The sequence below is a fragment of the Urocampus carinirostris genome, chromosome 8 (genome assembly GCF_059441175.1).
Source record: "Urocampus carinirostris isolate Australia breed hairy pipefish chromosome 8, RoL_Ucar_1.0, whole genome shotgun sequence".
Taxonomy (NCBI): domain Eukaryota; kingdom Metazoa; phylum Chordata; class Actinopteri; order Syngnathiformes; family Syngnathidae; genus Urocampus; species Urocampus carinirostris.
Window position 1 is genome coordinate 4226725 of NC_142356.1, and position 72089 is coordinate 4298813.

The following is a 72089-nucleotide window of genomic DNA, read 5'->3' on the forward strand; positions in this document are numbered from 1 at the left end:
CTTCAACAACAGTGGGACTGGTCTCAACAACCACACTTTCAGCGTCCACAACAACTGACACTCCGCCGTCCTCAACAACTGTACCAATGGTCTCCACAACGGTATCTCCTGTTTCGACAACAACAGAACCAGCGGCGTTAACAACAACTGAACCACTGATCCCCACAACAACACAACCAGCATCTACAACAACTCCAGCGTTAACAACAACAGTACCACTGGTTTCCTCAACTGTATCTCAAGCATCAACGACAACAGAAACTGCGGCGTCTTCAACAACAGTGGGACTGGTCTCAACAACGACACTTTCAGCGTCCACAACAAGTGACACTCCGCCGTCCTCAACAACTGTACCAATGGTCTCCACAACGATATCTCCTGTTTCAACAACAACAGAAACTGCGGCGTTAACAACAACTGTCCCACTGATCCCCACAACAACACAACCAGAATCTACAACAACTCCATCGTTAACAACAACAGTACCACTGGTTTCCTCAACTGTACCTCAAGTATCAACAACAACAGAAACTGCGGCGTCTTCAACAACAGTGGGACTGGTGTCAACAACGACACTTTCAGCGTCCACAACAACTGACACTCCGGCGTCCTCAACAACTGTACCAATGGTCTCCACAACGTTATCTCCTGTTTCGACAACAACAGAAACTGCGGCATTAACAACAACTGTACCACTGATCCCCACAACAACACAACCAGCATCTATAACAACTCCAGCGTTAACAACAACAGTACCACTGGTTTCCTCAACTGTACCTCAAGCATCAACGACAACAGAAACTGCGGCGTCTTCAACAACAGTGGGACTGGTCTCAACAACGACACTTTCAGCGTCCACAACAACTGACACTCCGCCGTCCTCAACAACTGTACCAATGGTCTCCACAACGTTAAATCCTGTTTCGACAACAACAGAACCAGCGGCGTTAACAACAACTGTACCACTGATCCCCACAACAACACAACCAGCATCTACAACAACTCCAGCGTTAACAACAACAGTACCACTGATTTCCTCAACTGTATCTCAAGCATCAACGACAACAGAAACTGCGGCGTCTTCAACAACAGTGGGACTGGTCTCAACAACCACACTTTCAGCGTCCACAACAACTGACACTCCGCCGTCCTCAACAACTGTACCAATGGTCTCCACAACGGTATCTCCTGTTTCCACAACAACAGAACCAGCGGCGTTAACAACAACTGAACCACTGATCCCCACAACAACACAACCAGCATCTACAACAACTCCAGCGTTAACAACAACAGTACCACTGGTTTCCTCAACTGTATCTCAAGCATCAACGACAACAGAAACTGCGGCGTCTTCAACAACAGTGGGACTGGTCTCAACAACGACACTTTCAGCGTCCACAACAAGTGACACTCCGCCGTCCTCAACAACTGTACCAATGGTCTCCACAACGATATCTCCTGTTTCAACAACAACAGAAACTGCGGCGTTAACAACAACTGTCCCACTGATCCCCACAACAACACAACCAGAATCTACAACAACTCCATCGTTAACAACAACAGTACCACTGGTTTCCTCAACTGTACCTCAAGTATCAACAACAACAGAAACTGCGGCGTCTTCAACAACAGTGGGACTGGTGTCAACAACGACACTTTCAGCGTCCACAACAACTGACACTCCGGCGTCCTCAACAACTGTACCAATGGTCTCCACAACGTTATCTCCTGTTTCGACAACAACAGAAACTGCGGCATTAACAACAACTGTACCACTGATCCCCACAACAACACAACCAGCATCTATAACAACTCCAGCGTTAACAACAACAGTACCACTGGTTTCCTCAACTGTACCTCAAGCATCAACGACAACAGAAACTGCGGCGTCTTCAACAACAGTGGGACTGGTCTCAACAACGACACTTTCAGCGTCCACAACAACTGACACTCCGCCGTCCTCAACAACTGTACCAATGGTCTCCACAACGTTAAATCCTGTTTCGACAACAACAGAACCAGCGGCGTTAACAACAACTGTACCACTGATCCCCACAACAACACAACCAGCATCTACAACAACTCCAGCGTTAACAACAACAGTACCACTGATTTCCTCAACTGTATCTCAAGCATCAACGACAACAGAAACTGCGGCGTCTTCAACAACAGTGGGACTGGTCTCAACAACCACACTTTCAGCGTCCACAACAACTGACACTCCGCCGTCCTCAACAACTGTACCAATGGTCTCCACAACGGTATCTCCTGTTTCCACAACAACAGAACCAGCGGCGTTAACAACAACTGAACCACTGATCCCCACAACAACACAACCAGCATCTACAACAACTCCAGCGTTAACAACAACAGTACCACTGGTTTCCTCAACTGTATCTCAAGCATCAACGACAACAGAAACTGCGGCGTCTTCAACAACAGTGGGACTGGTCTCAACAACGACACTTTCAGCGTCCACAACAAGTGACACTCCGCCGTCCTCAACAACTGTACCAATGGTCTCCACAACGATATCTCCTGTTTCAACAACAACAGAAACTGCGGCGTTAACAACAACTGTCCCACTGATCCCCACAACAACACAACCAGAATCTACAACAACTCCATCGTTAACAACAACAGTACCACTGGTTTCCTCAACTGTACCTCAAGTATCAACAACAACAGAAACTGCGGCGTCTTCAACAACAGTGGGACTGGTGTCAACAACGACACTTTCAGCGTCCACAACAACTGACACTCCGGCGTCCTCAACAACTGTACCAATGGTCTCCACAACGTTATCTCCTGTTTCGACAACAACAGAAACTGCGGCATTAACAACAACTGTACCACTGATCCCCACAACAACACAACCAGCATCTATAACAACTCCAGCGTTAACAACAACAGTACCACTGGTTTCCTCAACTGTACCTCAAGCATCAACGACAACAGAAACTGCGGCGTCTTCAACAACAGTGGGACTGGTCTCAACAACGACACTTTCAGCGTCCACAACAACTGACACTCCGCCGTCCTCAACAACTGTACCAATGGTCTCCACAACGTTAAATCCTGTTTCGACAACAACAGAACCAGCGGCGTTAACAACAACTGTACCACTGATCCCCACAACAACACAACCAGCATCTACAACAACTCCAGCGTTAACAACAACAGTACCACTGATTTCCTCAACTGTATCTCAAGCATCAACGACAACAGAAACTGCGGCGTCTTCAACAACAGTGGGACTGGTCTCAACAACCACACTTTCAGCGTCCACAACAACTGACACTCCGCCGTCCTCAACAACTGTACCAATGGTCTCCACAACGGTATCTCCTGTTTCCACAACAACAGAAACTGCAGCGTTAACAACAACTGTACCACTGATCCCCACAACAACACAACCAGAATCTACAACAACTCCATCGTTAACAACAACAGTACCACTGGTTTCCTCAACTGTACCTCAAGTATCAACAACAACAGAAACTGCGGCGTCTTCAACAACAGTGGGACTGGTGTCAACAACGACACTTTCAGCGTCCACAACAACTGACACTCCGGCGTCCTCAACAACTGTACCAATGGTCTCCACAACGTTATCTCCTGTTTCGACAACAACAGAAACTGCGGCGTTAACAACAACTGTACCTCTGATCCCTACGACAACACAACCAGCACCTACAACAACTCCAGCGTTAACAACAACAGTACCACTGGTTTCCTCAACTGTACCTCAAGCATCAACGACAACAGAAACTGCGGCGTCTTCAACAACAGTGGGACTGGTCTCAACAACGACACTTTCAGCGTCCACAACAACCGACACTCCGGTGTCTTCAACGACTGTACCACTGGTCTCAACAACAGAACTTCCAGTGTCCACATCAACTGAAACATCGGCGTCCTCAACAACTGTACTGTTGGTTTCCACGACGGCACCTCCAGTATCCACAACAACTGCAACCGGGACATCCTCAATAACTGTACCGCTGGTCACCACAACGGTATTTCCTGTGTCGACAACAAATTTGGTGTCAACAACAATAGTGCCACTCGTGTCTACAAATATGACGACAATTATATTAATTGAAGATGGTGTGGATCCAACAACTATGCCACCAGTTACTTCTGGAACAACAGCACCCGAGCAATCAGTGATAAACCTTGGGTTTAGCATGAATGAAGTTTTCAGCCCAGAACTTTCACAATCGTCTTCTGCTGAGTTTCAAATTTTAGCAGAAAGAATTCAAGAGCAGGTAATTTTTGTGATGTTCTTTATTACCTCTTGTGCAAGACACAAGTTGGCCCTTAAATCGCTAACAATAATTTCTTTAATGACATAAATGGACCTACTGTTTGCTTGAAACTGTGAAGTTAGCATCCCCATTTTACAAGGATGGAAATGGAAAACATCTTTTCTGAGGCTAACCCTTTCAATGAAAGGAAACCCTTCATACTTAAATGTGACACTGGAAAGAAAAATGACTAACATGATAAATAATATCTCCCTACAGCTTAATGGAGTATATCGGAGACGTTTTGGAACAAGATTTATTCGATCTCGAGTCCTTTCTTTCCGGTATGCTACATTGACAAAAGTCAAAACAGCATTGTGAATATTCACTTTTGCAGTTGGTTATGTCTAATATTATTGTTGTTTTGTGTTCAGTCAAGGTTCAATTGTCGTGGAATCTGAGTTGATATTCAACAGTTCAGCCACAATACCAGAAACTACCTCAGTTGAAAGCACCCTGGTAGAGACAGCAAGCAATGGGACCCTTGCCCTCCCTGTGAATGTGTCAACGATTACTTCATCCTGTAAGATTTTGTTCTTGTTCCAAATAAAATGCTTGGGTTTGATCAGAAAGTTACACAATTTAACATAACCAATCAAGGAATATGCTTAACTCCAACCCCTTTTATTTTTTACTCCTCAAATAATCATCTTTTAATGAAATGTTCTCATCTTGCAAAGAGGACCCATTAATGATGACATATTTCCATAGGGATCCTGCACTTATTACGTTAGAAACAATAACACACAGCTTTGCATAATAATTGATATATTACTACTAAGAGTACCAACATCCTTTCAATGTTAACATTTCACAGTAGTGGTTATGACCACAACTGCGGGACCTGTCCAGACAACATCACCATCCTCCGGCACTACAACGATGTCACCTTCTGGAACAACTGACACTACGGCGTCCTCAACAACTGTACCAATGGTCTCCACGACCGTATCGCCTGTTTCGACAACAACAGAAACTGCGGCGTTAACAACAACTGTACCACTCATCCCCATAACAACACAACCAGCATCTACAACAACTCCAGTGTTAACAACAACAGTACCACTGGTTTCCTCAACTGTACCTCAAGTATCAACAACAACAGAAACTGTGGCGTCTTCAACAACAGTGGGCCTGGTCTCAACAACGACACTTTCAGCGTCCACAACAACTGACACTCCGGCGTCCTCAACAACTGTACCAATGGTCTCCACAACGGTAACTCCTGTTTCGACAACAACAGAAACTGCGGCGTTAACAACAACTGTACCACTGATCCCCACAACAACACAACCAGCATCTACAACAACTCCAGCGTTAACAACAACAGTACCACTGGTTTCCTCAACTGTATCTCAAGCATCAACGACAACAGAAACTGCGGCGTCTTCAACAACAGTGGGACTGGTCTCAACAACGACACTTTTAGCGTCCACAACAACTGACACTCCGCCGTCCTCAACAACTGTACCAATGGTCTCCACAACGGTATCTCCTGTTTCGACAACAACAGAAACTGCGGCGTTAACAACAACTGTACCACTGATCCCCACAACAACACAACCAGCATCTACAACAACTCCAGCATTAACAACAACAGTACCACTGGTTTCCTCAACTGTATCTCAAGCATCAACGACAACAGAAACTGTGGCGTCTTCAACAACAGTGGGCCTGGTCTCAACAACGACACTTTCAGCGTCCACAACAACTGACACTCCGGCGTCCTCAACAACTGTACCAATGGTCTCCACAACGGTAACTCCTGTTTCGACAACAACAGAAACTGCGGCGTTAACAACAACTGTACCACTGATCCCCACAACAACACAACCAGCATCTACAACAACTCCAGCGTTAACAACAACAGTACCACTGGTTTCCTCAACTGTATCTCAAGCATCAACGACAACAGAAACTGCGGCGTCTTCAACAACAGTGGGACTGGTCTCAACAACGACACTTTTAGCGTCCACAACAACTGACACTCCGCCGTCCTCAACAACTGTACCAATGGTCTCCACAACGGTATCTCCTGTTTCGACAACAACAGAAACTGCGGCGTTAACAACAACTGTACCACTGATCCCCACAACAACACAACCAGCATCTACAACAACTCCAGCGTTAACAACAACAGTACCACTGGTTACATCAACTGTACCTCAAGTATCAACAACAACAGAAACTGCGGCGTCTTCAACAACAGTGGGACTGGTCTCAACAACGACACTTTCGGCGTCCACAACAACTGACACTCCGGCGTCCTCAACAACTGTACCAATGGTCTCCACAACGGTAACTCCTGTTTCTACAACAACAGAAACTGCGGCGTTAACAACAACTGTACCACTGATCCCCACAACAACACAACCAGCATCTACAACAACTCCAGCGTTAACAACAACAGTACCACTGGTTTCCTCAACTGTACCTCAAGTATCAACAACAACAGAAACTGCGGCGTCTTCAACAACAGTGGGACTGGTCTCATCAACTACACTTTCAGCGTCCACAACAACTGACACTCCGCCGTCCTCAACAACTGTACCAATTGTCTCCACAACGGTATCTCCTGTTTCGACAACAACAGAAACTGCGGCGTTAACAACAACTGCACCACTGATCCCCACAACAACACAACCAGCATCTACAACAGCTCCAGCGTTAACAACAACAATACCACTGGTTTCCTCAACTGTACCTCAAGCATCAACGACAACAGAAACTGCGGCGTCTTCAACAACAGTGGGACTGGTCTCATCAACGACACTTTCAGCGTCCACGACAACTGACACTCCGGCGTCCTCAACAACTGTACCAATGGTCTCCACAACGGTAACTCCTGTTTCTACAACAACAGAAACTGCGGCGTTAACAACAACTGTACCACTGATCCCCACAACAACACAACCAGCATCTACAACAACTCCAGCGTTAACAACAACAGTACCACTGGTTTCCTCAACTGTACCTCAAGTATCAACAACAACAGAAACTGCGGCGTCTTCAACAACAGTGGGACTGGTCTCAACAACGACACTTTCAGCGTCCACAACAACTGACACTCCGGCGTCCTCAACAACTGTACCAATGGTCTCCACAACGGTAACTCCTGTTTCTACAACAACAGAAACTGCGGCGTTAACAACAACTGAACCACTGATCCCCACAACAACACAACCAGCATCTACAACAACTCCAGCGTTAACAACAACAGTACCACTGGTTTCCTCAACTGTACCTCAAGCATCAACGACAACAGAAACTGCGGCGTCTTCAACAACAGTGGGACTGGTCTCAACAACGACACTTTCAGCGTCCACAACAACTGACACTCCGGCGTCCTCAACAACTGTACCACTGGTCTCACAAACAGCACTTCCAGTGTCCACATCAACTGAAACATCGGCGTCCTCAACAACTGTACTGTTGGTTTCCACGACGGCACCTCCAGTATCCACAACAACTGCAACTGGGACATCATCAATAACTGTACCGCTGGTCACCACAACTGTGTCGACAACAAATTTGGTGTCAACAACAATAGTGCCACTCGTGTCCACAAATATGACGACATTTATATTAATTGAAGATGGTGTGGATCCAACAATTATGCCACCAGTTACTTCTGGAACAACAGCACCCGAGCAATCAGTGATAAACCTTGGGTTTAGCATGAATGAAGTTTTCAGCCCAGAACTTTCACTATCGTTTTCTGCTGAGTTTCGAATTTTGGCAGAAAGAATTGAAGAGCAGGTAATTTTTTGTAATGTTCTTTATGACATACTGTGCAAGACACAAGTTGGCCCTTAAATCGCTAACAACAATTTCTTTAATGACATTCTTTTTCTCTTTTTAAATGAATAATGTCCTTCTCTGTGAATGGCAGTCATTACTAAAGCTGGAGTTATGATTTTAACAAAATAATAATGGGCTAATTATGGTGACATTTTTTATCTTGAAAAGTGGGATGAATTCCGATGGTTAGGAATTTATAGAACTTTGCAAACCAAATGCATTCAATTTAACACAGTTCTGACAAAGGAATGACATAAAATGGACCTACAGCTTGCTTGAAACTGTGAAGTTAGCATCCCCATTTTACAAGGATGGAAATGGAAAGCATCTTTTCTGAGGCTAATCCTTTCAATGAAAGGAAACCCTTCATACTTAAATGTGACACTAGAAAGAAAAATGACTAACATGATAAATAATATTATCTCCCTACAGCTTAATGGAGTATATCGGAGACGTTTTGGACGAAGATTTATTCGATCTCGAGTCCTTTCTTTCCGGTATGCTACATTGACTAAAGTCAAAACATCATTGTGAATATTCACTTTTGCAGTTGGTGATTTCTAATATTATTGTTGTTTTGTGTTCAGTCAAGGTTCAATTGTTGTGGAATCTGAGTTGATATTCAACAGTTCAGCCACAATACCAGAAACTACCTCAGTTGAAAGCACCCTGGTGGAGACAGCAAGCAATGGCACCCTTGCCCTTCCTGTAAATGTGTCAACGATTACTGCATTCTGTAAGATTTTGTTCTTGTTCCAAATGAAATGCTTGGGTTTGATCGTAAAGTTACACAATTTAACATAACCAATCAAGGAATATGCTTAACTCCAACCCCTTTTATTTTTTACTCCTCAAATAATCATCTTTTAATGAAATGTTCTAATCTTGCAAAGAGGACCCATTAATGATGACATATTTCCATAGGGATCCTGCACTTATTTACGTCAGAATCAAAAACACGCAGCTTTGCATAATAAATGATATATCACTACCAGTGTTCCCCCTAAGCTGCGCGCGTGCGCAATTGTGCACTGCTCGCACGTTCTCAGCGCACAAGAAAATCTAGCCAGCGCACAAAAATGAGGGCTCAAAATTACTTATTAAGAAGCGACTTAAGTCAAATTTACAGAGTGTGAAGGTAAAAATACACGGGTTCCCCTGACGTTGTGTCCTAAGCGCGGTATTTTGAAGACGAGTATAAGTAGAACGAAGTTGAGTAAAGTTAGTAGAGTTTGTCGAGAACCGGCCTCTTCGGCTCGGCTCACTAAAAGCAACCGGCTCTTTCGGGTCCTCAACAGCTCCTCAGGGTGTTTTTGCTTCTTTAATTCCAACATGACCAAATATTATGTAAAATTATGCACAAAATTACTTAAAGGAAGGGGGGAATAGAACAAAAAAGAAAAAAATACCAAAATGAAAAAGTAGTGAAAAGCTGAGAAAAAAGAAAAAAAAGAAGAGAAAAAAAGAAGGAACATTTTAGAAAAAAGCCAGAAAGCCAGAAAATAAAGAAATGTAGGAAAAAAATAAATAGGGAACAAAAAGAAAAAATAAACACAATGAGATTTTTTAAACGGAATTTAAAAAGAAGTAGAAAAAAAACACGGAAAAAAGAAGAAAAAGTTTCCAATGATATCAAGTGAATCTTGTTGCCAACATTGCACTTCCACTAAAAAATGTGATTAAGTACAGATTCAGATTCAGATTCAGATCTACTTTATTGTCATTCTAGTACACGTGTATACAGAACGAAATGTCGATGCATCTGACCCCCACAGTTTCCTTGAATGTACAGATATAAATAATGTTGTATTGTATTTTGGCTACGTGTAGTATTTTACCATAGTGCCGATAGTGCAAGAAGAGTAGCTAACCAGATGTGCAAAATGGGCAGTCAGGTTAACAAGTCAGGTACACAGTAACATTAACACTGTAACAATAACGCTGTAATTACAATAGTGCAGAGAGCAATGTGCAAGGAGTGGCAAGCTATAAAAAAAACTGCCAGTAGTGCAAAAGTCAGATTAGCAGCCGTTTAGATTTAAGTTAACTATATGTTAGATTGACCATTTAACAGTCTAATGGCCAGGGGGACTAGACTATTGCGGAGCCTGGTGGTCCTGCACCGCACACTGCAGTACCTCTTCCCAGAGGCTAGCAGAGTGAACAGTCCATGATGGGGGTGAGAGGGGTCCCCGGTAATGTTTTTTGCATGGGATAGGCAGTGCTTCTGGCCAATGTCCTGAATGGAGGGAAGTGTAGTCCCGATTATTTTCTCTGCTGTCCTCGTTACCCTCCTCACACTACCCCAGTCGGTAGCGCTGCAGCCTCCACACCACACAGAGATACAGTTGGTCAGGATACTCTCTATGGTGCCCCTGTAGAATGTAATGAGGGAGGGTGGGGGCAGGTGGGCTCTCCTCATCCTCCGCAGGAAGTACAGGCGCTGCTGTGCCCTCTTAACCAGTGATGCAGTGTTTACGGACCAGGTGAGTTTGTTTGTAATGTGCACCCCTAGGAACTTGATACTGCTGACAACCTCCACAGCCTTGTTGTTGATGCAAAGTGGGGCATGGTAGGGCTGGTTTTTCCTAAAGTCGACAATGATCTCTTTAGTTTTGTCGACATTCAGGACCAGGCTGTTGTCCCTGCACCAGCCCACCAACTGCTCCACCTCCTCTTGCTCACCGACTTTGTGTGAACGCTTAGACCCGTGGAAAATTACAGGGAACATTGATTACTACTAAGAGTACTAAAATCCTTTCAATGTTGACATTTCACAGTAGTGGTTAAGACCACAACTGCGGGACCTGTCCAGACAACATCGCCATCCTCTGGCACTACAACCATCTCACCTTCTGGAACAACAACATTGGAAGCATCCAACATTACAACCGCTTCTCCAGATTCAAATACGAATCCTCCTTCAATCAATGAGGGAAGCCTCGAGCTGGTGTTTCGTATTGACCGAACATATACGTCAGATCTCAACAATGTGTTGTCGGCAACATTTCAGTCTTTGGCTTCAACAGTAGTTTCTGAGGTAAAATGTGTTTCTGTTATTTGCAATGACTCAAATGTCATTTGACGTCGATTCATTTGTGGAGGTGACTAAGTTTGGGTATGAATCAAATTTTGAATTAAGTGTATTTCATTCCAGGTTAACGTGGCCGGTAGAACTGCTTTCGGTTCGATTTTCAAAAGATCTCTTGTTAACTCATTTAGGTAAGAACATTTAATCCATTGATTAAGCGATTCAGAACAGTACAAATAGTTCACCTTGTAATAATGCTCTCTATATCATTTTCACTGAAGGAGTGGATCAATCATTACAAGTATGACCTTGGTGTTCCAAAGTCCATCGGTGGTTCCTTCCGCTAGCGAAGCAACAGCCAGGTTAAGCATAGAACTTGCCGATTCACCTCTAGACATTGTGCCAGGAAGTCTTACTGCAGGTACATGCCTATTTATTTTAGTTATCAAAATAATCAATTTAAAATCAAAATGTTTTCTGACATGCATTGTCAACTGTTCTGCTATCTTCTAGATGCATCTCGGCCTGTGGTGTTCTCCCTGGTGACCACTTTGACGTTGGGGACTTTGGCTTTGAATCTCCATTAACTTATGCTGGAGGGGGGAATTTATTTAGCACTGAAAAATATTGATAAAGGTGGCTATACATGAGTATTCAGATAGTTTGTCAGTGTCGTGTTCTGAAATATTTATTTTGTCTTCTGGACTTTTGAGTCTTTGTACCACCTGTTTGCCCCTTGTCCGTACTTTAACTCAATGTGTTATTGTGCCATCTTGTATTCCAATCAGCTCAATTAACTAATGCGCCAGCCTTCTCTCTAGCCCACGTTTATACAAAGTCACTTCTGTCTTATTTCATTGCACAATGTTGTATATTATATCACCTATGGTGGTGCATCTTCCATTGTTGAAGTTTTACAGTTTTTCTGAATGTGTAATAAAATGTTTAATCCCTATGCTACCTATTGTTTACTTTTAAAATCAGATTCAGATTCAGATATACTTTATTGTCATTCTTGTACACGTGTATACAGAACGAAATGTCGATACATCTGACCCGCACAGTTTTCTTGATTGTACAGATATAAATAAATGTTGTACTGAGTATTGAAGTACTAATTTATAGCTATGTATAGTATTATACAGTAGTGCAAAGAGTGCAAGAGGAGCAGCTAACCAGATGTGCAAAATGGGCAGTCAGGTAAACAAGTCATTATATAATAACAATAACACTGGAGTACAATAGTGCAGAGGAGAACAGATGATCCCTGCAATTAGGACAACATAGAATGAATCCCAAATATTTGAAAAATATTATTATTGCTTGATTATTTCGGAAGTATTGATTAAACAAGTTAAAACTTGTATTGTCATTGAAAACAACATTGAAGTGAGACTTTAGTGAATGTTAGAACTGCAAAGAATGGATCAATAAAAAAATAACTACCGTATTTTCTGCACTAAAAGGCGCACCTAAAAGCCTTTATTTTTTTCAATAGCTGACCATGCGCCTTACAATACAGTGCGCCTTATATATGGATCAATATTAAGTCGCAAAGTCTTGCAACTAAGGCAAGCAGCAGCCGACTAGATTTTTCCTCGTAGGCGATGTGGTACGCGGTGAATGCTGGGATTTATATACCGGCGTTTCATTTCCTAACCAATGTGTCAATCATCATTTGAATCAGTCACTATTGGCTAAAGTTATTCGGAGGTAAAGGGGGCGGATCCTTTTTATTATTTACAGGCTCGCATAGGCTAAAGGGGCGAAACAAAGCCTGCAATTGGCCGAAAAAGATGAATGTGAATCACACGTTGGGTTGCGCTACGGCATTGAGAAAACATTATTTACTATTTTGTATTTGTAAATATTTTACTCTCCTGGATTTACTACACTCACGGTTGTAAGAAGACCATGGTTACGTATCATTATTAAACATGATGGCTGCAAGACAACTTAGGTGAGCTATGCGGCTTTCTATTTTCCCGGTATCTTGTTTTAGAACGATCTTGATGTTTCTGTGATGAGTCTATTTTTAAACTCAATTCAAAGTGTTTTTTGTCATATGCACAGTAAAGAACCCCGTTTCCCTGCACAATAAAATTCTTACTTTGCTGTCCACACAGTTGCCAGCTAAAAATAAAATGGAAACTAAGAAATGTTTGTTTGGCGACATCGTACAGACACCGCATTCGCACGTGTCTACGACACGTATTTGCTTCTTTGCAAGCTTTGGGAATGTTAAGGGGGTAATAAGTTTGACTGAACTATCTGACTGTTTTGTCCACGTTCCCATTAAAGTAAATCTAGATGTATCTGTGTCGGTCAGGCCGACTATGATAATGTGAATCGGCATGTGCCGGTCAGCCAGCCAAGGGTTCCAAATGTTTCAGCTCGTGGCAATGCTGTAAGTATGATTTTTGCAATCTGGAGAAGGAATAAGAGCTTGCTCTGTCCACTCCACGGATCGGCCCGGTATTGCAGTACCTCCGGGAACGGTGCATTCGCACTGATCGCTGCATGGCTCTGTGGCTAGGACCTTGACTCGGCCTCTTGGCTGAGAGCAAGTGTCTCGGCCCCTTGGCTTTGTAGTGTATTATGATTTGACCGATAATTGATAAAGAATATAGAACAATAAACCTTAAAGGAAAGTCATGTCACTAGAAGATTTCCTTGATTAAATTGCTGATTACCCTCCTTATCTAAAATAATAGTCTTGATTGTTGATTGTTTACGAACATGCAACTGAGCGAGGTTGGCTATTCGTGTGCTTCCTCCGTATTTTCTATTTTTTTTATGATAGAAAGCTTTGTGCCCATGGTTATCGAAGTATTTTCGCAACACACGCGATTCTGGTTCTGGATAAAAAATGAGAAAGGCATCGTAGGAGGGAGTTTATCCATCACCATTACAACATTTTCATGACGCAAACCAAAGAGTACACCAGAACGGTATAGGACATCGACCAATAGCATGCACCGTGAATTAAAAACATAAAACCGGAGTCTTCTGTTTCAACATTTTTGTTTGCACTTCAAAATCCGTCAATCAACTCAAGTCAAGGTTTTCGGAATAATCGCAGTAGTACATCAAACACTTTCTAATTAAATGCGTATTTAAATTTGACGGATCCTGGAATCAATCCGTCCATTTTTGGGAACAATAAAGCAGATGTGTGGCAGAGCTTTTGAATCCTGAAAGCGTACTTGTATTATACATATGAATAGCTGGTCTGAAAAAACTACACTCGAAAGCTGAGCCGATAGCCTTCATTAACAATACCTGATGTTAAATTAAAGCGCAAGACCCTCACTTGAGATATGCATGTCATTGTCTGAAGCCACAAACATTCGCCTGAGAAAGAAGATGGAGAGTTACCTGAGCCTGTTTCTTTGGCGCCAACTGCCTCGGACGCTGATTGGCTACCTGCCACTTTTTATACACCCGCCTTTTTGTCACTGGTTGTCAGTCCGTCTGCGAACCTCAGCTTACGCTAGGCAAGCTTTTCAAATCCCGTCTGTTTGCCGGCTCCGACCCCTTTCTGATCCAGACCATGATTTTACACTGTTGTGTCTATTAAATAAAAGAACATTAGACAACTCTGAAGCAAGCGAGCCTTTTGCAAGCGGGAAGAGGTTTTGTCCGCCACTTTTAGCCTAACCCAAGCCCGACCTGATACGAATTTCAAATCCGTCAGACTAAAAATGTCAATTATTATGTGTGTGTTTGGACGAGCTACTCTCTCGCTGACTTTTTAAAAAAAAATTATCCACCTGTAATTTTTCTTATTGAGTTTTTGGTTTGAACAATTTTATTGACACTATTAACAGCAAATAGGGCAGCACGGCGGCACAGTGGTTAGCGCGTGTGCAGCACAGTTCTAAGGTCTTGGGTTCAAATCCAGCTACCAAACCTTCCTGTGCGGAGTTTGCATGTTCTCCCCGTGCTTGCGTGGGTTTTCTCCGGGCATTCCGGTTTCCTCCCACATTTCCAAAGACCTGCATTTCAGGTGGATTGGCCGGTCCAAATTGTCCCTAGTTGTGAATGAGCGATGGAGTTGTCTGTCCCTGTGTGCCCTGCGATTGACTGGCAACCAGTTCAGGGTGTCCCCTGCCCACTGCCTGATGATTGCTGGGATGGGCTCCAGCACCCCCGCGGCCCTACTGAGGATAAGTGGTGCAGCTAATGAGATGAGATTAACAGCAAATAAACAATGTGAGGTTTGAACAATTTTTCTCGACAATCTTAACAGCAATTAAGTATATTTACAATTTCGTTATACCTGACAATATGACGTTTTAACAATTTTTCCCGACATTTTTAACAGCAATTAAACATCTTGTTTAACTTAAATTTTGTCACAAATGAAAGGCTCTTGCGGAACACCACTGATTGCAAATATATAAAACGTAAGTTAATTTTGAAGACCAATTTTCCTTCTAAAACCTGTTTATTCAATTTGAATAACTTCCTAAAAGCCTTGAGAAAAAAAACCTTGAATACTGTATACTGACTAATTTACATAGTGTCTTTATCTACAAAAGCAAGCTCGCAATTGGCCCTTTTTCCAGGATTATGAAGGCACATACTCGTTAGACCCACCTCTCACATCTCTCTTCTGTTTGGAGGTGACTGCAAGGGACTTTTGGTTTTTGAAGAGCGTCATGAGGATGCACAAGCTTCTCCCATCCATGCAAGTGAGTGAATTTCTTGTAAATATTTTCACATGAGCAAGCTTTTCTATGAACAAAGAAAAAGAAATTGCTTGGAATTAGAATAGAAAAGAATAGAATAGAATATACCTTTATTGTCATTGTTACAACATGGGATATATTGTGACAACGAAATTGGACGACTCCAGGTCCACATTTTACAGTGAGGATAAGGAAAACAAAGAGATAAAGGAACAAAGAAGATGTTTTAACTGTCTTGTTTGTATTGTCATTGATTACAACGTGGTGTACATTGTTTACAACGAGATTACGTTTAACAATCCAGGTCCAGCGCGTAATCAATGACTTTATACATACCGGTATTAAAAAAAAGTTTTTTCTATAAAAATAGGCAATATTATTTGAATTTTGAAGCCAGTAATTCAACTTTAATACCCAGTTTCTCACTTCCACCAACACGCTTTGCAACATACATACAAAAATATATTTAACAACTGCACCAGTAAATTAACTACATTGATTGTCAGGAAAATAAACATTAAAACATTGGATATAGTTAAACATTTGTAAAATACATTAGAACAAGGGACAACAACGGCCACCTCAGAACATCCGAGTAGCCCCGGGACTGGTCCTGAAAATAGCTCAAATAGCTCACCAGTGATGGGTCATTGTGATTTTCTTGTGAATTTGATTTCTAACTGCCATGAGAAATCATTCACACGATCAATGTCATTAAATACATGATCAGTCCTTTCAAAATGATATGTAAAACCAGCCAATCATTTATATGCACTTTGTATATCACTCAGTGCAGATGTTTTAGTGGCTGTCGGAGCCTTTTTCAACCTTACTTCTAGATTACATTCTGGTAATAACATAGCAACAATGTAGTAAAAATATGACTTATAAACTTATTATTGAAATGTATATCAAACGAGTAACACTTTGCGCCAATCAGTAAAAAAGGTTAGTGACCGCCGCATTCGAACATGCAGAAGGATTATTTAAGTCAATGTTTTTCAACCAGTGTGCCGTGAGACCTTGTCTAGTGTGCCGCTGGAATTTGCCCAATTTTATATTTCCAAAAAAATCAGGCCATTAATCAGTATTTTTGCTATCTTCAGACGAGGAACTGTAATAGTCATCCATATCAATAGGTGGCAGTAGATTTGTATATACTTTTCATGTACAGTGGGACCTCGCTACTTGGCGGTTGCACGTTCGCGGGTTCAGAGCTTCGCGGGTGTAAAAAATAATAATAATAAAATAAAATATTAAAAAAATAAAATAAAAATTAATATATATATATATATTTTTTAAGCATTTTTGAAGGGGCGTCGCTACTTCGCGGATTTTCACTTTTCACCGGTGGTTTTGGTCCCCATTAACCGGGTGTAAAAAATAAAATAATAATAAAATAATTTTAAAAAATAAAAATAATAATAATAATTGTTTTTTTTTCAAGCATTTTTGAAGGGGCGTCGCTACTTCGCGGATTTTCACTTTCCGCAGGTGGTTTTGGTCCCCATTAACCGGGTCTAAAAAATAATAATAATAAAATAAAATAATTTTTTTTAAAAAAGAAATAATAATAATGATAATTTTTTTCAAGCATTTTTGAAGGGGCATCGCTACTTCGCGGATTTTCACTTTTTGCGGGTGGTTTTGGTCCCTTAACCGCGGTAACCGAGGGATTACTGTACTAATTACCTGCTCATGAGGTAGCACAGGAACAACTTTATTTGTTGAACAAAGCGGTCTAAGATTGTACCGTAAAAAAAACATGAATAAAGCACATCACTCTTCTTTATCTTAAGTATTATTTTCTTCTTTTAATATACTAATTATCTGCTTACGAGGTTGTACAGTGAAATATTTGACATAACTTTTCGACGGACGGTGTGCCTCCGAACTTTTATATAAATAAAATTGTACCTTGGTTCAAAAAGTGTTGAAAAACACTGACTTAAGTGTTCGTCTGTGAAATTAAAATAAGTGTTTTGTGCTTTGAATGAATTAAAAAGCATGATTTGCATTCACATGGATATACATTTTATATATATATATATATATATATATATATATACACATATTTGTGTGTAATAAGGGTTGTGAAACGAAGCTTGACGTTGTTGTCAGTTGTACGCTTTGAAGTGTCTTTTTGCCACCATCGCATTGTCCCTATAGTCTTCATTAAAGTCAGTCATGTCAGCTAAAACATCAACTCATTGGCATAGCAAAAAAAGAACTGTCATGTGAGCTCTGATATTCTACACACTTGAATGCACGGATTGATTTGACTAAAGAAAACAACCAAAACGATTCATGTAGGGGAATTTCATCATTTGAGGTCATTTATTGAGAACTATGGGCTACCACTAAATCGGCTCCATACTCTTATTTTCTTATAGAATCAGACAATAATGCGGTTGTAAATGACATTTTACAAGTATTCCGATTATGTAAAGCCACGCAAACGAACACAATAATCAGATAGAAATTGAGTAGGTATTTTTATTTTCTGATTGCTTGTGCATAAGCACATTTTTCTTGTTTTGGGATATTTTCAGAGAAAACAACAACAACAAAAAAGTACAGCAACATTTCCATTTTTTTTTCTTCCCTCGGTAAAATGCCACAGGTTTTATCCATCAGTATATAATGGACGTCACAATTGTATCCATCTGTATATAGCGTAAGTCTATGCATTTGACTCGCTACGTTAGTTCATTTTTGAGTAAACAAGCACGGTACTTGGTTGAATTTGGTATATGACATGAATGAAATAATCTTTTAGTTAATGTCACAACAGAAATATTTGAAAACAGCATCTATTTGAGTAAGGACATCGTGATTGCCCCCCAAAGTGATTGCTTGCATGCGCGCAAAAATGTGGAAATTATATATCTTGCCAGTTGCATTGAAAAATGGATCCTTATATCTTATTGATCAACTTATTTTGGAATTTTTGTTGCTGCTAAATGTTATTGTACTACTCTTTATAGAATAGAATAGAATAGAATATAATATACCTTTACTGTCATTGTTACAAAATGGGTTAACATATTGTGACAACGAAATTGGGCATAACACTCCAGGTTCACACATTCACAGTGAGGTAAAAAAAAACAAGAAGATAAAGGAACAGAGAAGATAAGGCTATAAAACAAGGAGGATAAGGTTATAGTTATAATTTACACAATATTTACACAAAGAAATGTCGGCATGTAGGATGTTACATAAAGTTTGGTATCATAAGGGTTTGTGCGATATGCATTTGGTGCAAAAATAGTCATCATAGTGCAAAAATTTGCACTATTGTAACGATGCACTTTTGATCATCGCAATATTACTACGACTTAGGGCCAGACTCAAAGTACTACTATGTAAATATTTTAGCCTACAGTATTTGTCCGGGCATACTATGAACTTAATTTCTTTTCAAACTAATTTTGAGTGTTTATCCCGGAACGCCACATCTATTCTTGAAGCAAACAATGTTCAGTATGTTGTTATCAATGTCAATAAAGACAATTCAACTCAACTCGAATGCCATGTCTCATCCAATCTCATTAGCTGCACCGCTTATCCTCAGTAGGGTCGCGGGGGTGCTGGAGCCCATCCCAGCAATCATCGGGCAGTGGGCAGGGGACACCCTGAACTGGTCGCCAGCCAATCGCAGGGCACACAGGGACAGACAACTCGCTCGCTCATTCACACCTAGGGACAATTTGGACCGGCCAATTCACCTGAAATGCATGTCTTTGGAATGTGGTAGGAAACCGGAGTGCCCGGAGGAAACCCACGCACGCAAGCACGGGGAGAACATGCAAACTCTGCACAGGAAGTCCGGTAGCTGGATTTGAACCCCCACGGTAGGTTCCCAAGATCTTAGAACTGTGCCGCACCCGCGCTAACCACTGCGCCGCCGTGCTGCCCCCAAATGCCATGTATACGGGGTTAGTTTGTTTAGAGGCATGTAAACAATTCATTCGGATTGCTCCAGAAATTCAATCACATTAATGCTTGCATGTTCCAACTGTCACTGAAAATCTTCATGTTTCGACAGGTTGAACAAGAAAATGGAAAACAGTAGCTATGAAGACGCTGCAAACACAACACTTGTGATCGATCATGACTCCTGCGCAATATCAAGGAAGCCAGTGTTTCGTATTATGCTCTACGCCTTCTTCTTCGTCTGCACCGTTTGCACCGTGGTGGGCAACTTTTTGGTGGTCTTGTCTATCGCCTACTTTAAACAACTCCAATCGCCCACGAACACCTTTGTCATGTCGCTAGCTGTGGCTGACTGCCTCGTTGGACTTGTTGTGATGCCCTACAGTGTCATTCGGACAATGGAAGGGTGCTGGTTCTTTGGGTCGCTCTTTTGCCAGCTTCACTCCAGCCTGGATGTCATGCTATGCACTGCTTCTATTTTTCATCTGAGTTGCATCGCCTTTGACCGCTACTATGCCGTCTGCAACCCGCTCGTTTATTCTTTAAAAATGTCTGAAGGTCGAGTGGCTTTCCTCATCGTCATCTGCTGGGCCGTACCCATGCTGATTTCCTTTGGTCCCATAATGCTCGGTCTCCACAGTGCCGGGGTTGACGTCCTGCTTCCTGAAGACGTGTGCGTTTTGCTGGTCAATCGCATCTACGCTGTCATGGCGTCCTTGATAGCCTTTTACCTTCCGATGGTCGTCATGCTGATGGCCTACTGGAAGATATTCAAAGCAGCCAAACGACAGGCGAGGCAGATCAGCGCCATGGAAAGCCAGATGGCAGCCGGAGTGGGAAAAGACTCGAGCAGAAAGAAAAAGCATCGTAACGCCATGAAGAGAGAGCGAAAGGCAGCAAAAACCTTAGGCATTATTATGGGTGTCTTCCTCATCTTCTGGATGCCATTTTTCACTGTCAACATCGTGGACCCCTTTATTGATTACAGCACAGAAGTGGTCGTCTGGGACATTTTTTTATGGCTGGGGTATATCAACTCATCACTAAATCCCTTCCTGTATGGCTTCTTCAATCGCTCCTTTCGCAGGGCATTCCTCATGTTCATGGGCTGTAGGATATGCCAACCTGGGATATCCCCTGGGATGGAGCTATCACATACGAGGAAAGAAGTAAATGACTGTGCAGATAGATGATAAAAGGATTTTTGTGGTGTTGAAAACCTTGGCGGAGAGCTGAGGCAGTTTAAGTTCTCAGCTGAAAGGGGTAAAACAATGAAGTCCTGCTACAAGCACAAGCTTACATTATTTGTTTCATTAACAGAATGACCTCAAAATAAAGTCTTCTTACATGCATTGTCAACTGTTCTGCTTTCTTCTAGATTGTGGTATCCTTTTTCAAGATGAGAGCTACTTTTAAAATAACCTATCAAGTTTTTACTATGTTACTTTGCTATTAACAGGTTAATTATTGTAAGTGGGGTTGAATCGACTCACACAAGTACTAAAAACATAATTTTACTAGAAAATCACAATGACTGAGTAATGGTCTGCTGTTTTAAGAACAGGTCTGCGGGTACCTCGGCTGTCCTTATGGGGCACCCAGTGACCACCACGTTGCCAACCCATGTTCGAGATGCATCTCTGCAGAAGGTTTTGTTCATTTAAAAAGATAAAGTTAGTCTTATTTAAAGATATTTTATTTAAATGTTCATAAAATAGTGGAAACCCTGTTTAAAATGTACAAAATGTTCTCATCCAGACAGTTTTGATCAGTAAAAGACATATTTTACTTGGATTAAACAATAAACCGTATTTAAAATGCGGTGAACTATTAACTATATATATATTATATTAAGCAAATAAATAAATAAATAAAATAAGAATAACTGCACCATCTTCTACTTGTCAGTTGTGCTCATTTTAAGATTTGTTTTTTTTAACCAAGGGTAAAATAATGAATGAAACAAGAGGAACAATGTACGATGTCAGAGGCAGTTTTGTTTAAACAATCATTGTTTTTACCTAGATAAAAAAAAAAAAAAAAAAATATATATATATATATATATATATATAGTCATTTCTGACTCTTTTTGGAAGATTGATTCAGAGGAGGGGATTCCCAGCCCCCTCGCTCAACCCAACTGAGGCGTTGGGAGTCATTAGGTGACCAAGCCCCCCAATTCCAACCCCTAATGCTGAACGCCAGGCAGGGAGGCAACAGGTGATAAAATTTGAAAAATCACCTAGTTAGATAAGACTCTTTTGTCTCATTTAAGTATTTTTAGTAAACTAGAAAACAAGTTAAAGTATTAATAAGTTAAAAAACAACCAGACAAAAAATGTAAAATCAGCACAATTTTACACCAGTTTGTAGTTTTGCAGCTATGACATCGGCTAACACAACTTCAGCTTGTTGTTAAGGAATCCATCTATCCATTATCTCAAGTCGCAACTCACTCGCTCAATCACACCTAGGGACAATTTGGAGCGACCAATTAACCTGACATGCATGTTCTTGGAAGGCGAGAAGAAACCGGAGTGCCCAGAGGAAACCCACGCAGACACGGGGAGAACATGCAAACTTTGCACAGGAAGGCTGTGCCGCGGACGCGCTTACCACTCAGTGTGCCGCCTTGTTGATGAAGTATTCTGCATTTAATTCAATTTAAATGAATGCAAATGGAAAACTACTTACTACGACCGGGCAAAGTAAATCTAACTGAAAATAGGTTTATTTAAAAAAAAAAACACACACAAAAATTGCTCGGGAAATGATGAAACTGGGACAACAGTGTAATAGTATAAAGTAATGGATCCGCAGGTTCTAGAGCGTTCTCCATTCGGGCCCCGGTCCTGTGGAATGCTCTTCCCCCTGAGATTCGAACTGCTTAAATCTAGGCTTAAAACACAATTCTATTCTATAGCATATGAATGACCTATATTTTATGTTGACAATATATTTGTATTATTTGCCCTCATGTAGGTTTTAGATCAGGGGATGGTGTCATAATAATCTGTGGTTTGCAATAATCTGTGGTCTGTGCAGTCCTTTGAGACTCTTTGTGATTAAGGGCCTCAAACAAATAAACATGACTTGACTTAACTTATTATGTGAAGGGAAGGCGGTATTACGTAAATTTGGAGGCAAAATATTACGCCATAGCAGTTGCCTGAAATATGCCTATATAGTACACTGTTTGTGTCCTATTTGGAATTGATAGAAGAAAGGTGTATTTGCCTGGAGCACCAAATTTAGCAAATTGTCTTTAACACGTTCCTGTACGAAAGTGCGGCTTCCCCCTGAGATCTCATCTGCAACCTCAGTGGAACTGTTTAAATCTAGGCTTAAAACACACTTCTATTCTAAAGCTTATGAATAACCTATATTTCATGTTGACTATATCTGTGTATTATTTGTTATTGCAACACCCATTAAAGCCTGGTCATCCAGGAAGGAGGATTACCTCATGTGCGGTCCCTTCTCAAGGTTTCTTCATTTTCCTCATGTTGAGGTTTTTGAGTTTTTCCTTGCCCTCATGTAGGTTTTAGATGAGGGGATGGTGTCATAATAGCCTGTAGTTTGCAATAATCTGTGGTCTGTGCAGCTCTTTGAGACTCTTTGTGATTAAGTGCTATCAGGGTTGGGTAGGGTTACTTTAACTGGATTACTTTCAATTACTTTTGGATTACTCCAATACCAAATATGCTAATAAAAGACAAAAGAAACGAAATATGAATAAAATGATGACTCACAACACGTGGTAAGCTTTCTCTCCTGGCTTTGATCTCTGGCAAAATGAACATAAAATGCGACAGAAACAAAATGAAAATAAATCCTAACAGCTTGCCAACATCATTTTTGCCGTTCCATGTATTCCGTTACTCCCCAAGCCTGCACAAAATGTAGTCATTTTATTCATATTTAGTTTATTTTGTCTTTTATTAGCATATTTGGAATTTGAGTAATCCAAAAGTAATTGAAAGTAATCAAGTTAAAGTAACCCTACCCAAGCCTGAGAGCTATACAAATAAACATGACTTGACTTGCTAGCAGGCATTGGGGAGTGAAGGGTATTGCTAGCATAATGCTACTCGCAGTATGTTAGCTAAAACAAAACACAACAATGTCTATTTTGTACGGTATGTATGCAATACTTATACAAAAAAATTCATTCGGGGTATTTACAAAACGTACTTAGGTGATGTTAGATATTCAAAACAGTTTCCGGGTCGTTTATTTAAATACATCGATTTAGGTGTTTGCTAATGAACATCCTGAAGAAAAAATATATATATGTTTACCTTAATATGCTTACCTCAAGTCCATCATATTCTCGGTCTTGGTGGTGATTTAGGTTTTAAAACGTTGTGTGTTCTCCATTTAAAACGTTTATTTTATTTTTCCTTGCTGACTTGTTCTATAATCCCACCTAGTGGCGAACGTTAGCTGTTAGCGAAAGTACAGGTTCTCTTTTTTTCAAGTTCGAGAAAATTCGATACCTTCCGAAATAGTTTGAAAGTTTTCCTTGTCACAAAGAAAATCATTTATTTAGAAGTGTGCACTGCTAAATAAATACAATTCTAAAAAATAAACAAATGTAAATAAAATAACATTTTTAAAAAAATGTTTTTGTCTCTCGAACTTCGACATTTTTCGAGACGAAACGTGCCTAAAATAATTAATGTCACAACGGAAGTGAAAACATGGAGATTTGCTCAAAATAAAATAAAATAAAATTGTTTTATTTTAAAATCATTATTGTTCTTTCGTGTCGTGGGAATCTTTCAAGTTCAAGAATGTTTGAGACGTTCCTATCTATCCACCCATCCATTATCTGCACCGCTTATCCACAGTAGGGTCGTGGGGGCGCTGGAGCCCATCCCAGCTATCTCCGGGCAGTTGGCTGGGGACACCCTGAACCGGTTGCCAGCCAGTAGTAGGGAGTTACTAAACTAGTTTAATGCTTCTTTTTGTCCTCGCGTGGTCAGACAGTGAAAACTTATAAGTGTGCTCAAAACAAAAAAAAAATACATGAAAAATAAATCAAAGACGTGCAATTTTTAAGTGATCAATATAAATATAGTGTTTGTAAAAGCATTTGGAGTGTGTAAACTGCAATGCATTGTGTAGAGCAAATTCAATAAAGTAAATATGATAACTGAAGTGAAATGGTTAGTTTGCTGCATGCTATGCCATTTTTGCATTTGTTATTTTCAAAAAACGGCACTATACTGACATCTAACGGATGGCGCGAGTAATTCTGATAATGCAATACAATACACTTTCATCAATAGGAAATAGAATTAGTTTTTTAAATTAAGGTTTTAATTTTTTGCACAACTAAACAAAGACAACATGTGAAACAAAGTATTCATGTTCTGTTTCATTTTACAGTAGCACTCTGCACATAAAATTAGAATGGCCAAGGACATATGTATCTGCATTTAATTCCCTCGATCTGCTTTATTAAATGCATTGTCGACATAAACCACAGGTGTCAAACAGGCGGCCCGCGGGCCAGATCAGGCCCGTTAAGGGATTGAATCCGGCCCGCGCGACAACACTCAGAGAGGCGCAAGAGAAAAACAAGCTGCAGGTTGAAATGTGTCCACTTGATGTTGCCAAAGAGAGGTGCCTCGAGCAAAGACACTGTACTTGTATTTCTTTTTTTTCCCTCTCTCTCTCTCTCTCTCTCTCTCTCACTCTCTCTCTCTCTTTCTCTCTTCCACCCCTTTTCTCCCACTCTCTGTCTCTGTCTCTTTCTCTCTCTCTGTCTTTTTAACTCATTTTGCTCTGTCTTCTTTTTTTCCTTTTTCTCTCTTTTCTCTTTCTTTCTTCCTACCCATCACACTTTCTTTTCTCTTTTCTCTCCATCTGTATTTCTATTTCTCTTTGGATTTCTTTCCTCCTCTCCCTTTCTTTTCCCCCTCTCTCACAACTTTCTACCTCTTTTGTTTCTCACGCTCTCTCCCTCTCTCTCTTTTTCTTTCTTTGTCCCGCCCTCTCTCTTCTTTTCCCTCCCTCTTTCTCTTATTTCTTTATCTCTCTTTTTCTTTCTCTTTAATCCACTAGTCCGGCCCCCGACAGAATGTTTGTTCTATCGCGTGGCCCCAGAGTTAAAATGAGTTTGACACCCCTGAGTCATAAACCAACATCCATGATTATAAAAAAAGTGCAATTGAAACATGTGTGTGGAACTGAAATAATGTGTTTAAGCGTGGAACATTGATCATTCTGAGGTGGGGCGAAGTAAAGCAGGTAATAACATAGTAACAACATAGTAATAACATGATTAGTTGTTATTTTAGGAATGCATATAAAACTGGGTGCCCTTTGTGCTAATTAGTAACAAAAAGTAGCTCTCAGTTTGAAAAATGATGATCCCTGGTCTACTGAATTGTTTTATTTCCTGTTTGGATAATGTTATCATTTATAAAATGTTCTGGAGTTCCTTTAGGCCAAAAGAAGATGGCTGCTTGCACATACGGTGGCTTGCGAAACTATTTGGCCCCCTTGAACTTTGTGACCTTTTTCCACATTTTAGACTTCAAACATAAAAATATACAACTGTAATTTCTTGTGAAGCATCAACAATAAGTGGAACACAATTATGAAGTGGAACACACTTTATTGGATATTTTAAACTTTAACAAATAAAAAAAGTTGGTGTGCAAAATTATTCAGCCCTATTGAGTTAATACTTTGTAGCGCCACCTTTTGCTGCGATGACAGCTGCAAGTCGCTTGGGGTATGTCTCTATTAGTTTTGCACATGGAGAAACTGATATTTTGGCCCACTCCTCCTTGCAAAACCGCTCGAGCTTAGTGAGGTTGGATGGAAAGTGTTTGTGAACAGCAGTTTTCAGTTCTTTCTACAGATTTTCAATTGGATTGAGGTCTGGACTTTGACTTGGCCATTCTAACACCTTGATATGTTTTTCGGCGAACCATCCCATTGTAGCTTTTGCTTTATGTTTTGGATCATTGTCTTGTTGGAAGACAAATCTCCGTCCCAGTCTCAGGTCTTTTGCGGAAATCTTAATTCTGTGTCCAAATCCAGCTTTAAACTTCTCTACAGCAGTATCTCGGTCCTGCCTGGTGTGTTTTTCGTTCTTCATGATGCTCTCTGCGCTTTAAAAAGACCTCTGAGACTATCACAGTGCAGGTGCATTTATAAGGAGACTTGATTACACACAGGTGGATTCCATTTATCATCGTTAGTCATTTAGATTAACATTGAATCATTAAGAGATCCTCACTGAACTTCTGGAGAGAGGGGCTGAATAATTCTGCACTCCCGCTTTTTTTGTTTTTTATTTGTTAAAAAAAGTTTAAAATATCCAATAAAGTGTGTTCCACTTCATGATTGTGTCCCACTTATTGTTGATGCTTCACAAGAAATGACAGTTTTATATTTTTATGTTTGAAGTCTGAAATGTGGCAAAAGCTCACAAAGTTCAAGGGGGCCAAATAGTTTCGCAAGCCACTGTACTAGATCCGTATTGAAATAAAGCAGTCGTAAAAACTTTCATAAATCTACCTATATGTCCTTGCTCCAAAATGGCATCAGTTCTGATTTGCAAACATCTCATCTCATCTCATTAGCTGCACCGCTGATCCTCAGTAGGGTCGCGGGGTTGATGGAGCCCATCCCAGCCATCATCGGGCAGTGGGCAGGGGACACCCTGAACTGGGGCACACAGGGACAGACAACTCGCTCGCTCATTCACAGCTAGGGACAATTTGGACCGGCCAATTAACCTGACATGAATGTTTTTGGAATGTGGTAGGAAACCAGAGTGCCCGGAGGCAACCCACGCAAGCACAGGGAGAACATGCAAACTCCACACAGGAGGTTCGATTTCATGACCTCAGAACTGTGCCGCACACGCGCAAACCACTGCGCCGCCGTGCTGCCCCCATTAAACATCTCATCTCATTAGCTGCACCGCTTATCCTCAGTAGGGTCGCGGGGGTGCTGGAGCCCATCCCAGCAATCATCGGGCAGTGGGCAGGGGACACCCTCAACTGGTGGCCAGCCAATCGCAGGGCACACAGGGACAGACAACTCGTTCGCTCATTTACACCCAGGGACAATTTGCAAACATCAAACCCTGTAATTCCAAAAAAGCCTTTGGAGGCATAAGTCCTCTCTAAATGTCCGTCCCTCTAAATGTCCGTCTCTCTCAGTCCGTAGCACTCAGCCAAGTCATAGATGTGATAACCGCTTTGCTCACAGACGTTATAAATCCCCGTCGGAACGCCGTCCACCGCCGCGGGGGCGCCGTTTCTCCCCGTGCCCCCCCTGATCCTATTGGACAGGTTGTTGACTGTCTCTTTGAGCTGAAAAGAGGACTTCTGCAGGGGAGAGAACAGGTGCCATCTTTTCAACGTGTCCCCCGGCCTGCTCAACAACGAGCCAGGCTGCTGGGAGTCTTTTGGTTCCGAGGCCATCCCCTTGACCGCCGAGCGCCATTTCTGGTCGTAGAAACGGCGGAGGACACGTCGCCGTTGGCGACAGCGGCACATGAGGAGACGTGTGAAGGCCCTCTGGAATTCTTTGCTGGAGCATGGGTAGATCATCGGGTTGATGCAGCTGTTGAAGTAGCCCAGCCAGAAGACCACCTTGAACACCGTCTCCGATGGTTTCAGAGCAGGAAATAGGGAGCCTAGGAGAAGATGGGGAAGGGGGAATGGATGGATAGTTAAATGAGGGGTGGAAAAAAGGGAAACTGCAAAAAACAAGCAAATCAAGCGTTGTTCTGTTGGTTCTGCTCTGTGGCCCATCTTAAGTAATGTTGTGAACAGGGTTGGGTAGGGTTACTTTAACTGGATTACGTTCAATTACTTTTGGATTACTCCAATACCAAATATGCTAATAAAAGACAAAATAAACTAAATATGAATAAAATGATGACTCACAACACGTGGTAAGCTTTCTCTCCTGGCTTTGATCTCTTTGATCTCCGGCAAAACGAACATAAAATGCAGGGTTGGGTAGGGTTACTTTAACTTGATTACTTTCAATTACTTTTGGATTACTCCAATACCAAATATGCTAATAAAAGACAAAAGAAACGAAATATGAATCAAATGATGACTCACAACACGTGGTAAGCCTTCTCTCCTGGCTTTGATCTCTTTGATCTCCGGCAAAACGAACATAAAATGCCACAGAAAAAAAATGAAAATAAATCCAAACAGCTTGCCAACATCATTTTTGCCGTCCCATGTATTCCATTACTCCCCAAACCTGCACAAAATTTTGTCATTTTATTCATATTTCGTTTCTTTTGTCTTTTATTAGCATATTTGGTATTGGAGTAATCCAAAAGTAATTGAAAGTAATCAAGTTAAAGTTACCCTACCCAACCCTGGTTAACAATACTGGATGATACCAATCCATAATATCAAGGTATTGGTACCAGTTTACTCTTTATTTAAGTAAGGGTAAGGTGACTCGCCACTGTGTTGTTAAAAAAATCCCCAAAATGATATTGTATTTAACTTTTTTAACGTTTCTTTGAATATTTTCAACAGTAGAAAAACATGAAATAATGTTTTTGGTCACATTTCAATATGAGCTGAATAAAAGGTTTAAAAAAAAAAAAAAAAAAAAAAAAAAAAAAAAGGTCCTCAAAATGAGGACAACACAGGGGGTCAATCTGCAAATGATACCAGCACTAGGTATCAATCTGAGTAAAAAGTGAATCTACATTGTGAACACATATGTAGAAGTGCCGTACAGAATTTCAAACTTTCTTTAGTCTCCATATGCAATTTTCTGGCCCGTGACATTATTGCAGCCTCAAGCTCCTTATGTTGTGTCATGATTACCGATGCGAGGCACCTGTGCCCGCTCCTTTGGCGCCAACTGCCTAGGACTATGATTAGCTCCCTGTCCCTATTTAAACCCACTCCTGTCAGTCCCCTGTTGTCAGTCCGTCTGCGAACCTCAGTTTACACTAGGCAAGCCATTTTCGACACCGACTCACTCCTGTTTTAGCTCCCGTCTGTTTACCGGCTTCGACCCATTTTCTGATATCGACCACGTTAGTTGCTCCCCTGTCCCGGTTACTGACCTGATTTTTACACTCTCGACAAAGCCATCGCTCGCCACGGAAATACCACTTCCGCGTTCAGAGCAACCTGGTCCCCGTGACCAACGATCACCGGATCGTGTGTGCAATCCTTTCCATCCATTCCACCCATCCATTATCTGCACCGCTTATCCTCAGTAGGGTCGCGGTGGTACTGGAGCCCATCCCAGCCATCTTCGGGCAGTGGGCAGGGGACACCCTGAACTGGTTGCCAGCTAGTCGCAGGGCACACAGCGACAGACAACTCGCTCGTTCAGTCACACCTAGGGACAATTTGGACCGGCCAATTCACCTGACATGCATGTTTTTGGAATGTGGGAGGAAACCGGAGTGCCCGGAGGAAACCCACGCATTTCAAGCAAGGGGGGAACATGCAAACTCCGCAGAGGGGGTTCGATCTCACGACCTTAAAACTGTGCCGCACACGCGCTAACCACTGCGCCGCCGTGCTGCCCGCAATCCCTTCCCTTCTTCCCAATAAAACTGAGAGAAACGTACGCAAGTGGGTCCTGTCTCTGTTCTGGTCCTATCAAGGTTGTGCATGCAAGTACAAGCATTTCTTGAACACATTTGAATAAAATCTTTTTTCACCTTTTTGGGGTTTGGACTACTTAAAAAAGGGTTTTTTCTTACTTTCACCATTTTCATGCTACACTAACAAATAGATTACAAAAAATAATATAAGGACGGACATGAAGTCGATCTCAATGTGTTTTGCCCCGAACAGTTTGCTAAAAAATAAATAAAAGCAGATAAGCGGAGTGGAAAAAAATTACAAGGACTCTTAACTCATTTGGGTATTCTTAACACATACTTAATAGAGAAAATATTATACTTTCAACTTAAAAGACGCACCCCACATTCAAACTTCTGCAAAGACACACTGTTGCTTTTTTATATTTTGTATTTTAAGTACAAACAAGCCATTCAACTTTTATTTTACGTAACATATCATCAAGATGGGTTTCTTCAATGTTCTCTGGTTGATTAATGGTAGTCAGAAAATACAGCTACAGTTGGTGCTTTGCAAGTGGCACCTGGCTTTGGCGACATTTGTTAGACATTTAAAATACATTATTTCACGCAGTCCTCTTTTTTCTCTTGTGCTTCTCTCAGCATTGTCTCACGGGCCACATAAAAGGATGTGGAAGTTTGACACAGAAAGTGTTTTTGCTGATTATTTGAATCCATAGTGTTTTGTTTAGATGAAATATGTCGTTTTACACCAGGGGTGTCAAAGAAGCGGCCCGGGGGCCAGATCAGGCCCGCTAAGGGATTGAATCCGGCCCGCGAGACAACGCTCAGTAAAGCGCAAGAGAAAAATGAGCTGCAGGTCTAAATATGTCCACTTGATGTTGCCAAAGCCAGGTGCCTCTCACAAAGACAGAGTACTTGTATTTCTTTCTCTCTCTCTCTCTCTCTTTCTCTTTCTCTCTCTCTTTTCCTCCCTTTTTCTCTCACTCTCTGTTTCTCTCTCTCTTTCACTTTCTGTGTCTCTTTCTCTTTCTTTGTTTCTCTTTGTCTTTTTCTCTCTCTGTGTATTTTACCTTCTTTTGCTCTCTCTTCCATTTTTCTTTTTCTCTCTTTTGCTCTCTCCTGCTTTACCCTTCTCGCCTTCGCCCATTCTGTCTTTCTCTCCTTCTCTTTTCTCTTCTTTCTATTTCTCTTTGGATATGATTCTTTCTCTCTCTTTCTTTCCCCCTCTCTCACTATTTGTCTTTTTATCTTTTTTTATCTCACATTCTCTCTCCCTCTCTTCTCTCTCTCTCGCTTTCTCCCTTTCTCTCTTTTATTGTCCCACCCTCTCTTTTTTTCTCTCCTTCGCTTCGTCTAACTTCTTTCTCTCATTTTCTTTCTCTCTAATATGTTTGTTCTTTCGTGTGGCCCCCGAGGTAAAATTAGTTTTACACCCGTGTTTTACACCAATAGGGGTTGCTATAGTACACACACAGGGTTTTTATGTTGTTTTGATGTTTTCAGGTTGCTGAAAACATCAAAATTGGTCTCCAAAAACTCAAGAACCTCAAGTTGAACGTGAAAATAAAGGGGTGATTTTGTGCTGCTTACCCATTGGCAAAAAGAAAAAGAAAGGCAACCAGCAGAGGATAAACATCCCAACAACGATTGCGAGCGTTTTGGCCGCTTTCTTCTCCCTGGAGAACTTCATAAGCCGCACAGAGAGCGAGCTTCTAAACGGGTTCTGCTTGCTTCCACTTTTGGACCCGATTGCGCGCGCGTCCTCCTGGAGCGCACCACGACTACAGTGGATCCTCAAAACCACTTCAGCCGACTTATCCCGTTCCCGTTTTACACCCGCTTCCAGGTTCCGGGTAGTCCTTCGGGCCACCACGTAGACCCGAAAATACATGACGAGGACGACGAGCAGCGGGAGGTAAAATGAGAAGAGCGAGGAGAAGATCGCGTATCCGGGTTCCTCGGTAATCCGGCACACGCTTTCATCCAACGGTGGCGGTTCTTTCCAACCCAGTAGTGGTCCTACAGAAATCACCACGGATGAGACCCAAACCAGAACCAGAACCACCCCTGCGCGCTTTTCTGTCATAATACTCGGATACTTGAGGCAATGCTTCACGCCGATGTATCGGTCCACGGAGATGATGCACAAACTGAGGATAGAGGCAGTGCAGCACAGCACGTCCACCGCAGCCCAGATGTTACAGAACACCCTTCCGAACACCCAGCAGCCCAGAACCTCCAAAGATGCCGAAAAGGGCAGAACCACAATACTCAGAAGCAAGTCCGCCATGGCCAGGTTGACGATAAAGAAGTTGGTCACCGTCTGCAGGTGGTTGTTGCAAAGCACGGATAAAATCACCAAAATGTTCCCTGCGATGGCCGTCACGATAAACAAAGCGAGAAAAATCATCAACCCAACCGAACCGGAGTCCAAAATAAAGTTCCAACATGATTCGGTGCTGTTTAGAAAAAACAAATCCAATGCGGTGTCGTTGAGAGGTTCCGGTGCGTAAATCCAGTGTGTGCTCTCGTTCGCTGAGTTTGGAACAGTCATTCTGAATAAAATCACTTGAAAGTCACAAAAAACGAATCCCAGAACCTCTGCATCTTTTTTTCTGGTGCTCGTGGCGTCATTTGGACCTGAGACTGGTTCTGGGATCAGGTCCGCAACCTGCGGCTCCACCCACGGCACCAGTGCGCTTTGCGCACGCGCGTAAAGATCATTTCATGGCACTCAAAATCGTCTCACGTCAAAGCTGTCTTAATGACTCATTAGTAATTTTAATGTTAAAACGAATTATTATAAACATGCTCATCCTCCCTGCCCCAAATACCCCCCCCCCTCCTCAAAATGAATAATTGAAACCATAATATTTAAATTAAGAAAATAGCAAAAAAAGTAAATCGGCTGTCAAACTTAAAGACAAATTGTGTAAAGCTTAAAGAGACAGTGTGTATGATTGACTACTCGTTTGTCTTCTTTTCCAACACAGAAAAAAGTCAGTTAACAACAGGGTTGGGTAGGGTTACTTTAACTGGATTACTTTCAATTACGTTTGGATTACTCCAATACTAAATATGCAAATAAAAAACAAAAGAAACTAAATATGAATAAAATGATGACTCACAACACGTGGTAAGCTTTCTCTCCTGGCTTTGATCTCTTTGATCTCCGGCAAAACTAACATAAAATGCAGGGTTGGGTAGGGTTACTTTAATTGGATTGCTTTCAATTACGTTTGGATTACTCCAATACTAAATATGCAAATAAAAAACAAAATAAACTAAATATGAACAAAATGATGACTCACAACACGTGGTAAGCTTTCTCTCCTGGCTTTGATCTCTTTGATCTCCGGCAAAACTAACATAAAATGCAGGGTTGGGTAGGGTTACTTTAATTGGATTGCTTTCAATTACGTTTGGATTACTCCAATACTAAATATGCAAATAAAAAACAAAATAAACTAAATATGAACAAAATTATGACTCACAACACGTGGTAAGCTTTCTCTCCTGGCTTTGATCTCTTTGATCTCCGGCAAAACTAACATAAAATGCAGGGTTGGGTAGGGTTACTTTAACTGGATTACTTTCAATTACGTTTGGATTACTCAATACCAAATATGCTAGTAAAAGACAAAATAAACTAAATATGAATAAAATGATAACTCACAACACGTGGTAAGCTTTCTCTCCTGGCTTTGATCTCTTTGATTTCCGGCAAAACTAACATAAAATGCAGGGTTGGGTAGGGTTACTTTAACTGGATTACTTTCAATTACTCCAATACCAAATATGCTAATAAAAGGCAAAAGAAACTAAATACGAATAAAATGATGACTCACAACACGTGGTAAGCTTTCTCTCCTGGTTTTGATCTCTTTGATCTCCGGCAAAACTAACATAAAATGCAACAGAAACAAAATGAAGATAAATCCAAACCGCTTGCCAATATCATTTTTGCCGTTCCATGTATTCCGTTACTCCCCAAGCCTGCACAAAATGTAGTCATTTTATTCATATTTAGTTTCTTTTGTCTTTTATTAGCATATTTGGTATTGGAGTCATCCAAAAGTAAATGAAAGTAATCCAGTTAAAGTAACCCTACCCAACCGTGGTTAACAATACTGGATGATACCAATCCATAATATCCATGTATCGGTCCCAGTTTTCACTCTATTTAAGTAAGGGGAAGGTAACTCACCACTGTGTTGTTGAAAAATCCCCAAAATGATACCTATTTAACTATAAATGGTATAACGTTTCCTTGATTAGTCTCAACGGTGGAAAAAAAATCAAATTATGTTTTTGGTCGCATTTCAATATAAGCGGAATATAAGTAAAAAAGTAAAATAAAACAAAAAAGTCCTCAAAATGAGGACAACACAGGCGTTAATCTGCAAACGATACCTGCACTTGGTATCAATATGAGTGAAAAGTGAATAGTTGGTCTGGAAATAGAAGTGCTATTCATTTTTTCCTACATTATCAAATATTATCTGTAAAAATAATTATTGCTGTTGGGATGATGATGCAAGATATCGGTACCTGATACTAACTTAATGATATCTTTAATATTATGAATTGTCCGGTACCTTGATTGTGCATCCTGTATCCGGTATCGATCCCGTCTGTCCGGTATCTTTCTCGTGCATCCTTTATCCGGTATCAATCCCGTCCTGTCCAGTTTCTTGCTTGTGCATCCTTTATCAAGTATCGATCTATCTGTCCCGTCCTGTCCGGAATATGCTCGTGTATCCGGTATCGATCCCCTCTGTCCTGTCCGGTTTCGATCTCGTCTGCCCTTGACTTCTCTGTCTCACTTCTGCTGCCCAGCGATCGTTGAATCGCTGGCGTTTGTGTTCCCAGGCATGACTGTTTCCGTAAAATGACGTTTGGTGTGAAAACGTTACGCGTTTGGGTCCACCGTCTGTTCCGGTACTGGCACATTTCATGGTATCTGTGTTTGGTATCAGTATCAACGATTATTCAAGAGCTCATTACAGTTAAAACAATAGAATTTTGTAATCCTCGAAATATTATTAAAATTAGACCTTTACCTGCAAATTTAAAGCTTTAATGCTTTTTCGGTGCTTGAGTTAAATGACTTTTAACTTGGAGTTAATGCAGCTTTAACTCTGAGTTAAAGCGTTAAGTAAGAAAAAGTGGATGAATAAGAAGTGCATTTACAACAACTCAAATACATAATGTGATTATCAACGTAATGATGTAAATATTAAATAATAAACATAATAAAGATAGAAAACGTGATAGTGACAATATTCTCAGTGACCTACTTTTATAACCCAACATAATCTAATCTAGGTAAACAGACTAAACTAAACTAAAAAGGAGCTAGATAGCTAGCTAAATGAGTAAAAAACAACCAAAAAGCCAGATAGAAAGCTAAGTAACTAGATATCCAACTGGAGAGGAGGCCAAAATTTAGCATGATAACGAGCAAAAAAGGTAAAATGTTAGCTCGATAGCACGCTAAACAGCTAAAAAGGTAGGAGGATAGCTAGCTACAAAGCTATAAAGGTATCCAGATAGCCAGCTACAAAAAACTCCACTAATTTGCTTTATAAAACCCATGAATTTGAATTAAAATTGTTTTATTTTCTGTAAAATAAATTATTAAAAAGATTTAAAAAAAAATTGTTTAATATATGAATATATTCTCATCTCATCTCATCTCATTAGCCGTACCGCTTATCCTCAGTAGGGTCGCGGGGGGGCTGGAGCCCATCCCAGCAATCATCGGGCAGTGGGCAGGGGACACCCTGAACTGGTTGCCAGCCAATCGCAGGGCAGAATATATTCTCATTCTCCTAATTAGTTGCTTACAATAATTTTGCTTGTCCATGAAGCCCGTGGACTGGATATTATTTATTTGATTTTCTAATGTTGTCAGGACCAGAACGGAAACAGGACCCAATTGCGTTACGTTTCTCACAAGTTTTATTGAAGGAAAGAGGAAGGGCTGCGCCCACGATCCGGTGTTCGCAAGTCGCTCTCGTACTCGGATTGTGATCCGAACAAGGAAGTGGATCTTTCGTAGTGAGCGATGGCGGTGTCAGGGACCGAAAAACGGGTCGGTAGCCTGGACTGGGAGAGCAAGGCGTGGTCGAGGTCGGGAACGAGTCGTAAGCCAGAACGGGAGAGTAGACGTAGTCGCGGACAAAAAGAGGTTGTAAGTCAGGATGGGAGAGCAGACGAGGTCAGGATCAAAACGAGTCGTAGCCGGAGACAGATGGGAGCAAAAACGGGAGAGTCAGGGTCGAAAAAGGCTTGCCTAGTAAATACTGAGGTTCGCAGACGGACTGACCACAGGGGACTGACAGGACTGGGTTCAAATAGTGAAAGGGAGCCAAACAGAACCTGTGGCGGTTGGCGCCAAATGAGGTGCATCACATCAGTAATATTGACAAAAATAACAAGTTATCATGTTATTACTATGTTGTTACTCTGATACTACCAGGTTAATTATTAAAAATAGGGTTCAGTCAACCAATACAAAAATCATTTTCCTACAAAATCACAATGATCCTGCACTGATGACTTAGTTTCGTAACAAGTCCAGGAGCACCTGAATTGTCCAGAGTGGGCACCCTGTTCGATACCCCTGGACTAAATCAATCCCACAAAGATTGTCTATTAAAGCAACATGCATGCTTTCCAACGATCTACAGTATTTCAGCCGTGAGTTTTTTGAACTCCTTAAAAATGTCTGGAATTTCCTGTCATGATGTGACGAGTGGAGGAAGAAGAAAGCTTGTGTGCGTCATAATCGTCCGTTTTAATATCGCATCGCCGATCCCGATTATAAATTTCCGATACCCGATCGACTTCACGCGTTCCATTCCCGTAGTCGATTTAAATTCATTGCCCATCGTACCGCTAAGTGCAAAGGCACATGCTCCCATTTTTTTTTCTTTTCTTTTTTTTCTTTTTTTTCTGTCGCTCTCTGTATGGTAATCTTTAATGTGGACTGTGACTGCGCGTACTTATCACGCCTCGGCAGACTGCGTGGGATTGGCTTTGCCACAGGTCATGTTGTTCTTTGATATTACTTGGTGGCCTACGTAAAGCTTCAAAATGTCGATACAATTCTATCTATCTAGCTAGCTAAATAGCACAGTTTCTCCAACTGTACTAGCTTGCTAGCACGCTAGCTTGTCACGACCCAGAATGGAATCTCAGACCCGATTGCGTTCGTTTTAAAGGAATCTTTATTGGATTGAGCTTTGGAAGCCAATGGTTGTCGGTCACTAACAGCGTTGGACGGAATGGCAGTTCCGTGTCAGATAGGCAGAATCGATACGTCTTAGCGGGCAGGTCGATGGCCAGGGCAGGAGAGCAGGTCGTAAGCGTGGGGCAGAAACAGGTCGACACCGAAGGCAGGCAGGAAAGGTCTTTGGTACTGGAATCTGGCAAAACACACAGGGAGACACAAGTACGGTCTGACACTCTCCTCTGGGCGCTGATAGCTTAAGAGGAGAGTGCCAGCCAATCAGAGGGCGCGCTCCTGCGCTCCAAAGGATTACCCCGGGTGTCTTCATTTCGGCAATCATGACATAGCTAGCTTGATAGATATACAGATAGATTTATAGACAGACAGACAGACAGATAAGAACTGTAATATAAATATCCAATAGGATAAACATATATATAACTAGATACTGTATTATTTAGCGCGCTTTCTAGCAAACGGCTGTGCTAGCTAGCTTGCTCGATGGAGATAGGGACTCCCATGTACAATTTCCTAAAGCTTCAAATACTAATACCATTCGATACTGTTCTATCTATCTAGCTAGCTAGATACTCTTTTATCTAGCTAGCTAAATAGAACAGTATCTCCAACTGTACTAGCTTGCTAGCATGCTAGCTATCTTGATAGATATACAGATAGATTTACAGACAGACAGACAGACAGACAGACAGACAAGCAGATAAGAACTGTGGTAGAGATATACACTAGGACAAACACAGAGACAGGGGGAACATGAAAACTCCACAAGGGGAGGCTGCGGTAGCTGGACTTGAATCCTGAACCTCCACAACGCGGGGGGCTGCGCGCTAACTAATCTTTATATTTCTTACAAAAAATATAAACATATTTTATTTATTTATTTTATTTAAAATGAGAAACATAAGCTTTTATGGCAGACAGCAGATAATTATTTTCATCTAAATATATTTCTCTACTAAAATAAGAAATGTAATATTGAAAATGATCAAAATAATCCGCTTAACTAGGCTTTTTTTTTTTAGTTTTAGGTATTTCTTTCCAAAAAAATTATAGAATAACTATTTAAAATACAATAAAATGAGTAAAGTATTGTAAAATTGAGCCAGAATATTTTTTTTTCTTAATTATCCATCCATTATCTACACCGCCTACACTCAGTAGGGCCACGGGGGTGCTGGAGCCTATCGCATCCATCCTCGGGTAGTGGGCAGGGGACACCCTGAACTGGTTGCCAGCAGGTTGTAGGGCAAAGAGACAGACAACTCACTCGCTCAATCACACCTAGGGACAATTTGGGCCGTCCAATTCACCTGACAAACCCATGCAAGCACGGGAGAACATGCAAACTCCACACAGGAAGGTTTGATCCCATGACCTTTTCCTAATTATCTTTTTATTTATTTTTCCATGTTTTTAAGTTTCTACTAATTACATTATGTATATTTTTGTGTTTGTGAAGTACATTCTACAATCTCATGTTAATTTTCTTTTGCTCTTAGGTTGGCACAGAATTGTATTTGCATCGTTGTGGGAAGAGACCACTTCGCTTAGATCAGGGGTGTCAAACTCATTTCAACTCCGGGGCCACACGATAGGATAAACATTCTGTCGGGGGAAGAACTAAAAGGTTAAAGAGAAAGAAAAAGAGAGATAAAGAAATAAGAGAAAGAGGGAGGGAAAAGGAGAAAGGGTGGGACAAAGAAAGAAAAAAGAGAGGGGGAGAGTGTGAGAAACAAAAGAGATAAAAAGTTGTGAGAGAGGGGGAAAAGAAAGGGAGAGGAAGAAAGAAATCCAAAGAGAAATAGAAATACAGATGGAGAGAAAAGAGAAAAGGAAGCGCAAAGGGTAGGAAGAAAGAAAGAGATAAAAGAGAAAAAGGAAAAAAAGAAGTTAGAGCAAAATAAGTTAAAAAGACACAGAGAGAGAAAGAGACAAAGAGCAACAAAGGAAGAGAAAAAGAGAGACACAGAGAGTGAAAGAGACAGAGACAGAGAGTGGGAGAAAAGGGGTGGAAAAGAGAGAGAGAAAGAGAGAGAGAGAGAAAAATGAATACAACAACAGTGTCTTTGTGAGGGGCACCTGGCTTTGGCAACATCAAGTTGACATATTTCAACCTGCAGCTTGTTTTTCTCCTGCGCTTCTCTGAGTGTTGTCTCGCGGGCCAGATTCAATCCCTTAGTGGGCCTGATCTGGCCCGCGGGCCGCCTCTTTGACACCTGTGCCTTAGATTAAAGCAATCTATGTTGATTTGAATTAAAGTAAAAATCAATTTTTGCTGTTATTACTGAAAAAAAACAACAACTTTGTGGAGCAGCCTTCTAGTGTTGTCTTATTAAATAGGATTAGAGTGTGTTGTCGACAGCAACTCTTAAAGACTTTTCAGTGATGCAAAATTTTGTCTTCTATTGAAAACTGCTCTTCCGCTTTTCCTACAATGGCTCAATCAAAGTCATTTTTTTTTATCCGGGGCATCTCGAAGAAAATAAAGAGTTTATTCTTTTTGGCGCGGTGATGTAACTCAGAAAATTGGTTGGCAATTTCAGTGCAGCGTTGCACCCAAAATAAAGACATTTTGTGAAACATTGCCTCCTCAAGACTTCTTTATACAGTAGTCCCTCAATTTCTGCAAAGAATCTGTTCCATAGACTCTGGTTTGAAGGGAATATCCACCAAGTACTCAGTTCGACTTACACTATATATGGACGGACACAACTGTGTTGTTTTCGCCATGGGGTAGAAAATGAAATGGAAATGTCATGGAGAAGTCAACCCCATGGGTGTGGCTTATATTTGTCTCTGTACTGTAAGTTTTTTGATGTATTCTCTCTATGAATACTGTGACAGGAACTTTGCCTCCTACACACACACACAAAACCTCATTCCTGTCAGGACCAGAACAGAGACAGGACCCACTTGCGTACGTTTCTCCCAGTTTTATTGGGAAGAAGGGAAAGGATTGCACACACGATCCGGTGATCGCTGGTCGCGGGAAGCAGGTCGCTCTGAACGAGGAAGTGGCACTTCCGTGGCGAGCGATGCCGGTGTCGGGAGCGGAAAAAACTGGTCAGTAGCCGGGACAGGAGAGCAAAAAACATGGTCGAGATCAGCAACATGTCGAAAGCCAGGAGAGGAGAGTAGACGTGGTCAAGATCAAAAAGCGAAGCCGGGAAAGAAACGGGAGCCAAAACAGCAGTGAGTCAGGGTCGAAAAGCTTGCCTAGATTAAACTGAGGTTCGCAGACGGACTGACAACAGGTGACCCCGCACAAGACAACTCCTTTGTCTCCTGTCAGTAGACTGAATACTGGAGCCGATTGATGAAGTTTCCATTGTAATTAAATCAATCTATGGCTGTGTGGACGGGCAGGGGTTGGGTAGAGTTACTTTAACTTCATTACTTTCAATTACTTTTGGATTACTCAAAAAATATGCTACTAGAAGACAAAAGAAACTAAATATGAATAAAATGATGACTCACAACACGTGGTAAGCTTTCTCTCCTGGCTTTGATCTCTTTGATCTCTGGCAAAACTAACATCAAATGCGACAGAAACAAAATGAAAATAAATCCAAACAGCTTGCCAACATCATTTTTGCCGTTCCATGTATTCAGTTACTCCCGAAGCCTGCAAAAAATTTAGTTATTGTATTCCTATTTAGTTTATTTTGTCTTTTATTAGCATATTTGGTATTGGAGTCATCCAAAAGTAATTGAAAGTAATCAAGTTAAAGTAACCTTACCCAACCCTGGCTGCGGGACACTCAAATGGTGATAATGTCCTGCTTGAACTACCCTACTTGTTCAGTCATTCTTTCCGCGCCGGGTGTGTCATGGTTGCCGTGGTGCCCAATTGGCCCCGCCCGTGTGGCGCCAGCTGCGGCTTTTTGAGGAATTGGCCTTCTGTCTATATTAAGCTCAGCGCTCTCTGGCTTCGGTGGTCAGGCCGTCAAACGAACTTCTGCCCCACAAGTCATGGGTTCTGACTCTGTCCTGTTTTCCTGTTGGTATTTCCAGTCCGGTATTGTTCCCGTTTATTTTTGTCCTCTTTAATTTCGAGTTCCACTTTTGTTTCCGTCTGTTTTAGTCCTGTTTGTTATTTTCTCCTAAAATGAACCAGTTGTATCCATCCATTTATAGTGTAAGTCCGGGCTTCTGACAAGCCGCGTTTCAGCACAACTTGTACCTAAACAGCACATAGTAATGGAGCAAACAGGCCTGGTACTTCCTACATTTTGTTGATCGATATGAATACAATCATCATTTAATTATTTTGAAAGTTGAATTCGTAAACAACGTCTGTTTGCGTATTGAGGTCTCTTTCACTTCGCCCTTTTAATTGGAATAACACAAAAGGCATTAGATGGGGTAATTCATTATTCGTATTGCTCCAATTAGCGCACAGAAGACGGGAAGTGGTTCGAGTGTGCTGGCGTTAGTATATTGATTTTGAAATTACATTAAAAAAGGATCCTGAATTACTTTTTGCTACACTTTAAACACTACAGCTTTAAATACGCTGCAACCTATTATTTCTTTGTGTGTGCCTGCATCGAGGAAAACAGCAAACTGCTCCTTTTCTCTCATACAAAACTATGTGGTGACGTTTGGAAACATTGGGTAGAAATTAGTCCATGTTTTTGTATCTAATAATTACAATATTTTACATTTTGACTCACAAATCAAATCCTCAATTTGGTTCATCACCGTGGCGACAGCACAAAATCCATATCTGTGTTGCAATCTGGCACTATTCTCCACAGTATCGTTGGCCGAGCGCTGTCGTGGAAAAAGACTGGTTCTCAACTGGTCTGACTTTAGGACCCACTGATCTGCCCTAATGAGAAGCTGCGACCCAAACCAAGAAAAACGTTCCATTTTTCAAATGTATCCAATGAAAAGGATGAAATGGAAGTTATAGCAGAGATAGTAGAATAGATTCCCCCCTGCCCCTCCCCAGAAAAAAGACCAGCAAAACCAAAACAACTTCAATTACTGTATATACTCGCATATAAGCCTAGATCTTATATAAGCCTACATTGCATATAAGCGACACAATAAAACATATTTAAAATAACCACATACTTAAACAAATTCCAAATAGTAATAAAGTGTGTACCTGTCACAGTTGCCATGGCGCCCAATTGGCCCCGCTCGTGTGGCGCCAGCTGCAGCTTGCTGACAGATGGGCTCTCTGTCAGTATTTAAACTCTGTCCTGTCAGACCCTTTTTGTCGATCCGTCTGCGAATCTCTGTTTTTACACGGCAAGCCCTTTTTCGCCTGTCCTGTTTTTTCGCTCCTGTTAGTCTCCCGTTACGATCTGTTTTGAGCTAGACCACGTCTGCTCTCCCGTCCCAAATTACGTCCTGTTTTGATCTCGACCACGTCTCTTCTCGCGACCCGAATAACTATCCGTTTTTTCATCTCGACCACTTCTACTCTCCTCTCCTGGCTTTCGACTTGTTTCTGATCCCGATCACGTTTTTGCTCTTCTATCATTATCCTGTCTCTACTGACCTGTTTTTTCTCCTCACGACACCGCCATCGCTTGCCACGAAAGTGCCACTTCCGTGTTCAGAGCGATATGCTCCCCGCGACCAGTGATCACTGGATTGTTTGTGCAGTCCTTTCCCTCCTTCCCAATAAAACTGTGAGACTGGCGGGAGACAAACAGGAGCAAAAAATGAGACGGACCGACAAAAGGGGACTGACAGGACAGTATTGGAGTAATCCAAAAGTAATTGAAAGTAATCAAATTAAAGTAACCCGACCCAACCCTGCATTTTATGTTAGTTTTGCCAGAGATCAAAGCCAGGAGAGAAAGCTTACCACATGTTGTGAGTCATCATTTTATTCATATTTAGTTTCTTTTGTCTTTTATTAGCATATTTGGTATTGGAGTTATCCAAAAGTCATTGAAAGTAATCCAGTTAAAGTAACCCTACCCAACCCTGCCCGCAGCCCATTAAAAATGGGTCCGGGAACTAGCAATACTGGTCCAGAAATATAGGGCTCAGCGGTCGTAAATGTGTGCGGAATTTACAGTATTTATCCATGGAAACTATGATACAAAAAATGGGATGCACCAAGGATGCTAAATTTGAAAAGGAATAAGCAAAAAGCTGAAGAAACATCTTCTACCTTTGCTAAAGACCCGATATGACCGAGGGGACTGGGGCCACACGGGAATCGACTGGTTTTCTTCTCCACGATAAAAATAGAACCGGCACAAAGAAGGTTCGGCAGTTATCAAGGTAACGCGGGCATGAAATTTGCCTCAGTGATCACAACAGGTGAGATGCCCCCTTGAATTTCAACCTTTGCTAACAATGTCGATGAGCTTCACAAAAGGGATTTTATTCAAGGATTAGGCCTTTTTTTTTAAGGCTGGAAAAATGGAAAAAAGATTTTCATGTCGTGTTTGATGCATACAAATGACCACTCTTGATCCTGTCCGTGACCAATGTTCCCTGTAATTTTCCTTACGGGTCTGAGCGTTCACACAAAGTCGGTGAGCAACGCTTGAAACAACTGTGAGCAACCATAATCCCAAGTGTGGCAAGATAATTAATTATCAAACATGTCCAAAACTTGACATCAAGTTACATTTTGCTGAGTTTCCGGCAATGCAAAATTATTTTTCTCTTTTGAATGAATTGACTCATGTACTATTGAAAACGTCGTTTGTTGTTACAATTCTTTCACAAGATTTCCATTTATATTTTTCCTGGTATCTTTTGTCGCACAATACTAACATTTTTGGGGGCTTATTTCCTCGGTTGCACGATACACAACTGTATTTAATCACATTTTTTTACTGGAAGTACAATGTTGGCAACAAGATTGACTTGGTATAATTGAAAATGATTTGAATGCAACACAAACTTTTTCTTCTTTTTCCCTGTTTTTTTTTATTTATTTTTTTAATTCCTTAAAAAAAATCTCATTGTGTCTATTTTTCCTCGCTGTTACTTTTTTCTTTTTGTTCTGTATTTACTTTTTTCCTTTGTTTCTTTCTTTTCTTTTATTTTGGTATTTTTTTCTTTTTTGTTCTATTTCCCCCCCCTTCCTTTTAGTCATTTTGTGCACAATTTTACATCATATTTGGTTGTGTAGGGATGAAAGAAGCAAAAACAACCTGAAGAGACGTTTGGGACCCGAAAGAGCCGGTCCCTTTTTAGTGAGCCGAGCCGAAGAAGCCGGTTCTCGAAAAACTCTACTGACTTCACATTTCAACTTCGTTCGACATTGACTTCAAAATACCGCATTTAGAAAACAGCGTCAGGGGAACCCGTGTATTTTGACCTTCATGCACTTTAACTTTGACTTAAGTCGCTTCTTAATAAGCAATTTTGAGCCCTGATTTTTGTGACCTGGCTCGATTTTCTTGTGCGCTGAGAATGTGCAGGCAGTGCACGATTGAGCACCCGCGCAGCTTAGAGGGAACATAAGGTCGTGACAGAAAAAAGTGTTATTTTTCCTTTTTCCTTTTCTGAAATATTTATGACCCCATTTGGGAGATTTTTGTCATGATTACTGATGTGACTCTACCCCGACTCCTACCTGTCCCGTTTTTTGCTCCCGTCTGTCCCCGGCTTCTACCCATTTATTATCCTGACTATTTTGTTGTTTATTTTGTCGTGAATTTTGCCATTTATTTTCGCTTCTATTTTCTCATTTACTTTGACATGTGTTTGTTTGTGTATTTTTTCATGTATTATGTTGTGCATTTTCTTCAATTTTTTTACCATTTATTCTTTTGAGTATTTTGTCATTTTCAAATAAATCATGTAATACATAAACATATATTCATATATTTTTTGTGATTTGTCATTAACTTAAATCAGTGTTTATTTTGGTATTTATTTTGTTTTGTCATGTTTCTTGTTGTGTATTTGTTGAAATGCACCAAATGTCATGATTACTGATGTGACTCAGCTGTGCCCGCTCATTTGGCGCCAACCGCCGCAGGTTCTGATTGGATCCCGGTCAGTCCTGTCTGTCCCCTGTTGTCAGTCCGTCTGCGAATGTCAGTGAACATTAGGCAAGCCTCTTTCGACCCTGACTCCCACCTGTCCCATTTTTTGCTCCCTTCTGTCCCCGGCTTCGACCCGTTTTGATCCTGATCACGTCTGCTCTCCCGTCCCGGCTTATGACCCCTTTATGTTCCCGACTACGTCTACTCTCCCGTTATGGCTTATGACTCGCTTCTGACCCCGACCACGCCTTGCTCTTCCAGTCCTAGCGACCGTCCCGTTTCTTCCTTCCCTGACACCGCCACCGCTCGCTACGGAAGATCCACTTCCGTGTTTGGATCACCATCCAAGTACGATAGCGACTTGCTTCCCGCGCCTAGCGAACACCGGATCGTTTTTTTTTTTTTTCAAATGGAATCACTTAATTTTTGCATGTTTTCATGAAGAAAAAATAAAATTAAAATACATTTTGTTAGGCCAACATGAGCCAATTTATATTGTAAAAATGGAAATGGGGAGTCATGCATGTTAGGCAGAAGTCGAGCGTGAAATGATAGGAAGCCAGAGGCCGATGAGATCGATAACAATTGCCCAAGCAGGTATTGGACGAATGGGGTCGACACCGGACAGGACGGGACAGACAGGATTGATATCAAAACAGGATATTGAAAATAAACAGGACAAACAAGACGGGAACGAAACTGGAAACTGATATTAAACAACGGGACGGACAGGATTGATAAAATAAACAGGAACTATACCGGACAGGAAATACCAACAGGAAACAGCCCCGAATCAAAACACTCCTCTTGCACGGCAGAGGTTCGTTGACGGACTGACAAAGGAAGAGTGAGAGCACTGAGCTTAAATAGACGGAAAGCCAATCCGTCAACAAGCCGCAGCTGGCGCCACAAGGGGGCGGCCAATTGGCCGCCATGGCAACCATGACATTATTTCATTTATTTTTATCTCTTATTTCGATATATTATTTTATTAAAAAGAGAATAAATAAGTAAGATATTTTCCAATTTTAAAGAGAATCTTGTTCCACCAGACAAATACAATACAATATAAAAATTATAGAATTAATTTAAAAAACATAAATTAAAGTGTGATCACCCCACACATTACTTCAAGACGTTTATTAAGAATTACTTTACTGAAAATTTTAAATAACAAATTAATAATTGAAATTCCTAACAGCCCTTGATTTTTAAAATAAATTAATACTAAAAACCATTTATTTCAAATATAAAAAAACATCAAAAGTACTGTATGAACACAGCATGGTTTCGAGCAACTGGAGCGATGGGTCAAAAGAAAGATTTTGTGGCCTGGAAAGAATGGTTTACGGGCAAAGAAATTGAGCTTTGAGGGGGATTGAGAGCTATTTACACAAGATTAAAGCTATCTGTTATCTTTGGCTGGGGAAGCTCACTTTGCACTGAGCTCCGGCTGAAGTCTTTTTTTTTAAAATTATCATTGCATACTTTTGATTTTTCTCATAACATTTAAGCGAATGTCTATTTTTCTTTATCTTGTAACGATGGGGTGGGCCACATTCGGCCTGTCGGGGATTTTAATCGAGCCCGCCAAATGTTAAAAATAGGATCATAATATATAAAAACCGTACTACTGGTTTATTGTCTAGTAGACCCTCGAAATAAGAAGAAAGGACATCAATGGATTTTGAACTTGCAAGGAGAACAGGAGAGAGCCGAAACCTCGGATAAGAAATTCCAACCTGTCCTAAAAGCCCTCCCCTGAACTACCGTAAATTCCAGACTATAGAGTGCACCTGATTATAAGCCGCACCCATCACATTTTAAGAGGAAAACCGATTTTGTACTTACACAAGCCGCACCTGTATATAAGCCGCATGCGCCCACATTAAAAAGATGTAACACAAACACAAAATTAACCCAGACCCGAATTTAAGTCCCGCGATTGTAACTAAATATCCTTCATTAAAGTGCACAGTCCAAACATCACAGCCAGCAAAATGAACGGAAAATGATACCGGTATTTAAGGTTTGATGCAGACCTGCAGAGTCCAGGTCCCGTTGAAAGTACTCCAAGGAAAAAAGTGTATATTTCCAAAGGTAAGGGTGGGAAAAATATATATCCACTATTGTCCGCCGTGTCCACAAACACTCACCTTTACCGGTCCCCACTTCCCGTCACCCCGCGTTTGTTCCGTCCCTTCTTTTTCATTCGCCCGTGCAAAACATATCAGAATAAGTGTCTGAAATAAATACAAATAAATACATTAAAAAATATACATTTGCAAATACATATTATACATGGTTACACTTATTTACAAAGAAAGACGGTACACCGAGAGAGTTTTCAAAGCTTTAATAATAAGATCAAAGAGATCTAAGCGGCGCTGCCAAGAGCGGCTGCCTTTTCCAGCAGCTGCCCTGTTGTTTTATTGTCTGCTCCTATCTTCGGTGTTTTTTCTTCCCGTTTTGACAACTACACTATGGATTACTTCTATCCTATGGACATGGGTTTCAACGCACAAGAAATGCGTGTATTTCAACTCCTTGCCCTGAGGAATTCTCGTGCCGGCGTGATGAAGGGGCCCATGGTGGAAGAAAAGCCGAAGCTAGCGAAGCGGCTAGCGGCGTTATAAGTCTTCGGTACCATCCGTAATCATGGTAAATGCGAACTCACGACCAAATATGATCATCGAGTGCTTTTTGAAAACATCGAAGCGCACAGGGAGCGCAGTTGCTGTGTTTTGCGGAAACGTGGCTCACGTTTAGCATTCCGGACGCTAACGTGTAGCCACCCGGAGCCACCTGGAGAAATCCGGCTTCAACGTCGCTAAACAGAGACATGAAAGCCGGGGGGAATCGGAGAGGAGGCGGACTTGCTAACACGAGGTGGTGTATCCCTGGATTCTCACAAAGAAAAGATTTCCATCTGCCGCAGGAATGTCGAACTTTTGGACTGGCGTGACGTCATCCACTCCGCTACAAGCACCCTCGGGCATCATGTTAATCTGTTAATAAACAACGGGGTAGACTGCTGGAAGTGTGAATTTCCCTACGGGGATGAATAAAGTATATATCTATCTATCTATCTATCTATCTAATAATAATATATCATCCGGGCAGTTAAGGGTAGCAACACGCTAGCAACACAGTAAACGGGTCTGTTAAAAAAACATACGGTACTTGTAAAAATCACGGTAAACCGTCCTCATCTTCCTCCTTAGAACTGAAGCCATCATAGTCGTCTTCCTCAGTGTCGGAAAGAAACCTTGTCATATAGACGTCGTCCCACGCTCCCATCCACTCCTGATTCTGTGCCCTCCTCTCCATCACGCAGCAGACCGGCTTTTCGGAAGCCGTTGGTGATGGTGGATTTTTTGATGCTGCCCCACGCTGTCAGGATCCACTGGCAGACTTGCGAAAAAGTTGCCTTTCGCATGTGGCCAGTTTTAGTGAAAGATTTCTCGCCGCTAGTCAAGCCAAGAAGTTGCAGTCTTCCTCGGCGCATATATTCCAGCGGTCAAAATCGTATCCTTTGTACTCGAGTGCCGCTGGCGGCCGTTAGAAAAATGACATAAATTGGCCGCATCACTGAATAAGCCGCAGAGTTGAAAGTTTGGGGAAAAAGTAGCGGCTTATAGTCCGGAATTTACGGTAATTATTTTTATTAAATCTAGGTTACAAAAGCAGATCCTCCCTAAAGAGTATTGAAACCAAAGAACAGCAACATAATTGGCCAATAGTGACAATGATGTAAATAGTGCATAATAGTCAAGTCAAGTCAGCTTTATTCGTACTTAATCACAAAGGTCTCAAAGAGCTGTGCAGACTAGAGACTACCATTATAATGATAAACATCCATCCATCCATTATCTACACCACTTCTCCTCAGTAGGGTTGTGGGGGTACTGGAGCCCATCCCAGCTGTCCTCGGGCAGTGGGCAGGGGAAACCTTGAACTAATAGACACTTGAAATAGGGAGAAAGGATATCAATGGATTTTGAACTTGCAAGGAGAACAGGATAGAGCCTAAACTTCAGATAAGAAAATCCAACATTTTCTTCAAGCCCTCCCATGAGCCCTTTCATTTTATCAAATGTAGGTTAGAAAAGCAGATCTTGCCTAAAAGGTGTCAGAATCAAAGAACAACAACATAACAACAGCCGCGGACCCTGATTGGCTGTTGCACTTTTTTTAAACCCCCGCCTTCCTGTCAACATTGGTCAGATCGTCTGTGAACCTACGCTACACGCAAGGCCAGCCCTTTGGATTGCTGACTCTATCCTGTCCTGTTCTCTGTCTGATTCCCGTCGACGACCTCTTTTCTGAACCTGTTTAGTTTTTGCTCCTCCGTCCCGGCCATCGACCTGTTTTTTCTCGCTCTCGACACTGCCCTGCTTGACACGGAAGTGCCACTTCCCTGTTCCAAGCGATCTGCTACCCGTGACCGACGACCACCGGATGGATCGTAGGTGCAAGCCCTTTCCTCCTTCTAAATAAAGCTGAGTAAAATGGACGCTATGGGGTCCCGTCTCCGTTCCTGGTCCGTGACATGCGTGGGTTTCCTCCGAGCACTCCGGTTTCCTCCCACATCCCAAAAACATGCATGTTAGGTTAATTGGCCGGTCCAAATTGTCCCTAGGTGTGAATGAGTGAGTGAGTTGTCTGTCTCTGTGTGCCTGCCCTGTGATTGGCTGGCAACCGGTTCAGGGTGTCCCCTGCCCACAGGGTTGGGTAGGGTTACTATAACTGGATTACTTTCAATTAATTTCGGATTACTCCAATGCCAAATATGCTAATAAAAGACAAAATAAATTAAATATGAATAAAATGATGACTCACAACACGTGGTAAGCTTTCTCTCCTGGCTTTGAACTCTTTGATCTCCGGCAAAACTAACATAAAATGCGACAGAAGAAAAATGAAAAGAAATCCAAACGGCTTGCCAACATCATTTTTGCCGTTCTATGTATTCCAAGCCTGCACAAAGTTTAGTAATTTTATTCATATTTAGTTTCTTTTGTCTTTTATTAGCATATTTGGTATTGGAGTAATCCAAAAGTAATTGGAAGTAATCCAGTTAAAGTAACCCTACCCAACCCTGCCTGCCCACTGCCCGTTGATTGCTGGGATGGGCTCCAGCACCCCCGCGACCCTACTGATAATAAGTGGTGCAGATGATGAATGGATGGATGGATTTGAAGTTGAAAAGATGGGTTTTTTTTGGGGTTCAAATGTTTTTTGTTGAAATAAGCTATTGATTTTGAAACTCTTGTCCAGAGTTACTTCTAGATTGCCTGTATTGTGGACCTACAGGCAATTTTGAACACAGCAGTGAATGGGAATTGATCCCGCACATAAAAGTCAGTCACGCCATTTTCAATAATATGGGGGACTGCAGACAAAAACTTGGCTGGCCATTCAGACACTATTTCCTGATTTCCAGTTGACACAGACAGGGTTGGGTAGAGTTACTTTAACTGGATTACTTTCAATTACTTTTGGATTACTCCAATACCAAATAATAATAATAAAAGGCAAAAGAAACTAAATATGAATAAAATAATGACTCACAACACGTGGTGAGCTTTCTCTCCTGGCTTTGATCTCTTTGATTTCCAACAAAACTAACATAAAATGCAGGGTTGGGTATGGTTACTTTAATTGGATTACTTTCAATTACTTTTGGATTACTCCAATACCAAATATGCTAATAAAAGACAAAGGAATCTAAAGATGAATAAAATGATGACTCACAACACGTGGTAAGCTTTCTCTCCTGACTTTGATCTCTTTGATCTCCGGCAAAACTAACATAAAATGCGACAGAAACAAAATGAAAATAAATCCAAACAGCTAGCCATCATCATTTTTGCCGTTCCATGTATTCCGTTAGTCCCCGAGCCTGCACAAAACGTAGTCATTTTATTCATATTTAGTTTCTTTTGTCTTTTATTAGCATATTTGGTATTGGATATTTCAGGTATTTTATTCTTTATTTGTTTTCTATTTTGTTTTTACAAGGATTTTTTGGGTGTTGTCTTTTGTCGTTTTATAGTTTTTGAATTTTTTAAAATTTGAAATCTATTTTGTCATATATATTGATTATCCCTTTTGTATTTGTATTTGTATTTTTTTTTTTAATTTTAATTTTCTTTTTTCTTTTTTTTTTCCACGTTTTTGTATGTTGTTATACATGTATTCTTATTATTTTTTTTAAAATTTTCATTCATTTCTTTATTTAGTTAAGTCATGTTTATTTGTGATGCTCTTAATCACAATGAGTCTCAAAGGGCAGCACAGACCACAGACTGTTGCAAACCACGGACTTTTATGACACCATCCCCTGATCTAAAACCTACATGGGGGTAAGGGAAAACTCAAAACCTCAGCATGAGGAAAATGAAGAAACCTTGAGTGGGGATCTTTAATCAACGAGACTGGAAGGGGGTCAAACAGGCAAGTACTCGGTACTAATGTAAAAAGAATAACAATCATCTTTCAATGCAAATTTTATATTGATTTGGGGGATTTATTCATAGTTACTCATACGGGACAAAAAGCATATCAATAAAAATGTAGAGAATAGTAAGATTAATCATCCTTTTTTAATGATTTTTCATATATTATTTTGTTTTATTTCAAAATAAAACTACAAAATCAAAAACACAGAGACAGACCACTCACTCGCTCATTCACACCTAGGGACAATTTGGACTGCCCGATTAACCTGATGCATGTTTTTGGAAACTGGAGTGTCTATGCAGGCTTGGGGAGAACATGCAAACTCCACACGGGGAGGCTGCGGTAGCTAGACCCTGAACCTCTGCACCGTGGGGCTGCACGCTCCTCACTTTAATTTTACGTTTTAATAATGACTTGGGTTGGTCTGGAGAGGGATGGGCGCCACCAGGCTGTACTTGCCCAAGATACACCACAGAAAATAGTGCCCCTAGAACCTTAGTAGTTCAGGGATCCAACCAACCAACCAACCATAATGACAAACCATCCATTTGACTACAATTATATGTTTTGTGTGACTATTTGTAGATCACGTGTTATTTTGTTGGAGTCATATACTCTCAGTCGGTAATGACATCATCTCGATGTCTGTTTAACCCTTTGGGGGCTCTTGTGAAGGTGCGACACTAATTTGCAGATTTTCACCTTTTGCGAATGGTTGCAGATTTTCACTTTTTGCGAAAAGATACAGAACTGTACTTGTGTATTTTTTTTAGTGGAAATGCAACACAAACTTGTTCTTCTTTTTCCCTGTTTTTTTCTACTTTTTATTAAATCTCATTGTGTTTATTTTTTCCTAGCTGTTACTTTTTTCTTTTTGTTCTCTATTTACTTTTTTCCTTTGTTTGGTTCTTTTCTTTTTTTTCCTGGCTTTTTTCTAAATGTTTCCTTTTTTTCCTCTTCTTTTTGTTTCTTTTTTTCTCAGCTTTTCACTCCTTTTTCATTTTGGTATTTTTTTCTTTTTTGTTCTATTCCCCCATTCTTTTAAGTCATCTTGTGCATAGTTTTACATAATATTTGGTCATGTTGGGATAAAAGAAGCAAAAACAACCTGAAGAGCCGTTTGGGACCCGAATGAGCCGGTTCCTTTTAGTGAGCCAAGCCGAAGAAGCCGGTTCTCGACAAACTCTACTAACTTTACTCAACTTCGTTCTACTTCGACTCGACTTAAAAATACCGCATTTATGACACAACATCAGGGGAACCCGTGTATTTTGACTTTCATGCACTGTAACTTTGACTTAAGTCGCTTCTTAATGAGTAATTTTGAGCCCTGATTTTTGTGCGCTGGCTAGATTTTCTTGTGCGCTGAGAATGTGCCAGCAGTGAGCAATTGCGCACGCGTGCAGCTTAGAGGGAACACTGTTTGAGGACCTTTCATACTCTGCAACAGCGAGCTATAAATACATCTCCAGACATAGCGATCGAAGATGTCATTTTTCGCTTAGTGACCGATGACGGCCCCGCAAGGGAAAGAAACATATTCCGAGTTTATTGCAAACTCCGGCATGACTGACAGTTTCTGATTAGCGGTCCTCAGGGGCCCCGAGATTGCCGAGGCATGGCAGACATTTTTAGAAGAGCATCCGGGGTAACGTAAGTACAGGCACACACATACACGCACAAAAATCACCCGATTGCAGAATATTCATGCTTGGTGGCTCCTTGTTCCTGCCAGTAAAGCTGAAAATGACCCACATTTGGTTTTACCACCTCCCGGTCCTCCTGCTGTCCTATCTTTGACACTGTGTGAATCTCACTCGGAGTAATTACGCGCCACCGGCTGAGTTTACTGGGGACGGTCCCCGGAGACGCGATCTGTGTACTCGGGACGTCCCCAACAAAAACAACGTTGGCTTTTTCTCACGCCACCGAAGCTTTGTTGTGTGTTTGGTGAATGCTTCACGTGGAGCGTTCGGCGAATCTGGCGTCCGGGAAACCCCGTCGAAAACCTGGCCCGTCGTCTTCTAAAAAATCTCATCTCATCAGCTGCACCGCTTATCCTCAGTAGGGTCACGGGGTGCTGGAGCCCATCCCAGCAATCATCGGGCAGTGGGCAGGGGACACCCTGAACTGGTCGCCAGCCAATCGCAGGGCACACAGGGACAGACAACTCATTCGCTCATTCACACCTAGGGACAATTTGGACCGGCCAATTCACCTGAAATGCATGTTTTTGGAATGTGGGAGGAAACCAGAGTGCCCGGAGGAAACCCACGCAAACAGGGGGAGAACATACAAACTCCGCACAGGAAGTCTGGAGCTGGATTTGAATCCACGCAGGAGGTTCCCAAGACATGAACTGTGCCGCACATGCGCTAACCACTGCGCCGCCGTGCTGCCCCTTCTAAAAAATATTGACCATAAAGTCCCGCCATTCTTTTTTGGGAGAAAATCAATGTGTATGTTTTGTGGCCCCCTGTGTTGTGGTAATCGCCAAGCTAAGCTAAAGCTCACCGCCGGGATGGCCAATCCGTTCATTTTTCGGCTGGTGGCGTCCAATCAGAGAGTAGTGTCTTGATGTATGGAGCGCAGCGCCCCCAACAGGGTGAGAAAAAGGCAAAGGAGTGGGACATCTTTGCAAAGATTCCAAAGGGTTTTTACACCTGTTTCTTGACCAAATCCAGCACCTTTCAAGGACTTTCCAAGGCAGTTTTCCAATTTCTCCAATACCGTCAAAAGAAGAAATTCGGTGTGAATCATGTGTTTTGCAGAGCCACAAATACAGTTACTTGCAAAAGTATTGCCCCCTCCCCCACCAAGTACTTTATGACACATTGTCATAGATAGATAGATAGATAGATAGATAGATAGATAGATAGATAGATAGATAGATAGATAGATAGATAGATAGATAGATAGATAGATAGATAGATGTCTACATAGATAGATATAGATAGATATAGATAGATTGATGTCTATATAGATACATATAGATAGATATCTAGATAGACAGATAGAGATAGATAGATGTCTAGATAGATAGATGTCTAGATATATAGATAGATAGATAGAGATAGATGTATACATAGACAGATAGAGATAGATAGATGACTAGATAGATAGATAGATAGATAGATAGACAGATATAGATTGATAGATGTCTATATAGATACATATATATAGATAGATGTCTAGATAGATAGATAGATATATAGATAGAAAGATGTCTAGATAGGTAGATGTCTAGATAGATAGATAGATGTCTAGAGAGATAGATATAGATGGATTGATGTCTATATAGATACATATAGATAGATATAGATGGATTGATGTCTATATAGATACATATAGATAGATATAGATAGATTGATGTCTATATAGATACATATAGATAGATAGATATCTAGATAGACAGATAGAGATAGATAGATGTCTAGATAGATAGATGTCTAGATATATAGATAGATAGATAGAGATAGATGTATACATAGATGACTAGATAGATAGATGTCTAGATAGATAGATGTCTATATATTTACATATACATAGATAGATGTCTAGATAGACAGATATAGATAGATAGATGTCTCGATAGATGTCTAGATAGATGTCTAGATAGATGTCTAGGTAGATAGATAGATGGATAGATATACTTTATTCATCTCCGTAGCGAAATTCATACTTCCAGCAGTATCCTTGTGTTAAAAATAAAACAAAAGATATAGAATACAAAAATACCCAATCTAACGTGTTAATACAGAGCATCTAAATAGTGTTACGAAAAATACACACTGTCATAAAAACAGGTAATATGCAAATGCGGGGTTGGGGTTTAATGTGGGCTTTTACTCAACCGGGTGGAGTTAAAGAGCCTCATGGCATGAGGGAAAAATGATCCCCCTAGTCTGTTCGTGTCTTTTGAACGCAGACTTAAGAAGGAAATTGAATGTTTTTGAGATGAAGTGTTTGAGGAGTATGTTAGGAGTGACAAGATTGGATAGATTGAGAAACGAAATTGTGAGAGACAGAACTGGAGTAGTCGTGGAACTGAGCAAGCGTGTTGATAAGAGAGTACTCGGTTGGTTTGGACACATGGAGAGGATGTTGAAGAGGATCTACAGAGCAGAAGTCAATGGAAGGAGACCAAGAGGAAGGCCGCCATTGACGTGGATGGATGGTGTTATGAGTGCACTGCACGAGAGAGGTCTAAATATAATGGAAGGTAGAGCTCTTGTTGGTGATAGGAAAGAGTGGAGAGGTGTTGTGGATAGTGGGATGTTTAGATGTGTTCTAAGGGATGGGCAGGGCACCTGTATGATGCAGCAGGGGTAAACCAGTGAAAGCTGTCGGGCCTTGCTGTTGAACAGTAGAGTGTGTTGTGTCACCCTGACCCGAGTGACATGGCCGCTTTCTTTTGTCCCGTTTTATCTGGAGGGACGAAAGCATGACCAACTTAGGCGCCGAGGTGCCCAACTTGTTTGGGTGTTTGGGCAGGAGCCAGGAATCGAACCTGCGACATTTCGATCCCGGCATGAGAACAGTGAATATCTATCATTTTGTTTTACGTTTTCGTCATTTTTATTATAGTGTATTAGCAACATTGTTATTTTTCTAAATCCCTATATCAACATATGTTGTTGTTCATGTCTGAATTTGTCAAAAATGTTTTTTGAGAGATTTCAAAATAAAAGAGAGTTGGGATCTCTACTAAAGGGCTCTCTGTCCAGATGTTCCATATCGCCTCACACGTTTTGTTTGTATTGAATTGCTGTTCCATTTTAGGCCTTTCTGGGAAAAAAACCCTAATGAAGTGTTTCTATTACGTGATTAAAAAAAATAACATTTGATAGATTTGACGAAAAAAACTTTCAGTGTCCTTCCAAATATTCCGTTGTCTGTGAAAGGTACACAGAGTATTGATTTTCCAAGTAGTACGTTTAGTACTTTTTAAAAAAATAATGTTTTTTGCATTCAGTCAATCGATGCTTGCTGTTCCCTTTTAAGGGAATTTTTAGATATTATCATGAACAGGATTTCCCCCTGTAGTGTATTTAAGCACAAGACTGCATCGCATAAGGCTGAGGTCCCCAACCAACAGTCTGGTCGACCAGATGACGAAGGTGCTGTATCCGAGTCTGATTGGGAGTCTTCTCTTGCTACTGGTGAACATGGAAACCAGTACTACACGTTTTATGTGAGGGTGCAAACCCCTGCACAAATAACAACCTGGAGAGGGATGGGTGTCGCCAGGCTGTACTTTCCTGAAACACACTAAGGAAATAGTCTGTGGTCGGCGCAGCCCTTTGAGACTCTTTGTGATTAAGAGCGTCACAAATTAACATGACTTGACTTGAGGTTTTTGAGTTTTTCCCTGCCCCCATGTAGGTTTTTGATCAGGGGATGGTGTTATAATAGTCTGTACTTTGCAATAGTCTGCGGTCTGTGCAGCCCTTTGAGGCTCCTTGTGATTAAGAGCGTCACAAATAAACATGACTTGACTTGAGGTTTTTGAGTTTTTCCTTGCCCTCATGTAGGTTTTAGATCAAGGGATGGTGTCATAATAGTCCGTACTTTGCAATAGTCTGTGGTCTGTGCAGCCTTTTGAGACTCCATGTGATTAAGAGCGTCACAAACAAACATGACTTGACTGAGGTTTTTGAGTTTTCCCTTGCCCTCATTTAGGTTTTAGATCAGGGGATCGTGTCATTATAGTCTGTGGTTTGCAATTATCAGTGGTCTGTGCAGCCCTTTGAGACTCCTTGTGATTGAGAGTGTCACAAATAAACATGACTTGACTTGACTGAGGTTTTTGAGTTTTCCCTTACCCTCATGTAGGTTTTAGATCAGGGGATGGTGTCATGATAGTCTGTAGTTTGCAATAGTCTGTGCAGCCCTATGAGACTCCTTGTGATTAAGGACATCACAAATAAACATGACTTGACTTGACTTGACTGAGGATTTTGAGTTTTCCTTTGCTTTCATGTAGGTTTTAGATCAGGGGATGGTATCATAATAGTCTGTGGTCTGTGCAGCCCTTTGAGACTCCTTGTGATTAAGAGCGTCACAAATAAACATGAGTTGACTTGAGGTTTTTGAGTTTTTCCTTGCCCTCATGTAGGTTTTAGATCAAGGGATGGTGTCATAATAGTCCGTACTTTGCAATAGTCTGTGGTCTGTGCAGCCTTTTGAGACTCCTTGTGATTAAGAGCGTCACAAACAAACATGACTTGACTGAGGTTTTTGAGTTTTCCCTTGCCCTCATGTAGGTTTTAGATCAGGGGATGGTGTCATAATAGTCTGTAGTTTGCAATAATCTGTGGTCTGTGCAGACCTTTGAGACTCTTTGTGATTAAGGGCGTCACAAATAGACTTGACTTGAGGTTTTTGAGTTTTCCCTTGCCCTCATGTAGGTTTTAGATCAGGGGATGGTGTCATAATAGTCTGTAGTTTGCAATAATCTGTGGTCTGTGCAGACCTTTGAGACTCTTTGTGATTAAGGGCGTCACAAATAGACTTGACTTGAGGTTTTTGAGTTTTCCCTTGCCCTCATGTAGGTTTTAGATCAGGGGATGGTGTCATAATAGTCTGTAGTTTGCAATAATCTGTGGTCTGTGCAGCCCTTTGAGACTCTTTGTGATTAAGAGCGTCACAAATAAACACGACTTGATTATACTCAAGATTTTTATCATGACTTTCAAAAATTCATTTGCATTTTTTCTCTTCTTCGTCGAATAAAGAAATAAATAAAAGTGTTTTGATCACATTTAAGATGCACGGCAACCGGGGAGCGTGACCTTTTTTTTTTTCTTTCTTTTTTCTTTCTTTCTCAAGCGGGTTAATGGCTTCCATTGATTGAGACCATCGCGTTGACATTTCGTTTCCTCTTGTCTCTCATCTGTGACACAACACCGCCGTCATTTTCCATTGAAGTCGCTGCCATTTGCGGCTGAAAGCCTGAATTAATGTTATTTTGTTTGACGGATAAGAAGCATCAGAGATAAAAATCCCTTGGACTGAAACGAAGGGTTTGTCACGAGGTGGGTGAGGTGACCGGACCAGAACGGAGGCAGGAGGCAGGAAGGGAGAACTCAATTGCGTGACGATCAAAACTTTTATTTACCAAAATAAAAGTTGTCCAAAACTCAGGGACAAGACAGAACAAACAGGCTTTAACAAAAACGTGCAAACACAGGTCTCTTCCAACTCAACTAAACAGGACAAGGCATAACAGAACAGAAAAGATGTATAATGAGCCAACACCCGCTAAACCCACCACCCAACCTTAAATAGCAGCCACGCAATTAGTTGATCTGCTTCAGCTGGTGCCCAGGGGGTGGGGCAGACCGGTCGCCACGGCGACCATGACAGGGTTTGACATTGAGACCACCAAAAAACTCACTCAGATTTTTTGGGATTCAAACAGACTTATTTCCACTCATAATTATTAATTTTCTTTTTAGATGAAAGCAAAGATACATTTATTATTAACAGATTTAAAAAAACAATCAGTTGTTAGAACCAAATAGCTCACCAATGCTAGGTCATTGTTATTTTCTGGTAAAATCATTTGTTTACAGAGCCCATTCAACCCCATTTTTTTTTAAATTAACCTGGTAACAACATAGTAATAACATAGTAATAACATGATAAATTGTTATTTTAGAAACTCAAATAAATAAATTCCAGTATTGAGACTTACAATCAAACTATTAATCAAGGGAATAGAATGAGAATCAAAGTATGCATTAAACATGTTTTTAAAAATCTTTTCGTTGTTTTCGGAAAAAAGAAATGGGTTATTAAGAGTGAACAGGCAAAATAATTATAGTTTTTTTTAAGATAGCTGTTTGGCTAACATTTTAGCTTTGTAGATGGCTACGTTCCTATCCTTTTAGCTATTTAGCAAGCTTTCTGGCTAGCTATTTGCATTTGTTTGCATGCTGCCTAGCTAACATTTGACCTTTTTTCTAGTTATCAAGCTAAATTTTGGTCTTATTTCTAGTTAGCTAGCTAACTTTATTAGATTACCATCTGGCCATTTAGCTGGCTTTTGACTATTTAAGCAAGTTATCTATCTCCCTGTTAGCGTTTTTTTTTTGACATTTTTAACCTTCTAGCTAATTATCAGGCTACTTTTTATAGCATTTAGCAAGCTACTTAGCTAGCTTTTTATATTTGTTTGCATGCTGTTTAGGTAACATTTGACCTTTTTCTAGTTATCAAGCTAAATTGTGGCCTTCTTTCTAGCTAGCTATTTAGCTAGTTTATTACATTTGTTTGCATGCTGTCTATCTTACATTTGACGTTTTTCTAGTTATCATGCTAAATTTTGGTCTTATTTCTAGCTAGCTAGCTAGCTTTATTAAATTTTCCATCTGGCCATTTAGCTGGCTTTTAGCGTTTTTTTTATGACATTTTTAACCGTCTAGCTAATTATCAGGCTTTTTTTTATAGCATTTAGCAAGCTACCTAGCTAGCTTTTTATATTTGTTTGCATGCTGTTTAGCTAATATTTGATCTTTTTCTAGTTATCAAGCTAAATTGTGGCCTTCTTTCTAGCTAGCTATTTAGCTAGTTTATTACATTTGTTTGCATGCTGTCTATCTTACATTTGACGTTTTTCTATTTATCAAGCTAACTTTTGGTCTTATTTCTAGTTAGATAGCTAGCTTTATTAGATTTCCATCTGGCCATTTAGCTGGCTATTGACTATTTAAGCAAGTTATCTATCTCCCTTTTAGCGTTTTTTTTGACATTTTTAACCTTCTAGCTAATTATCAGGCTACTTTTTATAGCATTTAGCAAGCTACCTAGCTAACTTTTTATATTTGTTTGCATGCTGTTTAGCTAACATTTGACCTTTTTCTAGTTATCAAGCTAAATTGTGGCCTTCTTTCTAGCTAGCTATTTACAGTAGTTAGTTTATTACATTTGTTTGCATGCTGTCTATCTTACATTTGACGTTTTTCTAGTTATCAAGCTAAATTTTGGTCTTATTTCTAGTTAGCTAGCTAGCTTTATTAGATTTCCATCTGGCCATTTAGCTGGCTATTGACTATTTAAGCAAGTTATCTATCTCCCTTTTAGCGTTTTTTTTTGACATTTTTAACCTTCTAGCTAATTATCAGGCTACTTTTTATAGCATTTAGCAAGCTACCTAGCTAACTTTTTATATTTGTTTGCATGCTGTTTAGCCAACATTTGACCTTTTTTCTAGTTATCAAGCTAAATTGTGGCCTTCTTTCTAGCTAGCTATTTAGCTAGTTTATTACATTTGTTTGCATGCTGTCTATCTTACATTTGACCTTTTTCTAGTTATTAAGCTAATTTTTGGCCATCTTACTAGCTAATTTCTATTGGGCCATTTAGCTGGCTTTTGAGTCGTCAAGCCAGCTATCTAGCTCCCTTTTAGTGTTTTTTTTTACCTTTTTACCTTTCTAGCTAACTGTCAGGCTACTTTTTTAGCTATTTAACAAGCTATCTAGCTAGCTTTTTACATTTGTTTGCATGCTGTCTAGCTAACATTCGACGTTTTTTTTTAGTTATCAAGCTTAATTTTTGCTTTCTCTCTAGCTAGCTAGCTAGCTAGTTTTATAATATTTCTATCTGGCCATTTAGCTGGCTTTTGACTCTTCAAGCAAGCTATTTAGCTCCCTTTTAGTGTTTTTTTACCTTTTTACCTTTCTAGCTAACTATCAGGCTACTTTTTTGGCTATCTAGCTAGCTTTTTACATTTGTTTGCATGCTGTCCAGCTAACATTCGACCTTTTTTTCTAGTTATAAAGCTTTAGTTAAATTCGCTTTCTTTCTGGCAAGCTAGCTTTATTAGATTTCTATTTGGCAATTTAGCTGGCTTTTTGACTCTTCAAGCAAGCTATCTAGCTCCCTTTTAGAATTTGTTTTTACCTTTTTACCTTCCTAGCTAACTATCAGGATACAATTTTTAGCTATCTAGCTAGCTTTTTACACGTGTTTGCATGCTGTCTAGCTAACATTAGAACTTTTTTTCTAGTTATCAAGCTCCATTTTTGCCTTCTCTCTTTTCCCTTCTCCCCAATAAAACTGTGAGTATTGTTACGTGAGTGGGTCCTGTTTCCTGTTCTGTTCTTGACACAGAGAGAATCCCATGATTTTCTGGGCTGCTTTGATGACTCCCCTGTCTTCGGTGTGCTAATTGTGTTGCTAGTTGTGTTGTGTTTTTCCGAGTCGACGCGTCACTCGCATCGAATTTCGCAGCGTGTAAACGCCAAAGCAGCGATGACGAGGAAACAAAACTAAAAATAGAAACCAGCGAAGCCATTCATTCAAATTGCAGCCGGCACGCTTCCAGCCTTAATGGACGGCCGTAGGAGTCCATTTCATTTCTTCACCAGAAATTTTTAATGAAATAGCACTTTGGATAATGAGGTGGACCCGCCGGAGCAAAACCGCCCCGGCGAAAACAATAAACTCTCCATTTCCCCTCGCGCTCCTAAGGTAATAATGAGATCCTCTGACCAAGTGTTGCTCTTCCGAGCCTGCGATTCAGCATATCTTCAAAAAGTTTTCGGGGGAATACAATTGGAAAAGAAAATAAGACTATAGTAATGCAATCGGTTTGTAGTAGTGGGCAGATTTCTTCAAAATGGCGGCTAAATGGTCTGCACACTTATGCAAAACGTCACACGAGGATACATTGACATTTATCTGTGAGGAGTTGGGTATTGAACCTGCGACCGCTCTATCCTAAGCAATGTTCCCTATAATTTTCCCCGGGTCTGAGCGTTCACACAAAGTCGGTGAGCAACGCTTGAAACAACAGTGAGCAACGGCAATCCCAAGTGTGGCAACTAAATCATTTTCAAACATGTTCAAAACTTGACATCACGTTACATTTTGCTGAGTTTCCGGCAATGCAAAATTATTTTTTGTATAATGTACAGTGGAACCTCGGTTCTCGACCATAATCTGTTCCAGAACCCTGTTCGAAAACCGATTTGGTCGATCACCGAAAATCGTTTTTGCCATTACAAGTAATGTAAAATCATTTTAATCCGTTCCAAATCCTTGAAGTCTTACCATGAACATAAACATGAAGCTAACCCAGGCTAATCGTACGTTTGCGTTAGCGTAGTCTTCCGTGCAAAAGATTATGCTAACATGAATGTGTAAAAATAAAAAAATCAGGTCGTTTACACGTCATTTAGCACCGGGGTCTCCACAAAAAGTGGTGAGCGGTTAAAGGATAAAGAAAATAATTATGAATAGGATTTCTTACCTTTGTGGTGCTCAGCAGAAGCCATGCTGTGTGTATAGCAAGATCGGAAACTGGCACACCTTTTTCATATTTTGCTATTATTTCTTTCTTAAATTCAATAGTTGTACGCACTACTCTTCTTTTTTCACCTGTAGCAACTTTGCTGCTTGCACAGACCTTCTTCTGAGGCATAATTAGGGGCTAAAACACCCCGTTCACCGATATCTAAAGCGAAAGCAAAAAGAAGTGCACGGTCACGTGACAACAGTTCTTCACGAGGGGTGGGGGCAATCTACATCCGTACGCCGCTCAGCATCGCCCCTAGCGTACCGGCGTTCGAACTCCGATTTTTTTGAACGAAAAGCGAAGCAAGGTTTTCTCGAAATTTTTGGTCGAGAACCGATTTGTTCGAACTGAGAGGCGTTCGAAAACCGAGGTTCCACTGTACAATATTGTTGTGAACTGAAAAATCTTGAAGTGATAACTGATTTGTATTACCAATAAACTGTGATGATTAAAACTGAATGAATATATAGATTTATACTACCTATTTGTCGCCAATTTACAATTTCAACCACGATAACACTAAATTTTGGGGACCCATAGATCTCTGTTGGGACCCATAGATTTTTGAGCATGCGAGTCCCCGGGGCCCATCACTTTTCACAGGCAAAAATCAACACTGTACTTCCCTAGTCAAATAAATACTTCTTGCTCGGGGAGGAGTAATAATAAACACACTATCAAAATATCCATTCAAAGGTTCAGCGTTCTAAAGAAAAAATAAAGTATATGATTATCATTATGCAGCACGGCGGCGCAGTGGTTAGCGCTTGTGCGGCACAGTTCATGTCATGGGAACCTGTCGTGGGTTCAAATCCAGCTCCAGACTTCCTGTGCGGAGTTTGTATGTTCTCCCCGTGCTTGCGTGGGTTTCCTCCGGGCACTCTGGTTTCCTCCCACATTCCAAAGACATGCATTTCAGGTGAATTGGCCGGTCCAAATTGTCCCTAGGTGTGAATGAGCAAATGAGTTGTCTGTCCCTGTGTGCCCTGCGATTGGCTGGCAACCAGTTCAGGGTGTCCCCTGCCCACTGCCCAGAAATGGCTGGGATGGGCTCCAGCCCCCCCGCGACCCTAATGAGGATAAGGGGTACGGATAATGAGATGAGATGAGATTATCATTATTTCGCAAAGTGAGTATCCAAAGGAGGAGCCAGGTCCTCTTTGACTCGTATGGATACGAGGCGGATGCGTTTTATGCCCCCGCAGCGTGGATCTTTCCGGAATATCAATCAATTCCCTCCACCCCCCATCACTTATTTAAACTTCACCTGCAGCATCGGGCTTGCCGCAGACAAAAAAAAACAAAAAAACACAAGGTCGGCGCTACAGAATAGGAAATAGGGGCTCATTACACCTCCTGAGAGCTCCAAAATATTAAACAAGGAGAAAAGCTTAAGGGGAAAGAAAATCAAAATGAGTTTTTGTGAAGGTCAATTTTCAAACTTCACTTTTTTGAAAAATGAGGCAGGGAAGAAGTCAGGTCACATATCAATATGCAGCGTTTCAAATATTATATTTTCTTATCGATTTAGGACAGGGCTCAGCAAACTTTATGAAGCTGAAAGCTATTTTTTGTCCGTGAGCCTAACCCTTTCTTCGTCCTCCCTTCCTTCTTTTTTTTTTCAACTTATGAATCTGGTCCCCCGTGATCAGTGTTCCCTCTAAGCTGCTCGCGTGCGCAATTGCGCACTGCTCGCACATTCTCAGCGCACAAGAAAATCGAGCCAGCGCACAAAAATAAGGCCTCAAAATGACTAATTAAGAAGCGACTTAAGTCAAAGTTACAGTGCATGAAGGTCAAAATACACGGGTTCCCCTGACGGTGTATTCTAAATGCGGTATTTTGAAGTCGAGTCAAAGTAGAACGAAGTTGAGTAAAGTTAGCAGAGTTTGTCGAGAACCGGCTTCTTCGGCTCGGCTCACGAAAAGGAACCGGCTTTTTCGGGTCCTAAACGGCTCTTCAGGTTGTTTTTGCTTCTTTAATCCCAACATGACTAAATATTATGTAAAATTATGCACAAAATGACTTAAAGGAAGGGGGTAGTAGAACAAAAAAGAGAAAAATACCAACATGAAAAAGCTAGGAAAAAAAGAAACAAAAGGAAGAGAAAAAAAGAAGGAAAAATTTAGAAAAAAGCCAGAAAAAAAGAAAAGAAAGAAATGTAGGAAAAAAAGTAAATAGAGAACAAAAAGGAAAAAGTAACAGCTCAGAAAAAATAAACACAATGAGATTTTTTTTTAAAGGAATTTAAAAACAGTAAAGAAAAACACAGAAAAAAGAAGAAAAAGTTTGTGTTGCATTCAAATAATTTGCAATTATATCAAGTGAATCTTGTTGCCAACATTGTACTTCCACTCAAAAATGTGATTAAGTGGTTCTGTATCTTACAACCGACTCAATAAGCCCCCCAAAATGTTAATATTATGCGACAAAATATATCAGAAAATAAACAGAAACGGATATCTTGTGAAAGAATTGTAAGAACAAATGATGTTTGTAGGCCGTACACCCTTTGCAATAATAAAAGTCAATTCATTCAAAAGAGAAAAATCATTTTGCATTGCCAGAAACTCAGCAAAACGTAACGTGATGTCAAGTTTTGGACATGTTTGATAATTAATTATCTTGCCACACTTGGGATTATGGTTGCTCACTGTTGTTTCAAGCGTTGCTCACCGACTTTGTGTGAACGCTCAGACCCGTAAGGAAAACGACAGGGAACATTGCCCGTGATCATGTTTTACCACCATGTGTCCCCCGAGCTAAAATGAGTTTGAAACGCCAGACTTAAGGGCAGTGGAGAGCATTCTAACATACTGCATTACGGTGTGGTATGCTGGGTGCACAGCAACAGACAGGAAAACGCTCCAGAGGGTCATCAAAACAGCCCAGAAAATTCTGGAGGACATTGCCTGCTCTCGTTACCTCAGCAGAGCAGAAAACATCATCAAGGATTTTTTCTCACCCCGGCCACCACCTTTTTGACCTGCTGCCTTCCGGCAAGCGCTACAGGTCACACAAAACAAAAACAAACAGACTCCGAGACAGTTTCTTCCCCAGAGCCATTACCATCCTTAACACACACCACACTAAAAACTGAAAAGTCTTGCAAACACACTACCTCATACGAACGTAAAATGGTACTCATGTCTATGTTTCTTGCACAATGTTGACTGCACTATATTTACTGCTCACCTTGCACAATGTTGACTATTTTTTTGCACTATGTCGACTATTTTTGCACCAAATGCATATTGCACAAACCTTTACGATACTAACTGTATGTAACATCCTACATGCCGTCATTTATTTGTGTAAATATTGCGGAAATTATAACTATAATCTTATCCTCCTTGTTTTATAACCTTATCTTCTTGTTTTTTTTACCTCACTGTGAATGTGTGAAACTGGAGTGTCATGCCCAATTTCGTTGTCACAGTATGTTAACCCATTTTGTAACCAGGGTTGGGTAGGGTTATTTTAACTGGATTACTTTTGGATTACTCCAATACCAAATATGCTAATAAAAGACGAAATAAACTAAATATGAATAAAATGATGACTCACAAAACGTGGTAAGCTTTCTCTCCTGGCTTTGATCTCTTTGATCTCCGGCAAAACTAACATGAAAATGCGACAGAAATAAAATGAAAATCAATCCAAACAGCTTGCTGACATCATTTTTGCCGTTCCATGTGTTCCGTTACTCCCCAAGCCTGCACACAATTTAGTCATTTTATTCATATTTAGTTTCTTTTGTCTTTTATTAGCATATTTGGTATTGGAGTAATCCAAAAGTCATTGAAAGTAATCAAGTTAAAGTAACCCTACCCAACCCTGTGTGTAAATATTGTGTAAAGTAAAACTATAACCTTATCCTCCTTGTCTTATAACATTATCTTCTCTGTTCCTTATCTTCTTGGTTACTTTACCTCACTGTGAATGTGTGAACCTGGAGTGTCATGCCCAATTTCGTTGTCACAATGTGTTAACCCATTTTGTAACAATGACAATAAAGGTATATTCTATTCTATTCTCTTTGAAATTGCCAAAAATTGTTTCCCTTTTTTTGGTGTTTGACAAAAAAGGGCCCATAAATCACCATAAAGGACGACATCATTTTAGCAAAGAACCTGAAAGTGGGTCGCTATTGTCGCCAACCCAAATCTATTTTTAGCTCTTCACCTTTAGGTGGATCTCGTTGATGAATATCAAAGAGCAAATCAGGCTGATGAGCTGTTGCCATTAACAGGCGTTTACATGCAAAGTCACGTTGCAAGGATTTAGATTCCACAAATACTTTAAGGCTCTCTTGGCTTCGTCTGATGAACCGCGTGGAGTTTACAGCCATTTTGAATTTTTCAGCTGCCGCTTCTCAGATTCTTATTTCTTCACTTAAAAAAACTCAAAAATACGATTTTTTTTAGTTTTTTTGACTCTAGTCGTCCTTCCGTGGTTATTTAAACCTCGTTATGTGGGTAAATATTTCTTATATTTTCATGCTTTTTGTATTTTCAAACAAAGAGAGAGCATTGGAAAGTCAAATTCGGAAGCTCAAATTTCCCCTGGGGTTGTAAAACATGTAGATGTTTAAAAAGTCTTAGATAGATAGATAGATGTTTAGAAAGATAAATAGATTGATAGATTTCTAGATGTCTAGATAGATAGATAGATGTCTAGATAGATAGATAGACAGACGTCTAGATAGATAGATAGATAGACAGATGTCTATATAGATAGATAGACAGATGTCTAGATAGATAGATAGATATATGTCTAGATAGATAGATAGAGATAGATAGATGTCTAGATAGATGTCTAGATAGATGTCTAGATAGATAGATGTCTAGATAGATAGATGTCTAAATAGATAGATGTCTAAATAGATAGATAGATAGATACATGTCTAGATAGATAGATGTCTAGATAGATAGATTTCTAGATGTCTAGATGGATAGATGTCTAGATAGATAGATACATGTCTGGATAGATACATGTCTAGATAGATATATGTCTAGATAGATAGATACATGTCTAGATAGATAGATGTCTAGATAGATAGATGGATAGATAGATAGATGTCTAGATAGATAGATAGATAGATGTCTAGATAGATAGAGATAGATGTCTCGATAGATGTCTAGATAGATAGATGTCTAGATAGATAGATAGATAGAGAGACTTTATTCATCCCCATAGGGAAATTCACACGTCCAGCAATATCCTTGTGTTGAAAAATAAAATAATAAAATAAAGATAAAGAATACAAAAATACCCAATACAAAGTTTTTCTATAGAGTATTTAAATAGTGCTACGGAAAATACACACTATAATAAAAAATAGGGTAATATGCAAATGTTGGGGTGGGCTTTAATGTGGGCTCTTACTCATAGGGTACATTATTTTTATTATTCTTTGACTGTAGATCATTTTTTGTGCCGCCATCCTTTTCAAAACAAGATATGATTTTTATTTTTTTCAGTAAAAAAAGCTGACTATTTTTTTTAATGTATGTTGCGTCCTGGTATATTAGTACTTTTTTTATGTGTGTTTTCTGTCTTTATAAGTGCCCTGTGAGTCCGTCCTTTTTAAAAAAGTTTTATTTTGAAATGTTCTGATATGGTAGATCATTTTGATTTCTGTGAGAAACTAATTTAGAAACTAATTTGTTCTAAGTCTATAGAGGTGTGCTGTTCATTTATCCCCTTTTTTTCATTTTTCTTTATAATTCTGGGAACTGCAGAGAATCAGTTTTTTGTTTTTATTTGTTTGTGAAGTTTTCTGTAATTCACCCTTTCCATTCATCTTTGTTTCACTCAAGGCTAACACATCAACCTTCCTTTTAGTCATCATCCTTCCGATCACCTCTTTCTTCCACTCAGTCGCTTTACTTCCACATCCTCTCACATTTAGTGACCCTATGACTAGGGTTTGCGGGACCTTTCGATCCCCCGCCCCCGTTTCTTTGCCTTGCTGTCTCTAAGGGAGTAGAGATAGAGAGGAGAGGATCCCCAGTCCCCTCGCTCTCTCCACTTAAGTCGCCTCTGCATCAAATTATTTTTATGAGATGTGGAATTATTGCATCACGGCTTAAACTGATTTTATTTGGACAAATTTGAGTTCAAAGAAAGTAAGCGCTCAAAATATTTGAACACATTCAATTGGAGGGAATTCAAAATATTAGTCTAAGACTCTAAGGATTATGTTACTAAAAATAAATGTATATTATTATCAAATCCTATGCTTGTAATTTGCATTTCGATTAGCATTGTAAATCCCTTAATACCAAATCAGTTCGGATTAGAATCTCGAGGTCATCACCGGGTTAAGGGTTGGAAAAGAGGCATGCTCACTATGCTAACAAGTAATAGCTTTTCGCTTAAACCTAATTCTTTAACAGGGTTGGGTAGGGTTACTTTAACTGGATTACTTCCAATGACTTTTGGATTACTCCAATACCAAATATGCTAATAAAAGACAAAAGAAACTAAATATGAATAAAATGATGACTCACAACACGTGGTAAGCTTTCTCTCCTGGCTTTGATCTCTTTGATCTCCGGCAAAACGAACATAAAATGCGACAGAAATAAAATAAAAGTAAATCTAAACAGCTTGCCAACATCATTTTTGCCGTTCCATGTACTCCCCAAGCCTGCACAAACTTTAGTAATTTTATTCAGTAGCTCAGGAGGTAGAGCGCTCGTCTTGGGATCAAGGGATCCCAGTTCGAATCCCGGCTCGTCCGTGTTACATGTCGAAGTGTCCTTGGGTAAGACACTGAACTCCTAATACCTCCAATAAGCAGGTTAGCGCCTTACATGGCTGCAAGGCCGCTATTGGGAAATGTGGAGCGCATTGTGAAGCGCTTTGGGAAGTCATTGACTTGAACAGCGCTGTATAAATGCAGATCATTTCATTTCAATTCATTTTGTCTTTTATTAGCATATTTGGTATTGGAGTAATCCAAAAGTAATTGAAAGTAATCCAGTTAAAGTAACCCTACCCAACCCTGTTCTTGAAACACTTGTGTGATCTAAATTAGCATGCATGCTAATCGGGGATATTTTCTTGTCTTTTGGCTCTGAACAATCAGAACATTTGAATGCAAAAACAGAAAAGAGAGGAAGTTAACATTGCATTTCCAGCCTGACAAGGCACATGATAAAGGGTCTGAATTTATAAAGCGCTTCTCAAGTCACTAAAGACCTCACAAAGCGCTTTACAATGCGCTTGACACTTTATCAATTCACACACACTGATAGCAGCATCAGGCAAGCAAGGCAACTACCTGCTTATTGAGGGCATTAGTGGTTAAGAGTCTTGCCCAAGGACATTGTGACTTTTCGCCCGGAAAAGCCGGGAATCGAACCAGTGAACTCTCTATCCCGAGACGAGCGAAACAGCTCCTGCAGCCCGCATGCAAGTGCTCATTGAGTGAGCTTGTTAGCGTGTCCAGCACTCTAACAAAGATAATGTCATCCTGGGTTTATTTGAGGCCAGCCCACTGTTTATCTGACATTTGACATTCTTTTGTTGAGCCGGGGCCAGAGCTAAGATCTCGGCAGGAAGCTCCTCGTTATTCTCTGATTTGGCCTAGCTAGCAAAAACTATGTACAAAAAATGCCAGGGTTCTGTCCCAAAACATGTTTTTATCGCGTAGAAAATGAAAGTGTTTTTCAAGATGTTGCATGGACAACTTTCCGGGGGCTAAATTTGAACCGCAACAGATGAAAATAAGAATTTTGGACCAAATTGGGTCCACATTTAATGGGCTCGGGTTGTTTTTGGGGGTCTCATTATGTGTAAAACAGACCTGATCCGATGTAGTTGTAGACCACCAACATTTGGGGTACAAAAATTGAGACCACTTCGGACAAAGTAAACACAAAATTGGGTTGATGTTCGATGAGCTAAGCACAACCCAGTTTCAGACATCTGTTTTTGGGTTAGTTCTAGTCTAAAATGGACTGGATTAGACTCAGATTATTATCCAACGTTTTTTAGAGACTACATTTGGACCACATCATAGAAAATGCACTCAAGGGTGACTTTTTTGGACTACATTAAGTCAATAGTGAAGGGGCTAAACACAACCCAGTTTCAGACATCTGTTTTTGGGTTAGTTCTTATCTAAAATGGACTGGATTAGACTCAGATTATCATCCAATATTTTTTAGGGACTAAATTTGGACCACATCATACAAAATACACACAAGGAAGACATTTTTGGAGTCAATTAAGTCTACATTGAATGGGGCTAAACACAACCCTGTTTCAGACATCTGTTTTGGGCTAGTTCTTGTCCAAAATGGACTGGATTAGACTCAGATTATTATCCAACGTTTTTTAGAGACTAAATTTGGACCACATCATACAAAATTCACACAAGGAAGACTTTTTTGATGTCAATTAAGTCTACATTGAAGGGGCTAAACACAACCCAGTTTCAGACATCTGTTTTTGGGTTAGTTTTTATCTAAAATGGACTGGATTAGACTCAAATTATCATCCAACATTTTTTAGGGGCTAAATTTGGACCACATCATACAAAATACACACTAGGAAGACATTTTTGGAGTCAATTAAGTCTACATTGAATGGGGCTAAACACAACCCTGTTTCAGACATCTGTTTTGGGCTAGTTCTTGTCCAAAATGAACTGGATTAGACTCAGATTATAATCCAACCTTTTTTTAGCGACTAAATTTGGACCACATCATACAAAATTCACAAAAGG

The 72089-nt window shown here is 40.5% G+C and overlaps 3 protein-coding genes and 1 pseudogene across 8 annotated transcripts; 3 read left to right on the top strand and 1 right to left on the bottom strand.

The window, feature by feature from the left end:
- The first annotated feature begins 4082 nt into the window (after positions 1-4082).
- Positions 4083-11729, top strand: LOC148360539 (uncharacterized). The gene is made up of 16 exons (XM_088342886.1): positions 4083-4271; positions 4530-4594; positions 4685-4813; positions 5824-5982; positions 6094-6280; positions 6481-6608; positions 6904-7090; positions 7291-7418; positions 7498-7598; positions 7690-8069; positions 8544-8608; positions 8699-8847; positions 10892-11151; positions 11269-11333; positions 11424-11563; positions 11656-11729. Exons 1-16 carry the CDS (start codon positions 4083-4085, stop codon positions 11727-11729), a joined length of 2406 nt encoding a protein of 801 aa, XP_088199012.1.
- A 1267-nt stretch (positions 11730-12996) lies between these two features.
- LOC148360540 (5-hydroxytryptamine receptor 4) lies at positions 12997-21052 on the top strand. Of its 6 annotated transcripts, none has more exons than XM_088341398.1 (4): positions 12997-13102; positions 15771-15839; positions 19597-19693; positions 19888-21052. In XM_088341398.1, the coding sequence occupies exon 4, from the start codon at positions 19901-19903 to the stop codon at positions 20966-20968; it is 1068 nt and encodes a 355-aa protein (XP_088197524.1). In that variant the 5' UTR covers positions 12997-13102; positions 15771-15839; positions 19597-19693; positions 19888-19900; the 3' UTR covers positions 20969-21052. The 6 variants fall into 6 exon arrangements, with proteins under 6 accessions (XP_088197524.1, XP_088197525.1, XP_088197523.1 ...); XM_088341399.1 differs by having other exon boundaries at positions 13032-13102; positions 15714-15839; XM_088341397.1 differs by lacking the exon at positions 12997-13102 and adding an exon at positions 13394-13549 and having other exon boundaries at positions 15714-15839.
- On the top strand, positions 13532-13651 carry LOC148360541 (U2 spliceosomal RNA; annotated as a pseudogene).
- A 6268-nt stretch (positions 21053-27320) lies between the features above and the next one.
- Positions 27321-32771, bottom strand: adra1d (adrenoceptor alpha 1D). The gene is made up of 2 exons (XM_088341394.1): positions 31942-32771; positions 27321-28443 (listed from the first exon to the last, which is right to left on the bottom strand). The coding sequence occupies exons 1-2, from the start codon at positions 32759-32761 to the stop codon at positions 27944-27946; spliced, it is 1320 nt and encodes a 439-aa protein (XP_088197520.1). The 5' UTR covers positions 32762-32771; the 3' UTR covers positions 27321-27943.
- Between the last annotated feature and the right edge of the window lie 39318 nt (positions 32772-72089).

Bases quoted from the DNA above. Each gene is read 5' to 3' on its own strand.
- LOC148360540 (XM_088341398.1), top strand. From the start codon at position 19,901: ATGGAAAACAGTAGCTATGAAGACGCTGCAAACACAACACTTGTGATC.
- adra1d (XM_088341394.1), bottom strand. From the start codon at position 32,761: ATGATTTTTCTCGCTTTGTTTATCGTGACGGCCATCGCAGGGAACATT. The intron at 28,444-31,941 runs GTAAGCAGCACA...ATCTTCTCCTAG, and splicing joins CTTTTTCTTTTTGCCAATGG to GCTCCCTATTTCCTGCTCTG.
- LOC148360539 (XM_088342886.1), top strand. From the start codon at position 4,083: ATGACGACAATTATATTAATTGAAGATGGTGTGGATCCAACAACTATG. The intron at 4,814-5,823 runs GTCAACGATTAC...CGACAACAACAG, and splicing joins CTTGCCCTCCCTGTGAATGT to AAACTGCGGCGTTAACAACA. The intron at 7,419-7,497 runs GTAACTCCTGTT...CAACACAACCAG, and splicing joins TACCAATGGTCTCCACAACG to CATCTACAACAACTCCAGCG.